General features: G+C 43.2%; 1 protein-coding gene and 1 long non-coding RNA gene across 2 annotated transcripts; both read right to left on the bottom strand.

Annotated features, from left to right (window-relative positions):
* Nucleotides 25,867-28,456, bottom strand: LOC8073991. The gene is made up of 3 exons (XR_002453760.1): nt 28,273-28,456; nt 26,384-26,513; nt 25,867-26,310 (listed from the first exon to the last, which is right to left on the bottom strand). It is a non-coding gene; the product is annotated as an uncharacterized LOC8073991 (long non-coding RNA).
* LOC110436480 lies at nt 57,787-62,001 on the bottom strand. Its single transcript, XM_021463583.1, has 3 exons — nt 60,721-62,001; nt 58,185-59,582; nt 57,787-57,828 (listed from the first exon to the last, which is right to left on the bottom strand). The coding sequence occupies exons 1-3, from the start codon at nt 61,999-62,001 to the stop codon at nt 57,787-57,789; spliced, it is 2,721 nt and encodes a 906-aa protein (XP_021319258.1).

Raw genomic sequence — 72,089 nt, 5'->3', positions numbered from 1 at the left:
AGTGCAGCCCCACGTCGTCTTGAATAGTTGGCATCTCCGTGGAAGCGCAACTGCTTTTCAACTGACCAGACGGGCTAATGTTGACTCTAGGCTCTAATGCAGTTTACCTTTGTATAGAACTTACTGCCATCTGCACTTGTCTTTTGATCTGCTCGTTCATTCTCTCTTCAAGCGCTTTCTCTCACGCTATCGCTTCACGAGCCGCTTCGCGTGACTCCATCACCATTACCTCCAACCTACGCAACCGCTCCGCTTCCTCTTCCTTCTTTCTTTGACGACTTCTATAAGTCGGTCTATCTTTAGTGAAGCCATGCTCCCACGATACCTCCCCATAGCCTCTTGTTCGCCCACCGTGTTCAGCAGTCTCTAGGGCGTATGTCAGCTCATCTTTTTATCTATTTGGCTGCCAGGTGCCACTTTCAACTAATCCTCTAGCATAGGCCATTCTCTGTCCTACTCTCTTGAGCTTTTCGCCGTACACAATCTTTCCGGTCTCTAGGTCTATGGTTCCCCCGTGACCGAAGAACCAATACTTGGCGCGCTCAGGCAAGTGCATTGATTGTGGTTCGATCCCTCTCCCAAGAATCTCCTGTTCCAGCTTTTGGCACTTAGGAATAGCAGTCTTGTAGCCACCTGAACCCATGTGATGGTGGTATTACTTTTGTTTAGCATTTTTCTGATTCTTGATCATCCGTGCCTGACCCTCTTTTGAGTTCTTAAACTCTACGAACTCATCCCAAAAAGGCCTCAACTTGACGTAGGCCTTGTTGGTGAAATTCAGTGTCTGGCCATGTGCAACAAAAGTACCGTATAATGTCTTCTTCCAAGCTTGAAATTGTTTGGCCATCTTCTGTATAGCCCAGATTTTAACCTTCTCCTTCAAAGCTTCATCTTGTGTATCGAGCGTGAAATGTTGAAGGATATCTAGCCAAATCAATTCTTTGTCACGATCTGAGACAAAACTAATATTAGGGTTATCTTTACGTTGCCTCCATTCACGAGCACTGACCGGGAGCCTGATCCTTACAAGGTACCCACAGTGTGCAACAAATTTTTTAGAATTGGCCCCAAGCACTTGTCCTGTACCCTCATCGAATTCCGACAGAATATACCGATCCTCCAACGGCTTCTTCGGGCCGCGCACTTTTCTACTCTTCTCAGAAGTTGTCGCCGATTTAGAGGGCTACACAAACAATTATAAATATATTAATACAAATGTCGTTTATTTTAATTTCATATATATACATATATACTAGATTGTAGATAGACCTCATCAGGATTGTCTCCCATAAGTTCTTCATAATCAGCAAAGTACGGACTCCATCATCTTCGCCTTGGGGATCTGGATTGGCTCCGCTGTTGATTAGGTCCATCATTGCATCATCCATGTTGTCATTCGGATTAGTCATTTCTACAAATTTAATCAAGTGTTAAAAGTTTTTGACGCGATCAACATAAATTATTTGGATAGGCTAAACTTAGACAATATTTGGATACAATATTTGTCCACAAATTTTGTCCACACATTATCTAATGAATATTTTAATACATATAAATATTTATCAATAAGTAAATCTAGATGTGTAACTTTTTGATAAATATCTAATTTGTGAGATGTGCCACTGCAGGATGTAATTAATATTTATCAATGTGTAAATCTAGATGTGCCACTGCAACATGTAATTAATTTGCGAGATAAATTTTTTACAAGTAAACAAGGCCCTCCATATATATGTTTATAGCATGTAATTAATTTGCGAGATAAATATGATAAACGAAACACTTCCATACATATACATATATGTATACATGCCTTAGCTAAAAATTAGATAAAATTAGCTAAGAATATTAAATATAGAGAAAAAATAACTAATTATACAGTTCATAGGAAACCGCGAGACAAACCTTTTAAGCTTAATTAGTTTATGTTAGCCATAATTACTATAATAACACAGATATGCTAATAATGGATTAGTTAGATATAATAAATTTGTCTCACAGTTTTTAGAGAAATTATATAATTCATTTTTTTAATTAATATCCAAACTGCTCTTTCGATATTCCATAAATTATTCGATACAACAACTAAAGACTTATTTAGTTTCGAAAATATTCGATACAACAACTAAGGGCTAACATAAACTAATTAAGCTTCTATATACAGGATACATATATAACAATAAACTAATTAGAACTAAGGGCTAACATAAACTAATTACAACACAGGATAAATTATATCATATAAATTATATAATACAAAAGATAAATTATAAAATAGAAATTATGCATCTCATCTCAATATCTATCCCTACTAACTAATTATAACACAGGATAAATTATATAATACAAAAGATAAATTATAAAATAGAAATTATACATCTTATCTCAATATCTATCCCTACTAACTAATTACAACACAGGATAAATTATATCATATAAATTATATAATACAAAAGATAAATTATAAAATATAAATTATACATCTCATCTCAATATCTATCCCTACTAACTAATTACAACACAGGATAGTTTCTCATAACAATTTCTCATCCAAATCTAAACATATATAGTTTCTCATAACAAATTTGCTCAACATATATAGTTTTAAAAAAACATCACAATGCAAAAGTGCCGGCCGAGAGATCATCTTCGTACGGTGACGTCCGAGGGAGAAGAAGCTCGCGCGCGCGGGAGATGAAACACTCTCGGCGGTGTACGGTCGTCGTAGAAGAAGCTCTCGCCGAGGGAGAAGAAGCTCTCGGTGGTGTACGGAGAAGAAGGGGCTCGACGCCGGAGAAAGAAGCGGTGGGGGAGCTCCTCGGCTCGGTGGCGGCAGCGGTGGGGGCGCTCCTCGGCTGCGGTGGCGGCGGCGGCGCTCCTGGGCTCAGCCGGCGACGAGGACGAGGCGACAGCGGGGAGGAGCGGCGCGCGGCGGAGGAAGTTAGGGCAACGTCGATCTAAGAAAGAAGACTGTGCGCTTAAATATACACGGGGACCTTTAGTCCCAGTGCGTATCACGAACCGGGACTTTTAGTCCCGGTTGGTGATAAGCACCGGGACTAAAGGTCCACCTTTAGTCCCGGTTCCTGGCTGGAACCGAGACTAAATGTATTTTTGTTGTTTCTTATTTAGTTATGCTTACAACAATTAGATTAATTCTGTTAATTGCATAGTAAATAGAATAATAGGTATTAATTTGTTAAAAAATAATAGTTCCATTTCTTTTTGTCTAATTTCTTACATAATAAATTTGGAAACATAAAATCTTTTCATCTCTTATATTAGCAAACTTAAATATGAAAAATAATTAGTTTTTTGTTAATACAAAAATGTATTATTTAATTTTAATATCTTAAAGTAGGTGTTTTTGATAGAAAATTTGTTTGTGCATTATTTAAACGTAAATTTTGTTTATTTATCATCATTTATCTCCAAAATCATGATAAATGTGATATTCACCATTACATCAGATTATTTTTTAAAGATTTTTCTCTATTTCTTATTTATTTATGCTTACAACAATATTCACCATTACATCGGATTATCTCTAACAATTTTGTATTCAAATTTTTTTCATTTCAAGTCATCAAATGGGTCATTTGACCAAGTTTGACCAAAGTCAAAGCATTGGTTTTAGAAACACACACTTTGACCGAACCCTATATGGTCCCAAATGGAAAAGTAATGAATACAAAGTTTGTTGCACTCATCAAGTTCTACATTTGGTCTAATGGTCAACTTTTCTTTTGGAAAAGTTTGAACCACTCAATTTTGAATTTTGAAAGAATTCATAGCCACGCATCGGTTTTTGGAACCCTAGATGGTCTCGAATGGAAAAGTCATGAATACCAATATTGTTCCACTCATCAAAATCTACATTTAATATATAGACCATTTTTGCATTTGACAAAGTGTTGGGAAGGTGTAGTTGAAAATCCACAATTGACACATATAGTTTCATATAGTTTGGGTGAGATTCAAGATTTGGTGGGTATTGTGAACTTAAACTTTCTCAAATGGAAAAATTGTCTATATAAAAAGTTTAGATCTTGATGATATCTAACAACTTGGTATTCAAATTTTTTTCATTTTAAGTAATTTAGTTTGACATTTAACCAAGTTTGACCAAAACCCGTCTTGGATTTTGAACAAATGTGTTTAGGATTGGCTCAAATTTATCCAAATAGAAAAATGGACAATATATCTAATGTAGATCTTAATGATCTCTACCTACTTTGTATTCAAATTTGTTTCATTTCAAGTCATCAAATGGGTCATTTGACCAAGTTTGACCAAAGTCAAAGCATTGGTTTTAGAAACACACACTTTGACCGAACCCTATATGGTCCCAAATGGAAAAGTAATGAATACAAAGTATGTTGCACTCATCAAGTTCTACATTTGGTCTAATGGTCAACTTTTCTTTTGGAAAAGTTTGAACCACTCAATTTTGAATTTTGAAAGAATTCATAGCCACGCATCGGTTTTCGGAACCCTAGATGGTCTCGAATGGAAAAGTCATTAATACCAATATTGTTCCACTCATCAAAATCTACATTTAATATATAGACCATTTTTGCATTTGACAAAGTGTTGGGAAGGTGTAGTTAAAAATCCACAATTGACACATATAGTTTCATATAGTTTGGGTGAGATTCAAGATTTGGTGGGTATTGTGAACTTAAACTTTCTCAAATGAAAAAATTGTCTATATAAAAAGTTTAGATCTTGATGATATCTAACAACTTGGTATTCAATTCATTTTAAGTAATTTAGTTTGTCATTTGACCAAGTTTGACCAGTGTTGTACCCAGTTTTTTTTTGCCCATCCTAGGGAGATGGGTATAGTAATTTTTGTGATCTTCTAACATGTGGTCAAACTGTGTCTTCTATTTTTCACTTTTGCAATCTTTCTGTGCATCACGAATGACATCACCAAGAGCATCATCTTCAACAGGTGCGCCTTTTGCACCTGCCTCATCTTCAGCTTCTCCCATTGCTGTATCACCGAAGTCATCGTATTGAGCAATAATGTCGTCAGGCTCTGACTGTTCTTCTTCACCTTCTTCCATCATTATCCCGTTTTCTCCATGCTTGGTCCAACAAATATAGTTTGGCATAAAACCCGACTTCAACAAATGTCAGTGAATATTTTTAGAGCTAGAATATTCCTTCAAATTCTGACACAAGGCACATGGGAAACATATGAATCCATCCCGCTTATTTTCCTCGGCCACTCTTAAGAAATAATGCACACCATTAATGAATTCTTTGGAGCGGCGATCGACATTGTACATCCAATGACGTGTCATTGTCTGCATTGCAACGTAAAGTATTATAAGTTTCTAATTTTTTATATAGAAATTAAAGTAACAAATAACCTAAAATTCTCTACTTCTAATTTTTCTAAACCAGCAAAATTAAAAAGACATAAAAGTTCTCTATTTTTCTAACTAATCATGAAATGTGGCATACATACTAGTTATAATTAACTAATTAACCTTGTCATAAATTGCAAATTAAAGTATTAAAAGTTTCTAATTTTTAATAGAGAAATTAAAGTAACAAAAAACCTAAAATTCTCTATTTCTAATTTCTCTAAACAAGCAAAATTAAAAAAACACAAAAATTCTCTATTTTTCTAAATAATCATGAAATGTGGTATGCATACTAGTTATAATTAACTAATTAAATCGGTCAAAAATTGCAAATTAAAGTATTATATGTTTTTAATTTTTTTCTAAACTAATTAAAATAAAAAACATAGTATCACTATTTCTCTAAAAAACGTGTCGATGTTGAGAAGACGATGAAGCTAGTAACCTCTTAAAAAACCACAAAATAAAAAACAATATACATAACACTAGAAAATGACATATGCCGCTGCTAAATGTTGAGAAGATGAAGCTAGTGACCTCTTAACAAGTCGATGACGGCGTAGAAATGATGAAATGAATCAATAGACGGAGATGAGAGCAAGAACAAGCAACTCCAAATAAAGAACACAGCAAAAGAGTAAAGATCGATGGGCTCGACCAGGAGAAGAAGAAGAGTTCAAATATGGGGAAGGACATTTAGTCCCGGTTCCATTTAACAACCGGGACTAAAGTCCAACATTAGTCCCGGCCGGTGAGACACGGACCGCGATAATAGCTTTTAATCCCGGTTGGTCTTCCCAACCGGGACTTAAGGCTGGGCTTTAGTCCCGGTTGGGGAGACCAACCGGGACTAAAGGTCCCTTCTGCCGATTTCTGACACCATAGCCATTAGGCATGGGACTTTTAGTCCTGGTTGGTCTCACCAACCGGGACTAAAGATGTTTTTGTCCCGAACGCTGATTGGGCCGAGATTATTGTTCATTTTGAGCAAGTGACCAAAGGCCTGTTCTGTAGTAGTGGGTGTCGAAACCGACTGATATGATTCATTTTTTCTCTCTTTGCACTAGATTCCCTTTGATTAAAATGACTCCCCCGCTTCCTGCTCGCCTCAGCCATATATGGCGTATGTAATGGTTTTTTCGATGAAACAGGAGGGGTTTTACCCCTACTGGTCTTTTATTAAACTTTGAACAAAACAGGTATGCCAGTACAACTCAAGAAACAAAAAAACTTAAGAAGAAAATAAGGAAGATTACACAAATGCTTGTAGCCACAAATCTATGCTTGGTTGGAGGGCAGATTTTGCCCCCAGCTTAACTAGAGCAAATTTAGACTTGAAGACTTGTTTACACCGTTGGATGGAATGAGGAATATTTCTGAAAATGGCATCATCGCGCATATGGACCAACACATGGTGACAATGACTCCATTGAAACAAGGAGAGCAAATTGGGACCTGAAGCTGGCGAATGAACAAGGATCAGAGGTTCATATTACGGCGTCTGAGTAAAGCTCTGGAGCTTAATCTATCTTTCAAAATTAACCAAAACAAGATTTTCCTTTTATTTTGACATGCTGATCTGCATAACCATTTGTATGCAGGATGGACTTGCTGATGTCCAATGAAAAGTCTGTAGGCTTTATTTGGTTGTGGGACTCGTAGTTTCTCTGCACACCCTCAGCACAGGGACTGTGAGGGTCAAGAGCAAGGCTTGCCCTGATAGGAACAAAAGTGGTGACGGAACAAAAGTTGGAACGGGGCACCTGAAACTAATCGGGAAAAGTTCCTATCTCTTTAGCTACACTAAACCTGTACTTATAGTCTACGGGCACGAGTGGTTAAATTACAATTGTCATGGGGCAACAGGGCAATATTCTCGATACATCTAGGGGCACTCAAGTCTTCTCACTCCTCCAGGTCAAACTACTCCCGCGGCAAGGTGGGGTCTTCATGTTGCCCCCCGTGCTTGGTTCCAGTCGTCTCTCGATGGTTTTCCTCAACCATCGTGGGCGTGGTCCCTGGAGGCATGTCACCAGAACTGTTTCTGCCACCTGACCAACATGGGATACTCTTGAAGGAGGAACTAGGTGAGCACAAAAGGGGGAAGGGGCGTTGAGGTTAGGATACTCTCCCAAACCATGGTTGGCTTCCTTTGTCAATCATATATCTCGCTTGGCATGGTCCCCAAGCCCCCAACATCAAATGTATGAACAACAGGTAACAATTAGCTAATAGCTGAGTTTTATTTGTTTAGCCCCCAACATCAAATGTATGAACAACAGGTAACAATTAGCTAATAGTGAGTTTTATTTGTTTAGCCCCCAACATAAAATGTATGAACAACAGGTAACAATTAGCTAGCTAACTGTATCTGGTTCATCAGTTAACTGAACATCTCGAACTTGTAGGACATAGCATAGCAGCTGCCACTCATCTATCTCATGTGGATCAAAAGATCTTCTGAAGGTCAAGTTTATTTCATTGTCTCGGAGAACATCATAGACTGTGTAAGGTTAAGACATCTGTAAGATATATATGTAGAAGTCACAATTAATTGTTATAGTCCTATTTATCAAGGGATAAGGCCTCATTTCATAGCTTGATACAGGACCCAAAATTTTGCCGGCGCGTGGTCCTAGATCAACCACCAAACCAATCATATATATTGGTTGGTATGATGTTACAAAGCCATCATGTTCCCAAAGCAGCACCAAGAATTGGTTGGGAATGAGTTAACAACGCCACATATCATCCTGAAGTGAAATATATTTCCGCATCATAATAATTTGGCATGAGGAAACTGACGTGTAGTGATTACTGTCTCTGTTACTTAGTAGCAAGGTGATGTCACACATTATTTAATAATTGCATGTGATCCTCCTTGAACAAGTGGCAAAGTGCGTTACGGACGGTTCCGCATGTGAACCTATCAAGGAGACTACAAATACTGCACAACATGCCAGGCTAGGATATGAGCTAAGAGTAAAAAAAAAAAGCATCCAATAGATCTGTGCTTGTTTGCAGCGTGACACCTGCTAGACTAGGCATGGGAGGTGTCAGGAATTAAGGTGCCTCTGTTTTTTCCATTTAGAGGATGAGGCTCTTTGCCATCAAGTAGTGCAGAATTGCCTTGTTTTTGTTTTAGCCAAAGACTCTTCAACTCACAGAAATTCCACCACTACGACCACCAGCATGATTTAAATTTGGATGTCGCGGTGGGAGTTGCTGCAACACCTACGGCACTGGAGTTTCTGAGATCGCGGCCTGCAATGGCCTAACCAAACTGACAGAGAGAGCAGGAGCCTCACATACCTCCGAACCCTGAGAATTTGATTCAGCATCGCTTCCTGGGTGGCTGGGGAGGTCCTTCTTCCGCAAGGGTTGTATGTTTCGTCGTGCGAGAGGCTAACCTAGGATGAAAAAACACTCAAAAGCAAAGTGGTAGATCTCGACGAGATCTAAAACTTTCTATTTGGAACATTTTTTAATCCATTAATTAAGGGCCTGAAATCTTCATTTCAAAATTTGGTGGAGTGAACATTTGTGTAATATTTCTACCATTAAGTCACAAGTGACTTCGATGTGCATTGAGAAGGGTAGTAACGCCCGAGGCTTGAGGTTTTGAGTTTGATTCTTGGAAACCGCATATGTGTATATTTCCCATGAAAATGAAAAAATTGCTAAAAACCATGTGCGGCTACATAGTGCGCGCTGGTCTCCAGGGACAAAACAAAAAATGCTATTTTTTAGTGTAATTTGGAATTTGTGAAAAATCATTTACACTAGCAGTTAAGAAAACTGCTAGTAGATGGTTTACACTGGGGGTTTCCTTCAAAAAGTTATCAGTGTAAGTATCTACATAAATGGTTCTTAGGTGATTTCCGTAAAGTTTACTGATTTTTATTGGTGGAAGGTTACTGAAAACACTAATAGATATATACAAAATATCGCCACTAAAAAAGTTATTTTCTATACTAATAGAATATATCCTAATTAGGTCAACCACAGCGAAGCGCGGGCACTAAGGCCTTGTTTAGTTCTAAAATTTTTTGGAAAAACGATACTGTAGCACTTTTATTTTTATTTGACAAACATTGTCCAATCATGGAGTAATTAGGCTTAAAAGATTCGTCTCGCGATTTACAGACAAACTGTGTAATTAGTTTTTATTTTTATCTATATTTAATGCTTCATGCAAGTGCCGCAAGATTCGATGTGATGGGAAATCTCGAAAAGTTTTAGATTTTTGGGTTAACTAAACAAGGCCTAAACATGGAACAGTAAGCTATGTACACTACAGTCAACCTCATCGTCCCACTCTATTAGTCTATTGTATTATCGACTGTGCATGACGTTGTGAGCTCAAGGCACCTCAACAGAGTAACAGACCTAAAACCTTCTTCGGCATCAAGCAAATCCTTCTATAAAGCCTTGTTTACATGTGAATTTTTTTTAGATTTCGCTACTGTAGCATTTTCGTTTGTTTGTGACAAATATTGTCCAATCATAAACTAACTAGGGTCAAAATATTCGTCTTGCAATTTATAGGCAAACTGTGTAATTAGTTTTTATTTTCATCTATATTTAATGCTTCATGCATGTGCCGCAAGATTCGATGTGACGAAAAATCTTGAAAATCTTTTGGTTTTTGGGATGAACTAAACAAGGCCTTAGTCAATGTTGTGAATAGTGTTACAATGGTTTGCTAGCAGCCTATATAGTGACTTTTGGAAATGCAGGTGATACCTGTTTTCTTGAGTCATGTCAAAACTAACAATTTTCCTCCTCGGAACTAGTAGTGAGTGATCACACATCACACATCCATATATAAGGGAACTCCCGTACTACTACATCTACCATCTGCTTAGTTGATACATGTTATCGTTTTTCCTTTCTTCTCTAGCTTCTCTGAAGAAATAATAGTACAATGCTTGAGTATTTATGTATTAATTCTATCCTTACGTTTCAGGCAAATAAGTACTACCTCAATCTAAGACATTTGATTTTTTTTTCACCTTAAGTTTGATCACTCCTCTTATTCAAAAAATTTACACAAACATAGTCAAAGTTAAGTTATTTTTGAAGAACTTATATTAATAAATCAAGCCATGACAAAAGAAGTGATATGTTGCATATATTTTTGGGTTAGACTGAGTACTAAACTAGCCTTGTTTAGTTCACCCCAAAAACCAAAAACTTTTCAAGATTTCCCATCACATCGAATCTTATGGCACATGCGTGGAGCATTAAATATAAATGAAAATAAAAACTAATTACACAGTTTGGCTGTAAAATCGCAAGACGAATCTTTCAAGCCTAGTTACTCCATAATTGGATAATTTTTATCAAATAAAAACGATAATGATACAGTGTCGTTTTCCTAAAAAATTTTGGAACTAAACAAGGCCTAAAGTACACCTATCCGGTACTTGTTTGATGAGCTGGCACGATGTAGAAGTGAGTTGTGTCATTTGATTTCTTCCACAGTTAATGGTGCTATAAACCAGGACTCCTAAAAGGTATTGTATATTTACGCTAGCTTAGAGCATCTTTAGCAGGCTACCTAAACTCACTACCTATTCTGTATTTGGGCAGTGGAGGCTAGTAAACATGCTCCAGCAGGGTACCTATTTTTGTTGGTCCAATAAATTCTTCCTTCCAATAACTATATCTCTGTTGGGCCAACAAATTTGTGGACCTATTCTTTTTCTTCTTCTCTCTCTGCTCACGACACGCTGGAACCAACTGACTCCACACCCGCACACTTCCTCCCTGGCGGCTTCTCTCTCTAGCACAACCTCGTCCCTGGCAACTTTCCTTTCCCTACGCGCACTACCCTCCCGTTCCCTCGACACCGGCAGGAGGCGGTTTCCCACCGCGCCCTCCGCCCTGACTATGTCAGATCCGCTCTCCATGACGATGGCCGCGCCTCCACCGGCCTCCAAGTACGACCTTGCCCGCCTTTCCTTGCTCCGTCGCTGCTAGCGACCCAGTACGGCGCGCGGCCACTGGCATGGCGTGCGGACCCAGCGCGGACGCATGGCGCGGCACCCTCCTTGCCACGGCTATGAGTATGAGGTTCTCTGTGCCCCTCTTTGCTCTCTGCGGCTCCTCCTCCCCAGCGTACCTCCCCACGATACTTTCTTTTCGTGCTTCTATTTATTATTTTCAATTATTTTTTATTTTTATGTTTTTATTTTATTTTATTTCTATTTTTATTATCACCATAATTAATTATTGTCTTTGTTTTTATGTTTTGTCATTTTTCTTCCATTTTTCTTCTCTTTTGTCTTAATGATTTCTATATAGCCCTTTTTCTATTTTACTCTTGTGGAGTCCAATAAAATTATGTGTTCATGGTGTATATATACTCATGGGGAGTCCAACAAAATTAGATTTTCTATTTTATAATTTTCTGTGATTTACTATAATTTTCTCAAAGATTCAGCCAAAAAATAATAAAATAATAAAACCTTTATAGCAAAAACTTTGTCTTAAAGCATACCATATTATATATTTACGGAGTAGATCTACTTATGTGGAGTCCAAAAAATTAGATTTTCTATTTTATAATTTTTTTTGTGATTTACTATGATTTTTAAAAGATTCGGCCGAAATAATTATAAGAAAAAGACAAAACCACCATGACTGTAGCAAAAACCATCATTCGTTGTAGCAAAACCGCCTTCAATCAACCGTTCTTAGAAGGTAAAATGCGGTTCGAAAAGTTGAAACCGTTCTTAGGAAAAGCAAACTTTTGTGAAAGTTGGAGGAAGAAAAATATACTTTTTTTTCATTGCTGGCTAAAAAATTTTTGCGTGGGCAGGAAAATTTTTCGCGCCATCGGCACGAGGATGTCTTCTAGCCGTTCCGACCTTAGCAGGCCCCGGCTTGAACGGTGCGGCTGAGATCGTGGTGGCGGCCTTCCCCACGGCCTGGACGGCACCGCGGCGGGGACCGAAGTCAGTCAATAGTAGTACTGATGATTTTGTTTGATATGTCTCTCCCGTGTCCATACTTGTGGAATTGGATGGACTGTTTCACCGACAATAACTTCTGATAGTATGGATGAACGGACAATCAAAATCATACAAGTAGCAAAAAAAAAACTAAATCCAGAGTTAGTACAGGCTATAAAAACGAACCCCACTGAGATCACCAGACCCTGTTTAGTCGCAGAAAATTTTGTAAAACGGCTACTATAGCACTTTTGTTTGTTTTTTATAATTATTGTTTAATCATAGACTAACTAGCCTTAAAAGATTCGTCTCGCAAATTACAGATAAATTATGGAATTATTTATTTTTTATCTATATATAATGTTCACGTATATATCGTAAGATTCGATATGACAGAAAATTTTAAAATTTTTTATAAAAATTTTTGGGAACTAAACAGCCCCCCATGTCTGGGACTCTGGGACACCAGAGAAGAGGCGTGTAGAGGTATCGTCTAGGGTCTTCTAGCTTCTTGCACGGCTGCGACTTGTAGCTGCCGAGCTGCTGAAGAAGTAGATTAACCTGGGCCTTGTTTAGTTTCCAAAAAATTTTGCAAAATTTTTCATATTCTAGGTCACATCGAATTTTTAAGTGTATGTATAGAGTACTAAATATAGATGAAAATAAAAATTAATTGTACAGTTTGGTCGGAATTAACGAGACGAATCTTTTGAGCCTAGTTAGTCCATGATTGGATAATATTTATCAAATACAAACGAAAATGCTACAGTAGCGATTTCCCAAAATTTTTTAAACTAAACAAGGCCCTAGTCTAACCACATCAGATAGTTTCCTGTAGCTAGCAGTCCAAACCAAACCAATACACACGTGTGTGTTCGCCTTGGCTTTTACCTTATTTTTATTTGGAGCTATCTTTAATTTTCTACCATAAAAACCTCTACTTAAAAAAAACAAAAAGGTTTCTTCTTCAACCAACCATCACGTCGATTCTAGTGTAGCCAACACCTCACCAGCCCTATTCTTTTTCTCTTTCTCATCCCAGTTCCCTTTCCCCTCCCCACGGGCCATCCACCAGATCGACCCCAGCAATCCAACACATATCCTTTCCCCCTCTCAGTCCAGCCCAGCATTTTTCAATCCATTGCCCAGCCCATCTTCTCTTCTTTCCCGCGAGCTTGGCCTAGTCAACCTCCTTCTCTTTTTGGTGTGCCAGACTCGTTTCTCTCCTTAGCTTAGCCACCCGGCCAGTGGGTCTTGACCAGACGCCGAGGGGCACTAGCATCACTCCACAGTGCAATCATATATTGTTCTCGCAAGAAACTGGGTTGCCCTCAGTGATGGCGTCTGCAGCTGCAGCCACATAGCTAGCACTTCTGATCCGGTAGTGGACTGAAGCAGCAGCTAAATTCCAAAAGCCTCCTAGTCCCATGTTTATATTGCGAATGGCAGTGAAAACACACAGAGACTAATATTCCTCTCAAACCAATTGTGGCTCAATTTTAGAGATCTGACAGAGTCGTCGCTATGTGTATTATAGCCATAGCAATAATATGCACATGTACCTTTTCAGTCTTTTTCGTCATAGGCTTACACATCCCTCTAATTAAGATACTTCACCTAGCTCACGTAAATTACAGTCCTTGAATTCTAGGAAAAAAAAATAAACGTATTTGATAATTCAGAAGAGGAGAAGATCATCTCGCATGGTCCATCGCACGTCACGCTCTGGTACACCGGAACAGAACAACCAGGAAAACTCCTGTTCATTGTGCTTCTGGTCCCTGGTCCCAGGGAATGATCCTATTCATCGGCGGGCCAGATCAGTTGGGCGCATTGCCATACCTGCTCTCCTTGCATGGAAATTGTTGTAGTATACCCATACATAACAGACCATTAGATTTTGCCTACGGAACATTTGGTTGTGACCGTTCTACTGTATATTGTTTCTTGTATGTACACAATCATCAGCCATATGCAAAAGATGGTGCCACACTAAGCCTAATAAACTGCCAGATTTGCTTGCGATACTTTTTTTTGATGAAACAGGAGGGGTCGCCCCCTACTGGACTTTTATTGAAAATAAATAAGACAGTTCTCCGTACAAATAATCAAAAAACAAAGAAGGAAATAAAGAAAATAAGACTAATTATACAAACTTGTGCAGCCATGAATCTAGCAAAAGCTGATAGTCCTCCTTAGCTCTGAGCTTAACCCAAGCCAACTCTTTTCTGAAAACAGTCTTCCAGTGTAGATTTTTGAAAATGTGCAATCATTTCTTTGCGTCCAGATGGCCCAAAGCATGGAGATAACAATTTCCATGAAGATTGGCGTTTGTAAATGAACCCTGAATAAAGACAAGATTGCTAGAGTGTCATTTTGGATTAAATTGGCCATTCTCAACATATTTCAGCAAGACTGAGTGAAAGGACAGTGAAAAAACAGATGTTGAAGTGATTCCTTAGCACTTTGGTGACATAGCACACAACTGTAGCTTTCTAAAACCATTTTTTTTCCTTTTCAAAAGTTCCCTTGTACAAAGTCTATCTTTGAGAAGTAGCCAGCAAAAGACTTTCCTCTTGGGTTGGCAGGAGGATTTCCAAAGCCAAGAATAAACAGGTGAATCCTGTCTAGTTCCTAAAAGTTGTGCATAGATCAAGCTGGAAGTGAATTCAGAGGATCCCCAAATATATGACCAAATGTCTTTCCCTTGCTGCATTGTTTGATAGTGCCTGGACATATCATAACTGATTCAGTGCATTATAACCGATTCAGCCCAAACCGTTAGCAGAGCTAAATCAAATCCAGCAGCGTGATAGTTCCTAGCTGGACATACTCCAACCATATATAATTGCATCAAGAAAGGTGTGCCACGGTTGGTGTTGGAGCTGAAGCTGTAGCCAGCACTTCTGATCAGGTAGTGGATTGAAGCAGTAGTTAACTTACAAAAGCCTCCTAGTCCCATGTCTACATTGCTTATAACAGTGAAAAGCACGGAGAAATTAATATCACTCTCGGACCAATTGTCACTCAATTTTTTGACATCATCTCAAGGACTCATCGCTATGCGTTTTATAGCCCTATCAATAATATGTACATACGCCTTATCAGTCTTTTTCATAGGTGTACACACCCTTCTAAGGTACTCCACCTACCTCAAGTAAATTACAGTTCCTTTAATTTTAGGAAATAAAATAAAACAAATATTTTTTTATAATTCGGAAGGGGAGAAGATCAACTGCAAGGTGGTCCATCACACGTCACGCTCGCGTTCCAGCACACCCGAACTGAACGAGCGTGGCTTTTATCTGCAATTGGAAGTTGTTCAGGGAATGATGTTGTTTTTACAATGAAGAAAATATACTTCATTTATATTTTTATTTTTTGCGAATGAATGTACTTCTTTTTTTAGACACATTCAGTTGTATCTAATCGAAGCAGTTTTGGGCGTTGCTAATTGTCAGCAGGATGGGGAAGCTTTATTTAGAGGTTGTTGCTCTAGATATATTCACCAAAAATATATCAAAAAACAACAAATAACTTTGCTTATAATTTTCTATTTGGTTATGTTGTTTTCTTTTATTAGTTAATCAATAATTGTGCTTAAAATCTTGTAAGGATTAACTATTTACGTTGTAGACGCAGGATCTCCCCCTTTTTTCTAAAAAATAATGATGTAATCGGCTGCCTCTCTATTCGATCGCAGTGCAATTCGGTCGGAGCCTACGCCAGAGTAGTAGCACACACTAGCTACAGTACATGCACAGCACAGCTATAAGAGCTGTAGATCTGAGAAGAGACCCAAATAAGAGCGCAAGCTTCTGATGAGCGAGCTAGCTCCAAACAAAGTAGGAGTCACGAATAACGGATCAAGATTTGCAAGACACTGATGTAGCTAGTAGCTCCAAACAAAATACGAGGCTTTGGCCTCGTCGTTAGCACTCCCATTCCAAACATGAGATGTGCAACATCGATGGCAACCACGAAGAAATCAACTAGCGTGACTCTTAGACTCTGACAAGACACACCGGCAAGAACCTCAAAATTGTGTGCCCATGTGTTGCACAGCCTAAAATCCTGGTGCCTCCAAATCCTATATACTACATGTTATACACTTCTACTCATGTCTAATCCCTGGCTTGAGCTCGATCTAACAGTACTTCTGGTTTCCTCATCTTTGGTGAAACTATTTGTGCGGGCTTTGTAGGCTTTCTTTACTCTGACTAAATTGGTAGAAAATATTAGCAATATTTATATCTTCAAATAAATTTATTATAAAAATTATATTCAATGATCTATCTAATGATGATACTAATTGTGTGGCATAAATTTTAAAATTTTCTTTTATATATTTGGTCAAAGCTAAACTTGATTGACTTCTTATTGCAAAGCGAGAATGACACTTTCTATGAGACGGAGGGAGTACCACTTAAACTTCTTTTAGAACTTGAAAAAGTGAGGAGAAAATAATATGTCATATACTTATTATTTCTCATGGTAAACTCATATGTGAAAATCTTGAATGGAAAAAAAATCCTTAAACAAATTTTGGGAACACTAGTATGATATGTAGATCACAAGTGGTAGACCTCCCACAAAACCTCATGGAAAAAATATGAGGAATAGTATGTCTTGGTCCGGTGTAAGAAACAATGTGGAGAAATTAAAATATATGGCATAATATGCGTTCAGCATCCCATTAAAAAACCTCGGTGAGGGAAATAAAAGTTCTGACATATATATTGATATTGCCTCATTAAACACCTTTTATTAGAAACTTCTGTGAAGAAAAACTTATAGGGGGAGCAGAGAGTACAATACAATGTTTGGATATTATAATTTCTAGGAGATGACTCTCAGTGATCTTTGGAGCGCTAATATTCATCGCATACCATTTTCTTGAAAGGTAGATGTAGGTAAGGACTTAGTTAGGGGAGGTTTGACAGAGCTCTACCTCTATGATTTCCTTGAGCTGGATATCAGTAGCAGTAAGAAATCTTAAATCTAGAGCTGTAGGCATGCATGTCACGTGCATTTACATATAACTCATTTTTTTCAATTATATTTAAGATCAAATAAAAATATTTAAATCACTTTAATTTAGTTTGTAAACCATAAATCCAGCATAGACTGAACCTGTTCCAAACGGGCCATTAGTAGATTTGTGAAATCATTGCAATTTTGTTTTGTAAGATGTTTATTTTTCACTTTGTTCTCACACATAAGGATAAAACATATTTGAGGCAATATGTTTAGACATATTGCTCTTATGTAACCTGTTCATATTTGAATTTGTATCCTGTTCTATTAGATGTGCTTCTGCATGGCTAGCGGATGGGAATCAATGGCAGTTTGTGTAATTTTGAGACGGGTGCAATGATGTGGTTGCCACCATGTTGACTCGAAGACGATGCCATGCATGGTGAATTAGCCAGGTTACAAAAACCGAAGCCAAAGCATGGTACTTGAGGAGTGACGAGCGACCATGCGCCAATGAGCAGATGCATCTACAATGTTGAATGCAAATCTTTTAACAATTTCAACTCTATCTCAACCAAAGCTGGTCAGTGTGTACTACCAAAATTTCCAATGCAGTCCAAGCCACACCAACCATCTGTGCTCTACTACAACAATCCAACTTGGTGCTGATCCAAACTGACAAGGCAAACAACGTGTGCGGTGTAGCTGGTGTCCCAGCTATGCTGTACCAGCGCATGCACACCTACGAGGTTGTGGATCGCGCAAGCGCTACCCACACCTACACCAATACACATGCATGGAGATGTGAAGTGAAAACTGATAACGACAACCCAAATAACATGCTTCCTGAGAGGTCTCAGGAACCAAAAAAGCCACAATCACAATGCCCAATCAAATCGTCGACAACAGGCCATATGGAGCAAGTGGACATGATGACATGTATTTGTTAATTCATGATGGTTAGTAAATCAAGACTTGTATTTTTTTTAGCTGTTGCAGAAATATATTCACCAGACTTGTAGCAATGTATGCAGCCATGGTGCAGAGTCAGGTTCTAGGGTGGACTACACATGTCACAATGTTTAATTCCAAGACGAATTGGAACGCATGATAAGGGTTTTTTGAATAACCGACTCTGTAAGTTGTCAAGTGATTGTGCAACAAGATACGTGTGGCTGTTGCAACATATCATCATGTTTACTGGCTAGTCTCTTGAAAAAACAAAAGAAAAAATATTCTGAAAAAAGAGAAGAGAGGAAAAGGTTTATTAGCAGGTATCGACGGAAATCATATGGAGGCATTAGCACTGAACCATGCTTGGGATTGGATAGTGAAACAAAATGAACTGATTGCCTGTGACCACGTAACAAAGTTAGTCCCGACGAGCGAAAACGGATCGGAGGAACTGTGTGTGACACTAACCATGGAAGGCTATCGATCGTAGGAGTGGCCTAACACCTACCATGCTGCTAGAAATATTCCCTGATTTGCATGCTACAAAAGCAAGATGGGTATGCTGGAGCTGTGAACTAGGTTTCCCATGAAAATAAAATTACTGACACCTTCCAATTCCAAGCATATCAACGCTAGCTGCAAATAAATGATGGACGCCATGACACTTGAAAAATTGATCGATCATGCCGGTCGGGTTGCATATGTAGCCTTCTTGATAGGCTGGGTCACAGAACCGCGCACGTCTCTGCAATTCATCTGCTGCATGCCACTACTTGCTTTTCTAATTTGGCTACAGGCAGAATATGAAAATATATAAGCACAGAAAATTATGTCGACTTTTAATTGGTACATACCTGGGAAAGGTGGACTGCTCAGCACTGCTTGGTCTGAGGACAAATCAATTGCAGTGATTCGGGAGTGAACACAAGTACAAAAAAGATAAATTTCTACTATGCTCTGAACAAATAAATTTAGTCTACTAATTACAATATAAATCTATGGATACCAAATATCACAATCAAATGCACGTAAAATACCAGATTCTCGGTGCCAACCACTGTAACAAAGCTCAAAATACAAAATTGCAAATGTGAGGTACTATCCGATTATCTGCAGATGGATGAAGCTGTGCTCTTTACCGAGGGCAGCCCTCGGCAAAGCCTTTGCCGAGGGTCTTATAGCCTTTGTCGAAGTCCTGAGGCCCTCGGCAAAGATCCTGTCTGCAGTAGTGTTGGTGGTTTTTGGACATACTAGATTCATATATCGTCGCCACAAAATGCTAGGCTCAAGCAGTAGCCAAATTCCAAATGCCTCCCACTCCCATACCTATATTATACAAGTTCATGGCTTATTTAGAGATCTCACCACCTTATTGCTTTGCCCATGTCTTCGGTTTCCTCTGTTAGAATCGACGTATAGAAATATGAAGTAAACGAAATCAATCACAGCGGAGACACACGATTTACGTAGAAAACCCCTCCAATGCGAAGGGGAAAAACCACGGGCGTCAGCCAGCAACTCTTCTCACTATTTTCAAGTGTCGGGTTACAAGTTACAACACCATGCGGTGGCTTACAAGAGAATGAAATATATTGTCATCTTGGTGGAACTCTATTCTGAGCAAATGACTATTCATAGCTTATGCATGCCATCCAACAATATTACTCCATGGCTGTGCGCAAGGAGTGTGACGAAGATCACGCATCTCTCTTGAAGACCATGACCTTGCGAATGTCATGCAACCACATTTCTTTTGCCAACCATAGCCATACAATGTGCATGCAATTCCTTCACGCACATATGCTATTCATAGAGAAAGCATCATGTTGAATTTGGAACACTTCAACAAACTCGCTCTTATATAGCCTAGCGATCTTTATTTATCAATCTTCTTCGTAGGCTCCACCCAGCAAATTGATGGTGTATCACTCTTTATACTACAGTTGTATATTGTTGTCCCATCAAGTATTTGGTCTCAAGCAGGGGTTAAATTCCTAATGCCTCCTAGTCCAATGCTTATATTGTGAATCACACTGAGAACATGGATAAATATTAACACATTATTACCTTCAACAAACTGTTGCTCATTTCTAGAGATCTCATAGACTTATCAGCTAGCTATCGCTTTCCCCATGTCTTCAGCTGCCTTGCTCTTTACATATACTAGTAATTACATGTACTTTATTTATCAATTTTCATCATAGGCTCACATGGCCCTTTAGGTACTCCAACTACCAGAACGAAATTCTAGTCCTTGAATTTTAATTAGGAAATAAAACAAATAAATAGTTTTGTTAACATGGAAGCAAAAAGATCATCTTGCAAAAGTTTTGGTAATAATCTGGTCTGTCAACCGTTGCGCTCCCAAATACCCAAAGTGGCACTATTCCTCTTCATTGTGCACTCTCGGCAATGATCCATATCCTGTTACTGTCATTGGGCTAGAGCTGGGAATGTTGCCGTTCTTTGTTCACTTGCATGAAAAATGTTGTTGTACGCCCATACATAAGACATAACAGCCCAAGAGGTTTTGACTATGGAACGTTGTGACATGATTTTCTCAAATATAATTTGTGAAATTAGCTAGAGAATTTTGAGTGCTCTCACTATTATTGTTTCTTGTACGTACAATGAGTATGCAAAAGATGGAGCCACAACAACCTAATAAATAGTCAGATTTGCTTGCAATATGTTAGGCACAGATACTCCAATCTTATTTGGGTCCCAACCACCTTTGTAGTAGAATCATGAGTCACTCTAAAAACACATACTTAAATGTATTCAAAAAAATATGAAATAATGCACATGGTGAGATGCAAAACTACTTGAAAAAGTTCATACAAAAATGAAAAATGTAATGTGTACATGTGCTAAAAAATAAAATCCTAGGAACTTTATCTTCTAGTACAAATGCACCTAGGTCATGAAGTGGTGGCTAGGAGGGTAGAGAGCAGGGTGCCTGTAACAGAACCGACCAAATTATAAGAGATTAAGCCTAATAGTGACCATTTGCATAGTCGAACTATCACGCTTAAGCCCATATAATCCCGGTAGTCTGTGAAATCTCGAAGGATTTCAAACCACACATCACATATACAGCCAAGATCGTAATAAGTTTAGCGGTCGCCATCCACAAGCACATCCAGATTACAACATTCATAAAATACATCAGAGTGCTTAAAGTTGTTACAAACCAAGTTCTTCAAGTAGCGGAAGCTTCATAGTTTGAAATTACAACACACACGATAAGTCTGATACAGTGCCATAGTTCGGTCATTCCCACAAAAGCAAAAGAAGAGACGGAGTGACCATCGCCCTTGGTCTAGTCATCACCCATAGCTGGGTACAGACAGAGGATGCAATAACCATAGTACATTTGACCATCTGCAAAACAACATGGGAATAGAACCCTGAGTACAAGAAGGTACTCAGCTAGACTTACCCGTCATAAACTTAAAATAAAGACTCATCAAGGATCATGAAGGCTATTTAGTGGGGTAGCTGACAACCATTTTGCAAAGACCGCAAGATTTTATTACCCAACCTACATAAATCTTTTCTTCTTTAAATCTGCTTAAGTTGAAAGTATCATTATCTATTACCTAGGTTTGCTCCTATGCTATTACAAGCAAGTATGAGACTATGATAGTACCTCATCACAGCAGTCATAAACCCGTTTCATTATAACCCAAGTGTTCCATAGTCCTTACTACGAGGACAGGGCTCATGTCAAGTGCTCACTATCCAGGAGCGATGGCGATTCGAATCGATTTCTAACCAGCTGGCGAGGTATTCCCCACACAAACCACACTCACTGATCAAGTGAGCTACAGATCACCGTATTACACTATCCAGGACCAATTCGCGGGTTCGGCAGGCACCGCCAGTACCCGAGGACCATTCCGGCGACCGAGGTATCCAAGGTATACCAAGGTTGCGCGCCGCGCCCTCATCGTTCTCCTCAACCACCACCAATACAGCGCATGGCGGCTCGATTCCCGGCCCGGATAGTGTTCAGGCTTCGCGGTCGGAACGACTTATCCTTCCAGCTAAGTGTGGGGCATGCGTTCAACATGACAAGAGGGCCGTCAACGATCGGTCCTTAATCGACACAGGCAGGGGCACCATGGTCAACCCACCATAAGACCCTGCCCGGTCTCCAATTACATTCCACACTTGGTTATTTCTTTCCCCAAGCAACCACTGCTTAAACAAGCAGGTATCCACCTATATCTCGCAGGTGACAGGACATCACCTGACTTCTACCGGACTAAGCAAGCTAAGCATAGACTCCGCGCCTGTCTACATAGGACAAGGTAGATAAACGAGCAGGGATAACAAGGAGTACATATGCAGCAACGGTATCAGGCAACTCCTATCACTTAATATGCAATACAGTAGAACAGGTATAACACTTTATATAAGTTAGCGAGAATAGGGAGACTTAGAATGCTCCGGGGCTTGCCTTTCTCAAACGTGCTGGGTCGGTGATCCGGACACTCCTGCAATTCCTCTCCGGGTTCCTGTGCTTCCGGAGGTTCCTGCTCCTGAAGCTCCTCGGGTTCCTCGGTTCCCACCTCGTTCTCCTGCGAGCCTGTATGATGCATACATGCTCATGAGGGGAGTGCGAGATGCCCGAGTGGATGCTTACATGAGGGAGTACCAAAGGAGTCATATTATGATGTATAGGTAATGCACTTGGTCATGCTTATTACAAGGTAGTCAACATCATCCAAGAATAAACATTTGAATCAAACATCTATTACATTCTCTTCTATAATTATTTTTCAAATGAAATCAGCAACCTACATGATGCTTCAAAGATACACCAAACCCAACTTAGTCCATTCAACCCACATACACAACCATTCATAATTTTCTTTATTCATTTCTAAGCCCATTAAAAATCACATGCAATTCTGTTCATCAATAAATTCTAGAAAAATTACAGGAGACTACTAGCTAATCATAAAGTCTACTGTAAATTTTTCATAATTTTTGGTTACTTATTTTGAGCCACAAAAATCACAAGATTAATGAATAAGGCAAGTATAATCACCCTACTGTGATATAAGTGTCAAACAACAGATTTCATATTTTTACAATTTATCTAATATCATAAGAAATACCCACAAAATTTTCCAGATTTATTGCATGACCCATTTAATTATTAAAAATCATAAAGCACTGCCATGCAAGCATTTAAATTACCATAAATTCATTTATACACCAAATAATATGTAACAATATTTTCTCAGTGAGTAAACACACATGCAGAGCCAGCAAAACAAGTTTCATATTTTTCTGAGCCATATTTCATTTACTATGCATTTTCCAAGTTTAACAAAATCATGGATAAAATATATTCACACAGAAAAGTTGCTCCAACATGACATGCAATTACATCAAACTGTAGATCTGGAAATATAGAGCACACCAAAATTTATTTCATTCAATTTGGAGCTGTAGAACTCAAGATATAGATTTTACAAACTTTAAATCAATTTCTGGAAAACACTTTTTCAAGAAAACCGACGAAAAACGCTACGCTCACCCAGATCTACACCCACCGGGGTACCCCTGCGACTGACAGTGGGTCCCCGACCCCACCAGTCAGCGAGACCGAGAGGGAGCTCACCTCCGACGAGCGGATCTCGCCGGCGGTGAGGTCTCCGGCCTCGGGGTGAGCACCAACGTGCTCCCCGCAGCAAGACGCACCCAGCGGTACCCTTGGATCGACCAGAGGACGGCCGGAACACCTCCGGCGAGCATGCATGGCGGCACGGCGGCGCTGCTCGCCGTGGCCAGGCTGCTCCGGCGCGGTAGAGCGTGCGCAAACGCCTCTCCGAGCTTCCTCACCTTCCTACCGACCTAGCGCAACAAAGAACGAGCGAAAAGACGCAGGGAAACGCTAGATCCGCCGCGGCGGAGTACTCCGGCGAGCTCGGGGTAACTCCGGCGAGCGATTCATGGCGCTCGACGGACTCTCACCTCGGTAGAACGTTCGCACGAGCTTACCCTAGCGACGGCGAGTGTCCTGGTGCTCTCGGCGTCGAGCTTGAGGCTCTGGTGTGGCCGGCGACGAGCGGCGGAGCTCTCTCCGGCAATGGCGCGCGGAGGAGCGGCTGCTGCGGCGCGGTTCGAGCGGAGGAGGAAGGAGAAGGAGGGCGCGGGGGAGACAGGATGGAGGGAGTGGCCTGGGAGCCTACGCCGGCGTCCCGACCAGGGGGGTTGGAGGCCGGCCGCGGCGCGTCCAACGCCGGCGTACGGCCGCCACGTGGCCGGCGCCGGGTGGAGCAAGGCGGGCGCCGCGCGCGCGGGAGAGAGGGGAGGGGGAGCGGGCCGCGCTGCCCAGCTGGGCCAGAAGGGAGGCGGGTCGGCCCAGCAGCGCCTGCCCCCTTTCCCTTTTTTTTTGAAATTTCTTTTCTCCAAATTCTTTCTAAATTCATTTGGACCAATTTAAAATCATTTTCACCTCTTGCTCCCAAAAACAAAGTTGTTCCAAAACAAAAACTCTACCACTTTGCTTTAACAAGCAAGACCAAATTCCAAACAGAATTTGAATTACAAGTTAAAACTCAGTTCTAGGTTTTAAATAAATTGTTTTTGGATATTTTTGTATAAATTCCCTTTCTCAATTTCCATAGCTCCAAAAACTGCACAAAAATGTTCTTAATTCTTCTTACACCTAAAGCAACCTAATTTGAATATTTCACTATTTTAGAAACAAGTATCATATTTTTAACATATTTAAACTCATGAAGTGAAGCACATCAAATCATAATTTGACAAGAGTGTCATGCTCATGATGCTTATGCTTGATGGAATGCTTATGCATGGCTTTGGTGAGACTAAGTGCATGCTTAACACCTAGGGTGTTACAGTGCCGGACTAGGCTTAAAAGGCATGAGCTAGCTTTCTCGGAAAAGGGAACAGGGAGATTGTTTAGAAAGCTTGACATGATGACAGCCATAAAGTAAGGAGTGAGAGTGTCAAGGTTAGTGAACGGTTGTGATGCATGGGCAGTAGTGTAGTGCAATGCAAGGTGCAGTGGAGTGATGCTAGTGCCCCTCGTCGCCTGGCCAAGGCCCACTGGCCGGGTGGCTAGGCTAAGGAGAGAAACGAGTCTGGCACACCAGAAAGAAAAGGAGGCTGGGCAATGGATTGAAAAACGCTGGGCTGGACTTTTTTTTTTGAGCAAAATGCTGGGCTGGACTGAGAGGGGGAAAGGATACGTGCTGGACTGCTGGGGTCGATCTGGTGGATGGCTCGTGGGGAGGGGAAAGGGAACTGGGATGATAAAGAGAAAAAGAATAGGGCTGGTGAGGTGTTGGCTACGCCAGAATCGACTTGATAGTTGGTTGAAGAAGAAACCTTTTTATTTTTGGCGAAATAGCCATTTTCGTCCTTAAACTATCACCTGCGGCTCAATTTAGTCCCTCAACTTTCAAAACGCCCAATTTAGTCCCTAAACAATCGATTTTCAGGTCAATCTCTTCCATCGTTCAGGAAGTCATGCCAAAAGTCATCACTGCCCCTCACCCATCCTTTACGAGCTGCCCAGTCTTTACGGCGTCACTGTCCACCGTTTCCTCCTCATTTTGCCTCTCCTTATCTCAAGTCTCACAATAGATGTCTAACAAATTCCTGACAATGTCTGTCATATATGTCTCATGTTTTGACATAACAAAGACAAGTGTTTACATACTAATGATTGGGTGATACAAAGGCATTAATATCATTTGCTTGAAACTATTTTTTTTCTTTGCATGCATCAAACGTGTTCATGTTTTTTTCTGAGAAGAGCTGCTCTGCCTTGCTGTTGCTCCACGTCCAAGTGATGAGGACTGGATGTTTGCTGATGCACGCCTGCCTTGCACATTGATTGTTGCCTTTGCAAATGAGCCAGCAGTCCCAGCATTGGTCTCAATGACAACAGAAGCACTCCCTCTAGTAGATGCCTTCACAGAGGCTTGAGCGCTTGAGTTCGCAGATGCTTGAGCATTCTCTCCAAAAGATATCAGTCTTCTCTTTTGGCCAGACTACAAATAGCAAAGCTAAATTAGACAAACCATGCAGTTTACTTAGGCTGTACATGTTGTCAGTATTACTAACCTGTATAAATGATGAACCCTCAGGCATCGTATTTTCGTTTTGTTTGCTTCGACTGTGCAGGTTCAATTGCCAGAGGGGTACTCTGACTTGCATTGGTGGCGGGATGATTAGACGACCCAGCATGTTCTTGCTGCTATGCAATACAGACCAAGTTAGGAAAACAAGGAATAAATATAGTACAGTAAGGAGAAATAGTATATCTAGTAAACACCATTTTCATGGAGCATGTCCTCGAGTTGTGACCATAATTTCCACAGCGACGACATCTAATTTTAGTACCAACTTTTGATGACTTCGTTCTAGATTTCACTGGTTCTGAAGGGTCTTTTCTCCTATTTTTCTTTGGTCGGCCTGGCATCTTTTTTACCCTAGGAGGCAATGGTTTGGGGTTAGGAGACACAGGCCAAGCTGACTCATGTTCCACTGGTTGTAGTACATGTTTGTACGTCTTCTTGTATGTCTCAAGTGAGAAGCACTCATTTATGTAATTATTAGGCTCTTGTGCCATTTTTAATAGGGCAGCACAAGCATGTTGGCATGGAATCCCAGAGATTTGCCAGTACCTACAGGAGCATGTTTTGCATGTCAAGTCTACTGTGAACCTCCATTTTTTGTCTCTCACTTCAAACCCAGCATCACCATTCCACAACACATGACAGTACTGTGTCCTATGCCTAATCTTGTTAAATTTCCTGATAATGTTAGGACACACTGCAATTGTCCACCTCTCACTGTTACTCCTATTTTCTTGGATTCTTCTAGTCACTAGAATCCTGATGTCCTCCAACAAAGTAGTAATAGGCTTGAACCTTGATTCTGTAATCCAACTATTGAATGATTCACTCATGTTGTTGTCAACTGATTCACAATTTGATCCAAGTCTAAACCAAGCTCGAGACCAATGAATAGGATTTGTTTTCTGTAAATCTTGCCATCCCCGAGGAGTTTTTGCAGCAAGTTTACTCTTGTAATGCTTAAACAACTGCTCATTAGGTGCCTTTGCAATCTTCCAAAACCTCTTTTGGTACTCTTGCAGCCTATGGAACACCATCACTATCCTCATCGTATGATGCATCTCCATCTGAATCAAAGTATGGAACACCATCTACACTGTTAGGATCAGCGCAGTGTATGACATCCACCTGAATTGGGTTGTCCAATGGAATATCTCCTCTCTTCTTTACTTTCGACATAAAGTCATTGTATTTAGTTCTTATATCTCCCTAACTTCATCATCTTCATCAGTGGTGAAACCTGTTGCATCACATCCATTCTCTGATTCAGATTTAGATTCTGATTCTTCTCCTTCTTCTTCACTCAAACCATCCTGACAATGTGTTGGACCTTCCAGACGCAACATGTTAGCATCTTGAACAGTTTGTTCATTGACAACAGGTTCTACATGATCCAACTCCATAATATTCTCATCTCGAAATAGGGCAAATACATCCTCATCTGCATACCGTGTTTCAGTTTCTTCATTCCTACCAATGGCAACATTAATTGGTTCGGTGTATATATCCACAGCACTACCTGCTCCTAGCTCATTAATCATGTCCAAACATGACTTGTCATCTACAAGTAACTTCATTCCACTATTCAAATCTAGGAAAAGTTGTGTGATCCAATAGGTGGTCTTCAAGTTCAGGGATAGATATCTTATCCTTCTCTATGTGAGACACCCCAGAAACCCCATTGCAATACAACATCTTGGACGCATCAAGAACAAATTTCCCATTAAAATGAAATCGAACTTCCAGTACCTCAAATTCAGACATTGTTTTGCAGCCCTATAGATCCACTATATGGTCAATTCAAACATTCTACCAGGAAAACAAATGGTGAACAAATTAAATCGCAAAACCAGCTAGGTGCCACTTTCATCTTACCGTGGAGCTCATCCACTCTGTCCACGCCGTGGTCACGTATGAGCAGGTGTCTGCCTCCACCAGCAGAAGAGGCGTGCCTCACCCCTTCCCACGCTGCGCCGTCCCACACAGCTCTCCTCCCCAAGAAACCCTAAGCTAGCTATGCAGCCACCATAAGGAACAAGATTGGGAGAGGGGAAATGAGAACGAGAGGGGAAACGGTGGACCGAGACGCCGGGAACCAGGTCGACCCCATAAAGGATGGAGGGAGGGGCACTAATGACTTTTGGCATGACTTTCTGGACACGTGGCGATTAGTTAACAGTGATAGACGAGATTGACCAAAAATCAATTGTTCAGGGACTAAACCGGACGTTTTGAAAGTTGAGGGACCAAATTGAGCCCCAGACGATAGTTTAAGGACGAAGATGGCTATTTCGCCTTTATTTTTCATTTAAGTAGAGGTTTTTATGGTAGAAAATTAAAGATAGCTCCAAATAAAATAAGGTAAAAGCCAAGGCGCACACACATGTGCATAAAAACTATATGAGATGCACAAGATTAGTTTATAATCTATCCTTTGACAAGGAAGAGGGTGAAGGGTCAAGATGGCGGACTAGAGGGGGGGTGAATAGTCCTTTCTAAAACTTAACGCACCGGCTAACCGAAATAAGTGCGGAATTAAAACTATCGGTCTAGCCAAGACTACACCCCTCTATCTAAGTTCTCTAGCACCTTGTAAAAGATCCTAAACAAGCAAACAAGGTGCTACCTTAGCAAGAGCTCACTTAACCAATTCTAGAAGCAAGGTCACACAAACCTATGCCACTAGTACTTTGCAAACCGGGGAGCTCCTACACAACTAGTAAGCAAAAGCACAAAGCTCCTAAGCTCACTAGCAATGCTCAATAACAAGGCAACCAATGCCAAATTAGAGAGCGTAAAATACTTAGCTACACAAACTAAGCAATGTGACTAACAAGGTTACACAAACCAAATTAGTCACGCAAGGAGAACTACTTCTAGCCACACAAGCAAGAAGGTAACTAGCAAGCTACACAAGCTAACTAATTACAAGAGCAACTACACAAGCACAAGTATATGAATGTAAGAACAAGCTTGTGTTAGGGACTTGCAAACCAACGGGAAGAACAAAGTTGACACGATGATTTTCTCCCGAGGTTCACTTGGTTGCCATCAAGCTATGTCCCCGTTGAGACAAGCTCCAAGGTTGCCGCCGGTCCTCTTGCTAGTGGTGACCCGCAAGTCACGCTCTCCCACATGGAGTGCTTACCACAAGCTCTAGCACTTGACCCGGTCGGACCACTTGTCGCTCTTCACATCTCGCTCAACTAGAGTTGCTCTTCACGATCCCCGCAGGGTGAGCACCGTACCCCTCACAATCTCTTCTCTGGAGCACCGCACAATCTCCTTGCGTGCTTCGACGGAGTCACAAGCCACCAAGCCATCTAGGAGGTGGCAACCTCCAAGAGTAACAAGCACCACCGGCTTGCAACACGAACACCTAGTGCCACTCTATGCAATCTCTCAATGCAACGCACTAGAATAACTCACTCGCTATTGATTCACACTCTTGCAAGCACAAGTGAGTTAGGGGCTTTCCTAGCACTCCCCAAGCATGGACACTAAGTCCCAAGGGTGCTCAGCACCAGCCAAGGCCGGCCACCACTTCTATTTATAGCCCCAAGGGCTAAACTAGCCGTTGCCCCTTCACTGGGCAAAACACGTGGGCACCGGACGCTCACAGGGAGCCACCGGACGCTCAACTCCCAGCGTCCGGTGCTCAGGCGTCGGCCACGTGTTATTAGCCGTTTGAAGTCGACCGTTGCCGCCAACGGCTACCACCAAGTGTTCACCACCTTGTGCAAGTGTGTTAGATTTTTCACAAACTTTTTCCCAAAGGAGTTAGCCTCTCAACTTTCCACGCCACTCGATCCTAACACGTATGCAAAGTTAGATCGCTCAAGTGGTACTAGATGACCGATATGCAAACAAGTTTGCCCCTCTTGATAGTACGGCCATCTATCCTAAATCCGGTCATAAACTTCTCTACACACCTATGACCGGTGAAATAGAAAAGCCCTAGGTTATACCTTTGCCTTGCGCTTTCCATTCCATCTCCTCCAATGTTGATGCAACACATGCACCAACCAATCACCAAATGATATGATCCACTTCATATCATCACGTGACCGTATTGGTTCATCGATCTTGACCTCACTTGCTCTTCACCGTTGCCTCGGTCCATCGGCGCCAAGTCTTGCTCAAGCTTCATTGTCACACGCGGTCCCTCGCTTCAAAGCCTCCGACTTGCCCTTCACTCTTGCAACCGGTCCATCAAGCCAAGCCTCATCTTGATCTCCTCCACCTTGGTCACATGACTCCATGTCATGTCTCATATGCAATGAGTTCCTCCATCACCACTTAATCACCTGTGAACTAATCTCCTGTGTATCTCACATAAATACTATTAGTCCACCTAAGTTGTCACTCAATTACCAAAACCAAACAAGGACCTTTCAAACTCCCCCTTTTTGGTAATTGATGACAACTCTACAAAGATATGGAAATTAAGCTTTTTCAAGCTAGCACTTCACACAAGTGTAAATTGCTAACTTGTTTTGGATTTTATGCTACTTATCCAACATTTAAGCTCTATGTCAAGATTTGGATAAGCACCATAAAACCCTACTAAGTGCTAAGGTGTATAGAATAAACCTTTGTAGCTCGATACCAAAATCGATAGCATTTGAAGAATTCAATGTACACCATCCTTAGCACCATGTGTAGCTAGACAACAAAAACGCTAGAAACCCCATGAGATCAACATTATAAGCAAGGGTCTAGTCTTTACTTGAAGAACACAAGTCTAGCTACCAACCTATGTATGCTAGTTATCAAATCATCAATCAAGTTCTATAACTATCATACACCACACAAGCATGCATATTGAATTTAAAAACTTATGCAATGCAAGCAAGCACATGAATATGCACATATCAAATGGAAACAATCAATGTTCATGAGCTTGCTCCCCCTACTTGTGTGCTTTACTTTTGTCCAAGAATTTTGATCCATCATCTTTTCTTTTAATGTTGCTCCCTTGTCCATGTCCATCTTTGATCTCTCCCCCTTGAAACATATCTTTTGTTGTCCAACTTATCCCATGATTATATCTTTGTTCCAACTTCTCCCCCTTTGTCACCAATTTCCATAAAAGGTATGTGATACCAATTAAATCACTTCATACCAATTGAAAAAGTGTGAATCTCATTGTGACAAAGGATTGCATTGGGATAGATGGTTGAGGCTTGAATCTTGCATTTTTGATGGACATCACCATATGTGTTGGAATGACATTATTTGAATTGCTCTTGAGATACCACATAGGATCTTTGACCTTGATACCATTTGGTGGGGCACTCCCCCTATGTCATAGCATGGGTCATTCACTTGTCAATCTTGTTGGTGAGGGAACTTTTCTTTGCTTGATGATCACTTAAAGTTGAGGATCACTTGTGGAACCACCTTCTTGTATGATAGATACCATATGTATAAATGTGATATCATTTGAAATATCTTGTCCGATATCATATGGAAATCTTCTACCAATTAAGGTCTTCTAATATGGAACCACTTGTTTGCTTTCTTGAACATTTGCTATCAAGAGTACCAATTGTAGGATATCCAATTGAAGGAACATTTGAGTCTAGATATCCATTTGCATTGTTGTCTTGTTCTTGTACTTTAATCATCATGAGCTTCTAAATGTTGACTTGAACTAAGTTGATTTGCTAAAGCTTCTAAGTCCAGTTTGAACCAATGACAAGCTTTTTCACACCTCAAATTAAGGGTTATCTTGCCAATGTTGGTACTTATCACTTGTTAGCAATCCAAAATAGATCAAGTACTTGCGTTCACTAGCTCATGAACAAACTCATATACGTACCACTAGATCAACTAATCATTCAAGCAATAGTGGTAGGCTATGAATTGAAAAACTTTTCATTTGTCATGCATGATCCTATGAAGCATGTACTATATGCACTAACCACATACTAGTGAGGGATGAAATGATCATGCACATTACAATGATACCTTTGCTATCTTGGAGTAGAGGATAGTCAATAAGATTCCAATTTAGCTCCAAATAGCAATGTGAAGTCCAATTAATAAGCTTGGTGAAGACTAATTATAAATCCCAATTGATAGATCAAATCTTCACCCATATGAATTGAGAACCACTTATGATCAAGTGCACTATCTTGTTGTGGTTGACTTGCTTCTTCTTTTGACCATTGCTTGTATGAGAGAACTACTAAGAATATCACTTGAAATAGCATGACTAGCTCTCTTTTGGGTTGTTGCTTGCTTTCTTGATCAATCCTTTTGATTGCTTCAACTAAGCATCTCAAATGTCCTTTAGATCATCACTTCCATGTTAGCCTTCCAAGCACCACACTTGGTTTACCCACTCCTCGGGCGGCACGCCCCTCACATAGGGAGAAGTGACCTCTCTCTAAAGAACCATCCTTGATACTTACTTGAATTACTTTGATTGATTGAATCAAGTGATGGACTTAATATGATGAGTAACCATGAATCCTTCTTTAAGTCCTTTTCTTTCTACTTGTTTAAGTCCTTTGCTTTCTACCAAATGATTTCCAATAGTTACTAGAACTTAAACTTCATCTTCATCTTGAGTTTGATCTTGATGTTCAATTTGAGTACTAAATGTGTACACCAAGTACATTCCATAATCAAATGCCCTTGTACTCAATACTCATCATGCTTCTAGATCAATTCAAAACCAAACTTAGGTGCCTCAAACACTTTTAATCATGTTTTCAACTTGAGGACCTTTCAATTGAAGTGACTATAGATCAATCCAATAATTGTTACTTTTCTGGCAGATTCTGTACCCTTTAAAGAAATATCTATATCTCATAATGTACAGATCCAAATACCATGAAATTTGGTGGAGATGTGATTTACTATGTCATCTAGCATCTATAGAAATTTTAGCTTCATTTGACTTCTAGATTGCTACCAGATTTCAATTCTTCCACCACTGTACATGCTGAAAACTGCTGCACTATAGCTGATGAGATCCACTCCAAAACTAGAGTTTCCCTTATCCAATCTTCATGAAATTTCTACAGAATCTTATATGATAAGTGTACAGCATGCATACCAAATTTCAAGTCATTCCAATAAGGTTTGGTCATTCAAACTTATACTTGATCACTGCTAGCTCAGATTTTCAATATTTAGACAGATTTCAAGCAATTGAGCTATGCTTGTTCAATTTGAATCAAACTTGAAATCAACTTGATTGAATACTTTCACAAGACATATATCCATTCAATCCACTTACTAAATGTTATCTTATGAACTTATCCAACTCAAATCAATCCAAACTTGATTACTAAGCATTTAATCCATTCAAACATCTTATAGCAAGCAACATTGCATATATATCCAATTCAATCAACTCATATGCTCCCAAATGAATGTGATCAACAGAGATATACATTGGTTAGCTCATGATCATCTAATTTGCAAGCTTCAACTCATGTATTTGCAAGCCATCAAATAATCCAATAAATCACCAGAACTTGAATATTTGCACTTGGATGTTGTAGCACATTTGGACTTCACTATCTTGTCATGGCATTGGGTTTGGATGTGCACTAGGCTTCAATACTTAACTCAATCATATGATGAATAATATAAGATCAATTGAATCAAGTCTCCAATGCCGATGGTACCTACACACAATCATCCACTTTTTGATGGTACCCAAACTAGTTTGGGTCCTCTCAAGTTAGGTGCAACATACTTAGGCATAGCCTTAGTATGAGTAGCGGGATGTTTTGCAATAGCAACCATAGAGGCACCATTACCATCCTTTCTAAGCATATTATGGTTATCAATTGAAATGGGCTTAGAATTATTACCTAGGGTACATGAATAAGCAATGTGTCCCCTTTCCCGGCACAAGTAGCAACTTCTCTTTGATTGAGCCTTTTCTTCCTTGCTCATGTGTTGCTTCTCACTGCCTTGCCTCTTGAGAGTTGCTTGAGCCTTCTTCTCAAGCTTGGTAGGACACCTCGAGGCAAAGTGTCCATCATTCTTGCACTCAAAACACTTGATGTGAGCATAAGCTTTCTTGTTGTCTTGATTCTTGCTCATCATCTTGGCATCTTGGATTTGCATTGGATGCCTTGCTCTTCCACCCCTTCTTGTTTTCTTCTTCTTCATCATCAAGTCACCGTGATGGTTGAACTTGACTTGAGATTGGGGCTTCTTTTCTTGCTCAACTTGTGGCTTAGGTTGAGGCTTTACTTGTTGCTTCACCAATTGCTTGGTTGGGCACATTGAGGTGAGATGACCCCAAGTGCGACACTTGAAGCACTTAACATGCTTTAGCCTCTCTTCTTCTTTCATCTTCTTGAGCTTCTCTTTGTTTGGGCAACCATTTGCAAGATGTCTCACTTCATGGCACCGATAGCACATAAAATGAGAAAGCTTTCTCTTTTCTTGCTTTCTTTTGCCCTTTGTCATCTTCTCCTTGAAGCCAAGGCCACACTTGTCACCATAGTTTCTTTGAGTCTTCAATATATGCTCAAAGGTGACTTTTAAGTAGTAGCACCTCTCCAACTTGTTGCTCAAATTCTTCACTTGTTCATTGAGCTCATTGTTCTCCTTCAAAAGGTTAGTCTCACAAGACATAGAAGTAGAACAAGCATCTATATGTGAAGAACATGGCATAGATAATAAATCATCACAAGAGGTGGATACATGCTTCTTGCCTACATCACAAGGGTTAGTAATACCATGTGATTGATCATTTGACCCAAATGATGAGCTCTCACTAGTTTTAATTTCTTCATTAGAAATCTTCTTAGTGAGAAAAGCATGATCTTTTACCAAGTTATCATGAGTAACACAAAGTTCCTCATGAACCAATGTTAGCTCCTCATGTGAACAAGTAGTAACATAAAGTAGATGCTTTTGTTGTTCACATGTGGTCTTTAGAAATGAGTTTTCATTTTTCAATTTACTTGTTTTTGCCATCACATTTCTTAAAGCTTTGGTGAGTCTACATACAAGCTCAAAATTTGGATCATCACAATCAACAATCACACCTCCAATAGATACCTTGCCGTCACCGTGAGACATGGAGGAATGTGATGAAGTGGATGAGCTTGTAGAAGCATCACTCTCATAGCCATCATCTTCATCCTCACTTGACCATGAGGTGGAGCAATCCTCCACTACCACCGTGTTGTGGTCATGCTCAACATCCTCACGTGCATCCACCTTTTTCACATCATCTTCTTTGGTGATCGCCCCATATTTCTCATTGAGATAACTCCAAATCTCATGAGCGGACTTCATATCCATGATCTCACCAAATATGTTATCTTTCATGGATGAATAGAAAATGTTAGTAGCTTGGTAGTCGAGATGTAGACATTTCTCTTATGCTTGAGTTAGATTCTCTTCATCCAACACATGAGAAAGGCCTACATCTACCATCCACCACATTTGAGGAGAAATAAACTTAAAATTGCATGTCATCCAATTTCTCCACTGTGCAAAGTGTGTGCCATAAAAAATGTGTGGACACTCAACATCTAGCCCATAAGCCGCCATCCTCTCGGGTCGGTAAAGACCACAAATGAGAGACCTGGCTCTGATACCACTTGAATGGTCGAGATGGCAGACTAGAGGGGGGATGAATAGTCCTTTCTAAAACTTAACGCACCGGCTAACCGAAATAAGTGCGGAACTAAAACTATCGGTCTAGCCAAGACTACACCCCTCTATCTAAGTTCTCTAGCACCTTGTAAAAGATCCTAAACAAGCAAATAAGGTGCTACCTTAGCAAGAGCTCACTTAACCAATTCTAGAAGCAAGGTCACACAAACCTATACCACTAGTACTTTGCAAACCGGGGAGCTCCTACACAACTAGTAAGCAAAAGCACAAAGCTCCTAAGCTCACTAGCAATGCTCAATAACAAGGCAACCAATGCCAAATTAGAGAGCGCAAAATACTTAGCTACACAAACTAAGCAATGTGACTAACAAGGTTACACAAACCAAATTAGTCACGCAAGGGGAACTACTTCTAGCCACACAAGCAAGAAGGTAACTAGCAAGCTACACAAGCTAACTAATTACAAGAGCAACTATACAAGCACAAGTATATGAATGTAAGAACTAGCTTGTGTTACGGACTTGCAAACCAACGGGAAGAACAAAGTTGACACGATGATTTTCTCCCGAGGTTCACTTGGTTGCCATCAAGCTACGTCCCCGTTGAGACAAGCTCCAAGGTTGCCGCCAGTCCTCTTGCTAGTGGAGACCCGCAAGTCAAGCTCTCCCACGTGGAGTGCTTACCACAAGCTCTAGCACTTGACCCGGCCGGACCACTTGTCGCTCTTCACGTCTCGCTCAACTAGAGTTGCTCTTCATGATCCCCGCGGGGTGAGCACCGTACCCCTCACAATCTCTTCTCCGGAGCACCGCACAATCTCCTTGCGTGCTTCGACGGAGTCACAAGCCACCAAGCCGTCTAGGAGGTGGCAACCTCTAAGAGTAACAAGCACCACCGCCTTGCAACACGAACACCTAGTGCCACTCTATGCAATCTCTCAATGCAACGCAATAGAATCACTCACTCGCTATTGATTCGCACTCTTGCAAGCACAAGTGAGTTAGGGGCTTTCCTAGCACTCCCCAAGCATGGACACTAAGTCCCAAGGGTGCTCAGCACCAGCCAAGGCCGGCCACCACTTCTATTTATAGCCCCAAGGGCTAAACTAGCCGTTGCCCCTTCACTGGGCAAAACACGTGGGCACCGGACGCTCACAGGGAGCCATCGGACGCTCAACTCCCAGCGTCCGGTGCTCAGGCGTCGGCCACGTGTTACTAGCCGTTTGAAGTCGACCGTTGCCGCCAACGGCTACCACGCACTCGCGCCTGACACAGCACCACCGGACGCTCAACTAGTCCACACCGGACGCGTCCGGTGCACACCGGACCCGTGCGCAGAGAGCTCTGCAAACTCGCATGGTCACCGGACGCAAGCCACCGGACGCACCCTGAGCGTCCGGTGCTCACCGGACTCATGCGCAGAGAGGGTCGCCAAACCGCTCGCACACCGGACGCTGAGCACCGGACTCTCTCCGGTGCGTCCGGTGCACTCTGCTGCACCCGACAACACACCGAACTCTAAAGGCCAGCGTCCGGTGCCTCCACGCAGAGCGTCCGGTGAGTGTTTCCTATTGAGAAACACTCCCGCGACTTCTCTAAATTTCCCACCGGTGCAAAAGAAAATATGCACTTAATTTTCTCAAAAGCGCCCTCTCAACCCTAGGAACTCCACCTCCTTTGCAAATGTGCCAACACCACCAAGTGTTCACCACCTTGTGCAAGTGTGTTAGCTTTTTCACTAACTTTTTCCCAAAGGAGTTAGCCTCTCAACTTGCCACGCCACTCGATCCTAACACGTATGCAAAGTTAGATCGCTCAAGTGGCACTAGATGACCGATATGCAAACAAGTTTGCCCCTCTTGATAGTACGACCATCTATCCTAAATCCGGTCATAAACTTCTCTACACACCTATGACCGGTGAAATGGAAAAGCCCTAGGTTATACCTTTGTCTTGCGCTTTCCATTCCATCTCCTCCAATGTTGATGCAACACATGCACCAACCAATCACCAAATGATATGATCCACTTCATATCATCACGTGACCGTATTGGTTCATCGATCTTGACCTCACTTGCTCTTCACCGTTGCCTCGGTCCATCGGCACCAAGTCTTGCTCAAGCTTCACCGTCACACGCGGTCCCTCGCTTCAAAGCCTCTGACTTGCCCTTCACTCTTGCAACCGGTCCATCAAGCCAAGCCTCATCTTGATCTTCTCCACCTTGGTCACATGACTCCATGTCATGTCTCATATGCAATGAGCTCCTCCATCACCACATAATCACCTGTGAACTAATCTCCTGTGTATCTCACATAAACACTATTAGTCCACCTAAGTTGTCACTCAATTACCAAAACCAAACAAGGACCTTTCAGAGGGACTTAGTTATATTTTAGATTCTATGAAAAGAAGAAGACATATTTAAGTGGTTTTATGTAGAATACAAGTGAGGTCCAATTTAATTGATCCTAATTTATTTTTAAAAAGCATTTTGTTTTAAAAGTGATGCTCAGTCATGTTTTGTGTTCATCAAACCATAACAAGAAGGTTTTATTCTAAAAGTTTTCAAGTTAGAATATTCAAATTGGGTGAGAGGGTCGTTTGATTTGACATCACATGCCACACGTATTGCTATTTAAAAAAAAATAAAGTTGGTATCTTTACACTATATAAAAACAAGGGATGTTGAAAATAGAATTTTCCTATGGTCCATATTCATTTCATCTGTAAACCATGTGGATTGGTGGGATTGAGAAGGATTTTCACTTCTAGGGGATTTAATCCACATGTTCTCTGGTGCAATTTAATTAGGAGCCAACGCCATTTGTGTCCTTCCATTAATCTACCAAGCTACATTATACAGACACGCAGGCAAGAGCCTGAGCACTGAGAAGTCCCATCAACACGAGGCCCTAAAAGGAGCACCATCTTCTCTGTGGTTTTCCTATGATCCCCCAAAAGGCCCTAAAAGGAGCACCGCATTGAGGCTTGGAATGCACCGGCCTAGAGTGTTGAAGGCATCAGTGATGGCCGTATATACTTCTCTGGAATTCTATCACAACACGCTCATAAGAGACTCAATACCTTGTGCCCACGTTTGGCCAAATATGCGACAACATAACCTAAAATCCGGGTACATCCAAATCCAAACTATACAGTACTTCTAGTTTCCTCATATCTAGCTTGGCTGAAGGATATGCCCGTATACTTATTGGTTTATTATGTGAAGAAAGACCTGGCAAAGGAAACAATAAAGAGATCCTTCCCTTCTTGTGCCAGCAGCCTACTGCCCTACTCCCTCTTGAACTGCCAGTTTATTATGGAGAAAACTTATCGGTGCATGTGAATCATACACATATTGCTGCACTGACTCACTTATATGTCCGTCCATTTTCACTTATGACCCTTTATTTCAATAATTTCAAGACGAGCATATATTGGTCTCTCGACAAAGTGTAGATTGTGTTTTTTTTTGTTTTCTGATATGTCAGACATCTTTTGTATAATAAACCAATACAAGTCCATAGAAGAATGTGGTTGCTGCTGATGTGTCTCACTTCTTGTATAATAAACCAATACCAACTGACTTAAATTTCGCAGTAACCCAGTCAGCTAAGCCGACTCCCCTGTGGCCAGCCGCCAGCCCGGCCACTTCGCATGAGAAACTTTTAAAACGGCCTGATGTAACTTCCAGAGATATTGGGACCAATTTAGAAGATTGGAGGACTCCCCTGGTGAGATATTTTCATGATCCAACTACTAAAGTGGATAAAAGTGTTTGGAAGAGCACTTCCAAATATGTGTTGCAGATGAACTCTATTGGAGGACCGCCGAAGATTTGTTGCTTAACTGCTTGGGATTTAATCAAGCAAGAGTGAGCATGGAGAAGTCCATGAAGGCATCTATGCTACACATTGATCGGCCCTGAAGATGAAGTGGTTCTTGCGTAGAGCCAGTTTCTATTGGCCTCCTATGGTGGACGATTGTTTTTGTTACTACAAGGGTTATGGACTTCACTAAATAGCGAACGTTCAGTAGATTTGAATCTAGCGAACGATTCAGACAGCCCCACGACTTTCCTTTTTTGGCAAAAAAACCCCGCAATTTTCTATTTTTGGAAAGTTTTCTATTTTAGGCAAAAAAATTCGCTACTTTTCTTTTTTGAAAAATTATACTCACAATTTTTACGTATAACTTATAGAACAAACTTTTACGTATAACTCATAGATGTGACTTTAACATATACCTTCATTGTGACAAAGTTACACATATAACTTATATTGATAAAGTTATACGCATAACTTTTATCTATAATATTTTATGGAACAAGTTTATCAACATAATTTATGACGAGACAATTTAGCGAATGTTCAAAAAAGTTACAATTAAAACTTAAGCATATTTTAATTAAACTAGTTTTAACATATAAGTTAATAACTGCAAGTTAAGTACAAAATATAATAAATCAAATAGCTTTGCAAAAAGTTAGACATAAAAGATAATAATTATAAGTTAATATCTACTAGTTACACGTAGAAAGTTAGATATAAAAGTTACGTACAGAAAGTTAGACATAAAAGTTACGTGCAGAAAGTTAATAATTACAAATTATATGGTTAAAATTTACATCTAGCATTTTAAAATAAATGATTTACTTTTTTATGATATCAGTGGTGGTTATGGAAAAAGCACACTAGAAGGGGAGATAGTTTGAACCTTTGTTACATCAAATCTAAATGAACGATCGCCCAAATAAAATAAGGGTTGACAACATATATAAAAAGAAAAAAACGATAGACTTATATAAAAAATAAAAAGAGAAAAAAAAAGACAAAAGAAAAATTAAAAAAATGTTTTATAACTTTTGTGTTTCAAATTTTAGCATAAGTTGTAAGTTATATGGTATAAGTCATATGGTAATAAGTTTTGCAAAGTGTTATGTCGAACACTCACCCCTAGTAACAAAAGTTACTGGTCTTCAGTGGTTAGCGCAGTTGGCTGGTCGCAGGTCTCGGGTTCAAACCCTGTGGTGTGCGACATTTTGGTGTTTTTTTAAATTTTTTTATCCAATCCAACATGGGGCTATAACTAGAGTGTTTTTTTTTGAATTTTTTTCATCCAATCCTACATGGGGCTATAACTAGGGCATATGGTAGTGTGCACCAACGACTAAATAGGATAAGATAATATTTTAAAAATAATTATAATAGATATATATTTATAATGATCAATTATTGTTCCATTCTATCATCACAAATACCAACATTTTGGTGTTTTCTTTTGAAATTTTCTTCCTCCAATCCTACGTGGGACTAGGAGTTAACTAGGACGGAAATAATTCACCTAGGACATATGATAGTGTGCACCAATGGCCATGTGGGATAACAAGATATTTTAAAAATAATTATAATATATTTATATTTTATGACAATTAACTATTGTCACAATCTATCGTCATAAATCTCATGCAGGTAGATGCTATGACGTTGTTTATGACGAAGACACAGTTTGGTCATAAACAGTTGTCATCCACTAAACAGTCGTCATAAACAACATGTGTTTATGACAGATAGGTGTTCTGTCATTTGGTAATCGTCACAGAAGCTCAGATTTCTTGTAGTGTAAGTTATGTTCTATAACATATATATGTATAACTTAGTTACCTTCTAAAAATGGAAAGTTGCGAAAATTATCATTTCCGAATAAGAAAAGTTGCGGGAGTAGCTGATGGTTCGCTGGATTCGTTACCGGTGATCGATCGTGGAATTGGAGTTGGGGTTATGAAGAGTGCCAGAAGTTTGAAAATATTCAGCTTGTGCCTGCTGTTATGCTTCATCCTATCATCAAACCATGGCCTTTTCGTGGTTGGGAGCCAGATTTCATTGGCCAAATACTTTTCCCATATTCAAAGGGAAATTGTTTTGTGTTGGTTGCTACTGATTACTTTACAAAGTAGACCGAGGCAGTTCCTTTGAAGAATATGACACACAAGGAGGTAATTGAGTTTTTCACTGAGCATATTATCCTTCAATTCGGCATCCCACAAACATTAACTACAGATGAAGGTACAACGTTTACATCTAAGGAAGTGAGAGAATTTGTTGCATTGTACATATATATGAGGGGATCATAGCCGATTGAGTTTTCATCTATCCAATCAACATAAAAACCAATTTACACCACTTTTATCTCTTTTACCTTCTTCTCTAACCCCCATGTTTGTTCATCTCTTGATCCAACAACCAAGGATGTACTCTAGGCTTGTCGGCCAACCTAGGGCAACCCACTGATGTTCTTGTCGGGTCCCTCCCAGATGAGAGCTTTGATGGTTTCTTTGCTAGTATTTACGCAAGCACGTTGGTTATCCTTTAGAGGTTTCCTTGTAAACCTCTTCATTCTTCACCATGAAAGAGTGAGATCCTCGCCGCGTTTTTCTGTCCGTGATAGCCCGGGCGTCCAAAGCCCTTGTTGATGTGTGATTTGGACCACATCAAACTTCAACATAGAGCAAATTCAAAGAGGATGATCTTGGCTCATGGCTATGTAGAATTTTATCTTAAGGGTGCATATATGGTAAAAGTTTAATCATAATACCATATATTTTTGTTTGGCATGGGTGTGCACCCACTGTTCCCTATGCAGCTTGGACCCTGTCTATTGTTCAAGCTCGTCAGTGGTGACTTCAGTGCAGATTATAGTACACGAAATTTTACCCTAGGCCAACTGCCACAAAACATGACCTTATCATTGCAGCATACATCATAAGCTATACCATCCACGCACGTACAATATTCTAGGGAACAATGCTATTTTAGCTTGTTCATGACCTAGATTCATACAAATGCAAACCATGCAACAATGCTGTCTTAGCTTGTTCATAACCCATGATATATGCACGACATCATCCATCTAACTCACGCTAACACTACTGGATCCGGCTTCTTTGCCGAGAGCCGCGAGCCCTCGGCAAAGGCCTAAAAGCCCTCGGCAAAGACTTTGCCGAGGGCCAGAAACGCCCTCGGCAAAGCCTACGGCGCCGTCGAAAAACGTCAATATTGACGTCGTCTTTGCCGAGAGCCATGCTGGCAGGCTCTCGGCAAAGATTCTTTATTTTTTTTTAAAAAAGCCTTTGCCGAGAGCCAGACATCCAGGCTCTCGGCAAAGCTGTAGTTCTTCTGAACCCGGCTTTCTATCTTTGCCGAGTGCCAGCCATCCATGCTCTCGGCAAAGCTGAGAATTTAGTTTTTTTTTCTGTTTTTTATCTGTTTTTTACATGCACAGCCACATATGTATATATATATCACAAATCCCTTTGTCTATATCACAATCCACATATATATCACACATGAAACATATCGAAGTCCACAGATATCACAAATCCACATAGATATGACAAATCTAACATTACGTCCAACATAAACCATAAGTCACCACAAGTTCATAACATAAACCACAAGTCCACATGAATATCACTCCTCGAAGTCGCTAGCGCCTCACCCCTAGTGCTGTGACTCTGACCCGTCGTCGCCGTGGCCTCCGTCGTGTCCCGAGCCTCCATCTGGCCAAGCCGACCAGGGTGAGTGCCCCCCAGGGTGTGGAGAGCTCGCACCTGCCCACGGCGCCCACATGGCCTGCCCTGGCACCGACGGGTACGGGTACGAGTACCCGGGGCGCGGAGGAGGGCTGCCGGACAACCCGGGGTGGCCGTGCTGCGGATGGGCACCAGGCCACGTGTGCTGCGTACTTGGGTGGCCATAAGTAGTAACCTGCCACCCACTCCTTGGAGAAGGGGTCGGGTTCGAACCCCACGACTGATGCTACATAATATAAAAGCGAACTCATTAGTATCTGCAGGACGGCCACACAAGCCAAAGCAATAGACAAACATATATACACTCACCGGACTGCCTGCAGGGGCAGGAACAGGGGGTGGAACAGGGGGTGGAGCGAAGAGCGAGGCAGGCAGCGGAGGCGCTGTAGAGCTGTGGATGGACTGGAAGTATCCGACTAGGTCCGAGATCTGACGCTGCGTGTGCTGCTGCTGTGCCTCCATGTGGCGCCGATGGGCCTCGTCTCTGGCCGCCAGCGCGGCCGCCAGCTCTCGCCGATGAGCCTCCTGCAGCTCGTCCTGCCTGGCCCGCAACTCCTCTAGCTGCGACTGCAATATTACACCCGCAATGGTTAAACAATGCAAAAGGAGATGTATATATGTAAAAATAATGGACGATGGATAAAGCTGTAGTTACCTGCATCGTAGCTATCTGCTGCACGGAGCTCGGCTGACGAGGCCGTATGGGGACGTCGGAGGTCGAGCTGCTCCCCTGCCGAACCTCGCGGAGCGTGGGTACGGTGGCCGGGTTGATTGCGCTGTGGGCAATCATGTACCGGCCGTGCTGCTTCCCTCCTCCCGTCCTCATGAGCAAGTCCGTGTCCAGTGGCTCGGTGGTAAGGTCGAAGTCATCCCCATGGCGCGTGCGAGCTGCAGTGGCGTACGCGGACATCTTCTCGTAGGCGGCAGTGTTGGTGTATGCATCGGGCCCGTCCTGTGGGTTGTAGACGTTGTTCGGATCCGACGCTCGCCCCTTGTTAGCCAGGGCGTACCCAACATACTCGCTGATGGGCACGTTGCCGTGGGTCTTGCGCTGCGAGAAAAACACAAACAAGGTTGATTAAACGTAATGAGAATAAAGCATTAGCAAAAATAAATAAACAAACAAAAAAAGAAACATACATATGTGTCCATGTACCCTGGGAGGGGCACGCTCCCCTGGTGGTGTGACGCCCCTCTCGTCGCAGCCAGGCGGTTCTCCCGTCTCCTTCTACGCTCCACGTACGCCTCCGGCCTCTGCCACGAGTCCACAATCTGAGCCCAACAGTCGGTGTGTGATTTGCACCAATCAGCAGGAAACTGCATGACAACGTGCATTTGATATGTCAGAAGATGAATGAGAATTAATGTTTCATACTTATTTTTAAAGGCAGAATAAATGTTCCCTACTTACCTGCATGTACTGCTCTCTGGTGATATTAGTGTCGGGGAACATGATCATCTCCCTGGCATGTTTCTTTGTCACCTTCTGGCCAAGCACCTCATGGTGGTAGGAGATGACGCACTGGATGTGCGCCTCGGAGTACATGTCCTTCAGCCGCTCTCTGCAGACCTTGTCCTGGATTTTTGCCGCCTCGGCCTCTTTCCCCTCCTCGCACACGAACCACTCCTACATACAAACATCATATATGTTTTATTTCATTATTTCAAAAACATCCATTGAATGCATAGTACTAAAGACTTACCCAGAACTCGGCCTTGATGACCTGCGCAAGAGTGGTGTCGTTTGCCACGACGCTAGAGAAGTGCGGCCAGGAAAAGGGTGGCTCCCTTTTCCCCTTGTGCTCGACCAAGCCGGGGTAGTGCTTCTTAATAAGGAGGCCCTGTATGCTAGTGATATGGCGTGACTCCGTCGCATCCACCTTGACAAAGTTCCTGCACGAGGCATTACGAAAAAATGTTAGTCTGAAGTTCGATTTTCAACATGTCATAAGAATTAATCGTAAAAACATGAATGGTTACTTACCTATCACCGCAAGGTGTGATCAACGCTCGGGCGTGTCGCACGGGCGGCCGATCAGGGAGGCGCGTGATACCCCGCGCGTAGAGCTTGCTCGAGCTAGACGAACTCGCCGCCTCAACAACTAGCTCCTCATCGTCGTCCTCGACGTGGTCGCCCTCGAAGTGCTCCTCCTCGGGCTGGGCCATCGGGCTAGAAGACGCCGTGACCTGGCCTCGTCCATTGTCCCTGCTCATGGACGACTCCAGCTGAGGCTGGAGGTCCGTGTCGTCGGTGTCGTCGGTGTCGTCGTGCCTCATGAAGGTCGAGGCGACCCCCTTTCGCCGCGGTCGCCTTCCGCCCGGCATTTTGTCCTGTACCTGCAATGACAAAGCTAAAACCAATTAGTACAATTAAACAAGGAGTACTTACAAAGATATGCAAAATGAACAAAACATAATTGCAAATGAATAACTATAAAAATACAATATTACATGAATTAGAAATTATCTCCACGAACGGCGGTGGTTGGCTCATCGTCACTATAGTCATCATCACTGTCAATATTTGACTTTTTTTGCTATATTTAACTAATTAATCTTGTTTCTTTAAATTTTTTTCACATAATTCAAATTTCAACTACAGGTGCATGAAATATTAGAACTCAATGATTCGAAAAATGATAGTCAAGATATTTGGTGTACGTTGAGGTCGTATCGACAACCACACATGAAGTCTCAACCCTCTCGCTGACATAACATGTCAAGGAATACGAGGGAAAAGTGACTTATAATTATATAAATTCCAAATGAAGTTCAAAAATCATGAAACTTGGCGAAGTGTCGTGTTATCACATGTGTAGACTGTGGTAAAAAATTCATAAGGTTCCGAGCAAGTTGCGACACCGGATGTATAAAACCCAAACATCTCCACATGTGATCAAATGTGATCACATGCGGGGATGTTTAGGTTTTGGATATCCGGTATCGCAACTTCCTCAAAACTTTATGATTTTTTTATCACACCTTACACATGCGATAACACAACATGTCGCCAAGTTTCATGATTTTTGGGCTTCATTTGGAAATTATATAATTAAAAAACACTTTTACAACACATGGATGATCATGTTTTGTATACAAGAAATTCAAAGTTTTGGGTGAGTTTATGGATACAACCTCAAAATGCACTCTCAAACATGAATATCATTTTTTGAATGGCTATATTTTATTACTTCATGTTCCTACAGTTCAAATTTACTTTTTCGAGAAAAATACAAAGAAAATAATTTAATTGATAAAATACAGCAAAATGTTAGAAAAAGCTATCAAATTTGAACATATGCTTGTATACAATATGCAAGGGTTAAAGAAAAAGATTGGGTCCAAAACACACAAAAATACCATTTCTCTTTGCCGAGGGTCAGTGCTGGCTCTCGGCAAAGGGGCTCTTTGCCGAGAGCCAGCATGGCAGCGCTCGGCAAAGGTTATTCTTTGCCGAGAGCCTAACGGCGTCGCTATCGGCAAAGATGACGACAACGGAAGTCGTCCCCTCTGCGCCTCCTTTGCCGAGAGCTTGTCTTTGCCGAGGTCAAGCTCTCGGCAAATCTTTCCTTTGCCGAAAGCCTTACTTTGCCGAGAGCTTAGCTATCGGCAAAGAATCTTTGCCGAGGGTCCCTTTTGGCTGTAGGCAAAGGCTGTCTTTGCCGAGGGCCGGCTCTCGGCAAAGCTGGGCCCTCGGCAAAGCTCCCGTTTCCTGTAGTGTAATAAAATTGTAAATGAGAAATAATCACGTATTCACTGGCATATTTTCTCTTCAAGGCACCAATCAGTTGTTGCGCTTGTCGCATCAAACAAGAAATGGAATAGGTGCGTGGAAGATCAGTAGAGCAAGGTATGATGTAATAAACTAATCTATTGATGTCATAAAATTCCAGGGTGCCATCCTTTCATGCCACGTGATACTGACAGGAGGTGCTTAAATTGCTGACACCACCCATGCCTAGACAAACAGGGCATCACCATGACAATGGAAATGCAATGCAATTGGATCGATGCTTTTGTTCTCTGAAACATAGCTAGTTAACATATATCGTGATCCATGGCCTCATGCATCTGCTCATTCCATCCCGCTTCCTCTTATAGGTGTCCACTGTAGTTTTCTTCATCGTTCACATGTCAGATCCATAGAACATATGTCACATCGCATGTTCACATAAAAATTAGTTTCTAGTGCATAAATTAAATGAAAGTTGACATAAATAGCGTACCAATGTCTTACACAAAGCATTATACTCGTATACTGTACTACCTGACACAGTTCCGTTTGCAAATGATTAAAGGTGGACCTATGTGTTTATTAAAAAATAGATCAAAAACAATTTACCCATTAACCTCGGTGTGCCACATTTGTCTTATACCTCACTATGGTTTGCTGTTATTTCCCAATTCCAAGGAAATTAATATATGCTAGGTTTCAGTGCTTCAAAATTATACTCTCTCTCTATTGTTGTTCTAGCTATTAATTCCGAAGATCATGAGGATCTTAATGCACTGGGAGCTCTTTCTGTTCATCAGTAGCGCATCCTATCTGCATGTAGACATTATAAGGACAACAAATTAAGTACGGGCATATCAGCTATCCAGCAATGTTTCTATACTTTCTTTAATTCGATCCTAATTTGGAGTAGAGGGGGAACGACATGTAACTATATGGATAGAAAATTAACATGGGACGATGATAAAATACATTTTATTCACAAAAACAAAGATGATGGACTAAGAACTTTATTTTCTATCTAGGGAACACACATGCTTTAATATTCCTCCAGAGCAACAACTGCATTATTACGTGTGTGACTTGTTGCCACAGCAGACTGGACATGCAGATCATGGTCTATAAGCGTGAAGCGGGAATGGTCGGTTGTTGAAGAGATCGTATGGCGTGGCGACGTCGCGGCTTGGATTCGGTCCAAGGCACGCGCAAGGGTGCAATCTATGGGCACATTCATGTCACGAGCAGGCAGCCAAGCAGCTACAGTCAGACAAACATCGTCTACAGTTGCTTTATCGCCTTGCCCCGGCAAAAAACTCGAAAGCAGGGTGTGACGCAAGCTAATCAAGTGAAGTGGTTCCAGACTAGCATTGTTTCTTGCGGCATTGAAGAGTTAAGTTGTGGCTAAATTTCTGATACCACCCATGCCTAGTCAAACGAGGCATTGCCAGACAATGGAAATGCAGAGCAATTGGATGATTTCCAAATTAAACGTAGCTACTGCACATGGCTCGTTATTAAGCTCTCTGCAGCCTCATCCTATTGCTCATGCAATCCGCTGCCTCTTATATATAGCAGCCGCGCGTGTCCACAGGTCACGACCATATATAGAACAAACCGGCCGCATGTACAAATGCGAAAATTCATCAGCCATACGTCGCCCTGTTATTATATATTATATACGATCTTACAGAATAGGACTAGAAACAGTAGTCATGATTAAAAAGCGCAACATATATATGGCGATGCCTTTTCCAATTAATGGCAGCTATCATGTAACAAACTAAAAAACTGCTACGGCTTTATAAGCAAAACAGAGGCTGGAGACGGGTACTCGATGCTTATACGTGGGAAAGACGATCACATTACCCTTATTTTCCTTTGGTTGCTTTGAATGGCTAACACTTTACATATAGCACAAGTTGTTACGTTCTTTGCGATTTAATTAACTCATGATATGTATGATCTCATCCATGGTAAATTCATTCTGTGTAGCAATAATCACCGACCAACAACATATTGAACGAACTGGGTCTGTAGAAATTCACCAGATGGAAGCATGCGGAACTAACCCACCATGCCACATGGGGCCAACCGTTAAACAAAATAGCGTTGCCTACGCCCATTTTGGGACAATTATTTTATAAATGTTCGGTTGGATAATTATAAATAGGTTTTATTAAGGGTGTTTGATGCCAACTGGATTACATTAATCAGACAAAACAATATGAAGGTGCTCCAAATTACACCGAGTATGGGCCAGTTTAAAATGAAAATAAAATAAAAAGACAAAACAACTGCCAATTGAATGGAAGGATGTGGTCACACTGAACCTTGTAAGATAAAATGAAATAGATGAATTTGATAGAACATTCGTCTGTAAATTTAAATAATCTGCAAGGGGAAATATTTACTTTTTTGCAGAAAACTCTCAGGAGAACATTTTTCAAACTTCTTAACTGTGTTGTCAATTAAACCATGCATTGTTTTCTATGTATATTGGGGTATTACAAGCTTCAGGCTAGAAGAATGAGATCGTCAAAAAAAGATATCTAAATAAAATAAGCATGCTTATATATATATGTTTTGGTTTTTTGATCATTTATTACAAAATCGTGAGAACAACTAGCTATAGTGAAAATGTGGCATGCAACGTGATACAGAGCAGTCATTGTTAGTGGATTCAATCTCAATCTGGTTGAGTGGTATATGCGAAACATAGCCAGAAATAACAATAAAGGCTCCACTAATGCTCACGCGTTACCAGGAAGAATGTGAAACATTGCTACTATGAAGGTGCTTAAACGCCAAGTCCCGGCAATGAAACTGTAGAGCAAGGATGTCATACAAGCTAGTCGAGCAATGCGATTCCAGGATGGGATCATTTCATGGCATTTTGAGGTCACAATTCCGGTTAAATTTACGACACCACCCATACCTAGTCAAACAAAAAATGACGACACCAGAAACACGGAGCAATTGAATGGTTTTAATTTGCTCTTCAAAACTTAGCAACTGAACAAGGCTCCATTCGCGTGACCAGCTAATGCCAGCCATGTCCTCTTATATATAGCCATGCAACATAGTCTATTTTTCACAATTTCAGTGGACACATGATCCATACAACAACCGCACGTACATAATTCATCAACCTACCCATTATTATTATCACGACCCAAAAATCTTGATAATCTTTCACCAGCATCATGAGCATAAAATGCATCTAAAAAATTCCTATAATAAAAAATCTTGCATGTTGCATCTTGTGCATTTTCAATTTAAATGAGAATTTAACCTTGTGCGAACCGGACAAAATTGACCACTGCCTGTTTTGGCGGACTGTCCATCGATCATCAGCACCGGACGCTCCGTTAGGACATGTCAGAGACTTAGAATAATTAATTTTAACCAACTCGTGCACTGGCATACTGTCCACCACTCCTAATGGACTGTCCGTGAAAATCGGTCGACGCCTGTCTCATGCAGCAGATAAGGTGTCACACACCCACACCAAACCTGGCTTGGCCTGTCATGCCCTCTCACATGCACACCCCCACACCACTAGCATTCTCTCCATACTCCCTCCCAATTCTCATTTAGGCATTTAATAAGTATTCGAATCTTGGTAAAAATGAGAAATAGGTTATTGATAGCTTCATTTTTGTACACTCTAAACACATGCCCTTTGTTAGATGGACTATCAAACACCTTAGTAACACACACTAGCAATGAATTGCACATGCAAAAGTTTTCCATTTCGAGATGTATCAAACGAGCACACCTGGCAGAGAGTACATAACTTCTGGCGGAAGGTCTGTCAATGCCACAACATGCTACGCACTTAGTCCTTGTTTAGTTTCGAAAAGTGAAAAGTTTAGTTTTCGGTACTGTAGCACTTTCGTTTGTTTGTGACAAATATTATCCAATCATGGACTAACTAGGATCAAAAGATTTGTCTCGTGATTTACAGCTAAACTGTGTAATTAGTTTTTTATTTTCGTCTATATTTAATGTTTCATGCATGTGCCATAAGATTCGATGTGACGAAGAATCTTGAAAACTTTTTAGTTTTTAGGGTGAACTAAACAAGGCCTTAAGCAGAGCACTGAATAATGCGGCGGAGCCTGCCACCTCTGACGCAGTGTCCATGAAATTATTCAACAGAGGCAGAGGAGTGTCCATCAGCCATACTCCCTCCGTCCCAAAAAGAGTTTCGTTTTAGGTTTTTGTGCCACAAGTTTGACTTGATTTGTAGAAAATATATATAATATTTATATCTCTAAATAAATTTGTTAAAAAACTAGACTTAAAGATCTTTCCAATGATACTAATTATGTACTATAAATACTAATATTTTTTATTATATATTTAGTTAAAATTATTTCTCGGGAAGCGAAAACGACACTTATTTTGGGACGGAGGGAGTACACTTGATCACAGACGATGCCAAGTCCTGCAAGTGACAGAGTGTCTTTGAAATGTCGCGGAGTGTCCACTGCAATAATATAAACTATAATTCTGAGATAACCCAAGAGCACCTAGCTCTCTGTGGAGCATCCACCAAATGGAGTGGAGAGTCCGCCAAGCTCCGAACACTGGAAACCATCTAAGTCCTAACTTTTAGGAGTGTCCCATGGGACGTTACGTGAAAAAACAGAGTGTCCGTCGGTCCGTCCCAATTGACGGAGCGTCCGTCAAGGCTAACCTACAGCACATATATACTATGTCACCAACACATATTTAAAGAGCAAACTCTAATCAAACAACGTCAATGCATATTATATGATGTCATTTATTCTCGTGCATTGAGTATATGATGTCATTTATTCTTGTGCATTGTACTCATCAAGCATCATATTTATTTGCTACAACCTTGCACTCACATAGGAGTTAAGCCACACACTGAACCTTTCTCGCCTTATACTATCTCTCATATGTACTCTATTTCATACTTCCTATATTATGTCATGCATACATACATAAGTATCTCATAGATGTGCAAACATATAGGTACGTGATATCATAGAGATGTCTAGTGATGTTCCAAGCTATTGGGATTTGGGACCTTGCTCTTCCAACAGACAGGCACCCCACTACTATGAACCTTATATTGGATACTAATTATTTGTTTCACTATGAATTGTGTATTTCATTTAAATATGATCAACAACTCAATCTTGCTTAACTAATTTAGAAATACTCACCTAAATAATCATAGCCTTTACTTAACTAATTGGGTTTGGGATCTCTATGTGCTTAGTTGTTTAGTTTCATTAGAAGTCGACTTTGAGAAGGGAACTCACTCTCGCGTTTGTGGAGTGTTACACGGCACTAATTATATTAACTACTAAAACTTCAAGGGTGACAACTTATCTAAATTGCTATTTAAATATGACTAAGGACCTACCCCAGCTTGGTATATAAATTTGATGATCAACTTGGCAATCTCTACCCATGCGAGGGGTAAGGTCACTATGAGTGTGGGATCTCAAGTGACGTAGCTTGCAGAGCAATTAAAGACCATTCATTAGGATAGTGAGTCCGAGCACTAGTGGAATCTGGCTCCTTGCCGAGTGTCTAGTGGTTTGTCAAGTGTCTCAAACCTGTCACAATGCGTTCATGAGAATCTCAAACCTGTGTGCCCTCATGTAGTCATTGCGACAGCAAAAGCCTAAAATCCTGGTACCTCCAAATCCTATACTACATGTTATGCACTTCTGCTGATGTCTTGTCCCCCTTCACCTCAACTAGGACTACTCGTTTTCCTCATCTTGCTTGGCTGAAAGGAGATGCTCCTACTATACTTGTGCTGCGTTTTAATTATCGACCTGGCTAAAGAACCAATTACTAATAAAGAGACGATCCTCCCCTTACTCCCACTTGTGCTGCCATTTATTATTGATAAAACTTATTGTTGCATGTGAATGACCAGCCTCTTGCATTGATTCACTTATCTGCCGGTTTTCACTTACGATCCTTAATTTATTTCAAAACGAGAATTGATCTCCCGCAGAATGAACAAAGTGTAGAATATTGTGAAAAGTGACAATTTTTTTGATGGAAGTGAAAAGTGACAATTACTAAATAAAGAATTTTAGTACAATTGACAATAGGACACCAGTCGCTTTCTACAGACCTTGTGGCGAGCACTCACATTCTAAGCACAATGTAATGTTGACGACGTCGTCAACAGTAACCCACACTACAGGATTTGGATGTTTTGCCGGGAGCCGGACACTCCCGGCAAAGGCTACTTTGCACTCGGCAAAGCCTTTGCTGGGAGCTGCACCCGGCAAAGAGCCTCGGGCAAAAATCCGGCCGACAAAGATTTCTTTGCCGGGAGCTTTTTATCGGGCACCCGGCAAAGACTTTGCCGAGAGTAAACATGGCCCACGGCAAAGAAAAGTGACCATCACGGCGCCGGTTCCGTCGGTCCTTTCTTTGCCGGGAGCTGTGTCAGAGACACCTGGCAAAGATTTTTAATTTTTTTCCCAGATTTTTTTTGCCAGGAGCTTACTGGGCATGCTCTCGGCAAAGCTTTTTTTATTTTTTTCAATAATTTCTTTGCCGGGAGCTTACTGGGCAGGCTCCCGGCAAAGCTTTTTTTTATTTTTTTAATAATTTCTTTGCCGGGAGTCTTCTTCTTGGCTCCCGGCAAAGATTTTATTTTATTTTTTAACAATTACTTTGCCGAGTGCCCTAGCCCTGGCACCCCGCAAATCTGGAAACCTGAAGCTGGCCTATTTCCAGCTTTGTCGGGTGCCATGGCTAGGGCACCCGGCAAAGCCTTTATTTTTATTATTTTTTATTTTTTTGATTCTGTATTTACAAACATAATATAACACATATTTATATCACCAACAAAACATATCACACATCCATCTCATCACAAACTCAATCCGGCATATATATCACATCACCAACACATGATCTCACATGCATACACGACATCGCAAATATAATAGTTCCAATATCCATCATCACAAGTCGATGGTCGTTCACAGTGCATCACATGTCCATCAAGTCGTGAAAAAGAGAAACAAACTAGAGGTGGGGGGAAACTGAGTGCCCGGTGAAGGAAAAGCGCCATCGCCTGCTTGCGCCTGAGATGAGTTATTTGAACCCACCGACAGAGGCTACATAAAGGACAAGAGATTGCATGTGTGAGAGTGGTCAATTTAGTCTTCTATGTCATGAAAGAATATGAAAGCACTAGTCAAAGCAATTTGTTTTCATACTCACAGGACTAGCTAGAAGTAGCGGCGGTGGAGCGAACTGTGGCACAGCTACACCGTTGACTTGCCCAAAGCTCTGCAAAAACGCCGTAATCTCCGCTATCTGCTTGGCTTGTCTTTCCCGCTCGGCCCGCTCAGCCTCTCTTTCCCGCTCGGCGAGCTCGGTCCTCGCCGCCAGGTCCCGCAGCTCCTGAGCCATCCTCTCGTTCTCGGCCTGCAATATTTCAACCCATCTGTTTTAGTGGTGCAAAGGCATCTAAGTTATGTAAACATCAATGTGAAGGAGACGGCCATTGGCGTATGGCTGGGCCTCCGCTCGGGGTCTCTGCTCAGATCTGAGAGAGAGTGGGAACAGAGCTGGACTCAAGGTGCCATCACCAAGCCGGGAGGATCTGGCTCTGGCCTTCGGCAAAGAAATCCTTTGCCGGGAGCCCGATAAAAAGCTCCCGGCAAAGCATTTAGCTCCCGGCAAATCGCCTGTTTCTGTAGTGCAGAAGAAATCAAGGAGTGTGTATACTGCTCTTGAACTCTATCACATAGCAAGCCTAAAATCCTCGTTTGTAGGACACTAATCTCTACTATAATGGACCAATTAAAATTTATAATAGGTCTCTTCCCAAAAACATCTCCTACTAAGAGCCTGAAACCATTGTGCACGTGCACCCAGAAAAATACATAGACATTCATCTCCATTAAAATCGAGGGCTAAAAAAAATACTAAACTCATCCGACAGTATGATGCCACGCTTCTCACCTCCGCGCCCTCCATCCCACATTCCGATGCACGCAGGCTTCAAAGGGTTTGAAGACTTGCAACAAGGAAAAAAACTTCCTCTTCTCCGCTCCCGCTTCACCTCGCAAACACCAACCCTGCGACGCCACTGATCCTGCCAGGACACCCGATCTCTCCTGCCGTTCCGATCTTGCCCGCCACCACTACTGTGGCCACGTGGTCTGGTGCAGACACGTGCTGCCGCTGCCCGAGCCCTTGCCACAACTCAAGCACTCACAATACAAGACTATATCACAGAGTCCAAGATAATTAATTACATTATTTATGGTATTTTGCTGATGTGGCAGTATATTTATTGAAGAAAAAGATAGAAAAAATACTACTCCAAGTCTTATTTAGACTTCAAATCCACATTGTTCGAGGTAATTAATAACTTTAGACTCTATGATAGAGTCTGCATTGTGAGTGCCGTAAGGGCAGTCCCAATGGTAGAAACTAGACACGGTTTCTATAACGGCCACGTCAACAAAAAATTATGTGTAGAAACTATCTTCCACAATGGTAGTGTCTTGAAGTAATAAATATTAGTCTATTTTCTCTTTCCACCTTATCTTTTTCTCCATCTCGGATGCTCATCCGTTCGTTCCTACTGGCCAAACCTCAAGCACGACGACGAGCAGCACATTACCAACCAAAAGGACTAGCACACGAGCTTGCAAGCGGCAGCGCAGACGAGCGAGGCGAGCAGATGCAAAGGCCAAGCATGGAGGCGCGGGCGAGCGCACATAGCTCCGGGCCTCTGGCTAGCAGATGCGGCGGGGCAAGCGGCTCTGATGGCAGCATGCGGGCGAAGCAGTTCCTATGGCGGCGCGTGAGCAAGGCACTCCGGTGGGTTCCTGCGGCGGCGCGCGTGGTCGGGGGCCAGCACAGTGGCTTCGGTGAGTTTCCGCAGCAGCGCGGCGTCGCATGCGAGCAAAGCGGCTCCGACGTGTTCCCGCGGTCGCGTGCGTGGTGCGAGGCGGCGGCGTCGAGTTCTGGTCGTGGCACGCGCATGGCGGTGCTCCATTGAGGCGGCTCCGACGATTTTCTGTGGCGGCGCACGTGAGCAAAGTGACTCCGAGGTGTTCCTACGGCGGTGCGCTCGGGCGAGAAGGCTCCGACGAGTTTTGTCTATGGCTTGTGCGGGCACGGGGCGAGCGCGGTGGCTTCGGCGAGTTGCCATGGCAGCCGGGCAAGAGCACGAGCGGCGTGAGTACGCGGCCAACGCGCTCGGCGTGTCCGAGCGAGGACGCGGCTGGGCTCGAGCAGCGGCAGAACCTGGCCGGTGCGGGCTCTCGCGGCGCGGCGACAGTAGAAACCACCGGTTTCTTCCCAACGGCGATTTCGTCGTTTCTTGGTGCGTTGGGGCGAGGGTAGACGTGGTTTCTCCTCGGAGAAACGGTTTCTTCTAATTTGATTCTCTTTCCTCATTAATTGACCTACCATGTCACCATATTTGCCTACGTGGCATCTCATTTAATAGAGATAGAAACTACTATTATTGCCCATTGGGACGCCTCTGCCTGCTGCCGTTAGGGGTATCTAACCACGCGGCCGCTGAGGGCACTGCCGTGGGGCCGGAGCCATCATCCTGCTCCGTTCATTGTTTCCCTCACGCCTCACGAGTTTAGTTTAGCTGCTTGACTTTTGTGGCATTCGTTTTGAGGCATACAAAAGGTTTTGATGTGCAAACCTGGTAGTCTGAAAACATGCAAAAAGTTTGAGGTAGAAATATACGTCCTGACAACAAAGATCGAAGGTGGCCGCCACTCTTCCAGATATATACTGGATGGATGGTGTAGTTTATGAACTAAGAACTTGATTATTGATTTCCATCCAGGCAACACACATGCTTTAATTCTTCCTCCGCCTACTACTACTGCATTACGTGTGTGACTTGAGATTGCAGATCGACTTGCCACACCAGACTGGACAAGTGACGAAAAGGTGATTGATCTTGCACTGCACCGTCAAAGATCCATTGGAGTGCAGGAGCAATTAATATCAAAGAAAAAACTGTAGGAGCTAACTACAGTCTATACAGCGCTAGTTACTGTAAAGAATGAGGTTAACCAGATGCGTTGCCTAGCCCTGAGTTGCGTGTTATATAGCTCGGTGAATAGCCCACCGGCGCTGGCAAGTTATACGGTGTTTGTTACAACAAGAAAAAGATAATTACACATGAGTTGCTATAAATTAGGAACAGACTAACTACTTCTGAACCTAGACGCTACCGAGGGATGTCTATCATTTAACATTCCCCCTCAATCTCAGCCACATACAAGGTTGAGATTGTTTCTAAACTCTCTAAGCTTCACCCGAGGTAGAGCTTTTGTGAATCCGTCGGCGACCTGATCATTTGTGTTGATGAAACGAATTTCCAACCGCCGCTGAGCGACCCTTTCTCTCAAAGTGAAAATCTATCTCAATATGTTTAGTGCGAGCATAAAACATAGGATTAGCTGACAAGTAGGTGGCCCCTAAATTGTCGCACCACAATCTGGCAACAGGAGAATGAGAGATTTGTAATTCAGTCAATAGTTTCTGAACCCATATCAATTCGGCTGTAGCATTTGTAAGGGATTTATACTCAGCTTCGGTACTGGAGCGTGACACAGTAGCTTGCTTTCGTGCACTCCACGAGACAAGATTCTCACCAAGAAACACTGCAAAACCACCCGTTGATCATCGATCATCCACACATCCAGCTCAATCTGCGTCTGAGAACGCACTAACTGTCATATTCTTCGAGTTACCAATCCTAAGACCGAACTGAACTGTCCCTTTAATATATCTGAGAATGCGTTTTACCGCACTCCAATGTGTGGTAGTAGGTGAGTGTAGAAATTGACAGACCTTATTCACCGCAAAGCTTAGATCAGGTCTTGTGAGTGTCAAGTATTGCAAAGCACCTACCACACTTCTGAACTTTGTACAGTCTTCGGGTCCTAGAGGATCTCCTTCATAGGCACTCAACTTCTCTGTACTCATCAACGGTGTGTCAACAGCCTTACACTTATTCATTCCAGTTCTTGTCAGAATATCTGTAGCATACCACTGTTGGGAGAGAAGCAACCCAGCTGAGAGTTTCTTTACTTCTATCCCTAAGAAGTAATGAAGATCACCAAGATCCTTCAACGCAAAATCTTTTTCTAAATCTGCAAGTAAAGTTTTTGTGCCTTCCAAAGAAGAACTTGCTACAATGATGTCATCGACATAAACAAGAACAAAAATACTTTGATTTCTTTTATTATAGAAGAACAATGAGGTGTCTGATTTTGAAGCACGAAATCCAAGAGAAGGGAGTTTGGAGTAGAGGCGAGCGTACCAAGCACGTGGCGCCTGTTTCAACCCATATAACGCCTTGTCCAGTTTGCACACAAACTGTGGATGACGCTTGTCTTCATACCCTGGTGGTTGCCTCATGTACACCTCTTCATCTAGAACGCCATGAAGGAAGGCATTTTGTACATCAAGCTGGCGTAGAGACCACCCCTTGGTCACAACAACGGAGAGAATCAAACGAATCGTAGCTGCTTTGACCACTGGACTGAAAGTGTCTTCATAATCAATACCATATCGCTGCTTGAACCCTTTGGCAACAAGGCGTGCTTTGTAGCGATCAACAGACCCATCTGTTTTTCTTTTCACCTTGTAGACCCATTTGCAATCAATAATGTTCTTTCTTTTGGGAGGTGGCACGAGACGCCATGTTTTGTTCTTTTGTAAGGCAACATATTCATTATCCATAGCTGCAATCCAACGGGTGTCACGAAGAGCATCAGAAACAGTAACTGGCTCCTCAGCCTCAGAACTGGCTAGCATACACCATCGAACAGTGCCATCGGTGTACTGCTTGGGCTTCACGATGCCATGTTGTAGACAAGTTGTAGGACGTGCAGCAGCTGCACCATCTAGGTCACCGGATCCAGCAGCCGCAGGAGATCCGATCCCAGACGTATCCACCTCAGGCTCAGGTGTGCCACCATGGGCCGGATCCGGTGTAGCAACATGGACTGGCTCTGGATCAGCAACCTGATGAGCCCTAGGCGTAGAGGATCCTGGAGCCCTGCCGCCGTCTGACGCAGGAGCAGATCCCGAAGATGATGGCGCGACAGATTCACCGCCAGGACCAGGAGAATCAGCCTGGGATCGCGAGCTGCTCCCCACACCGCGGCACATGAAATGCCGATGCACCGGTGCAGGTTTTGCAGCATTTTTACTGCTGTTTTCAGTGGAATCAACACCTGTATCCTGCATAGGAGCGCAAGAGCTCGAGCGAACATTAGTTGGGTCAGAGGATAACACAGGCTGATCATGTATGAGTGCGTCCCCAAAGTTCATGGAAGGATTGAGGGGTATGTCAGGTAAGACGTGAAGCTCAGCTCGTAGGCGTGCTCCAGCATTAGCATGGAGTTGAGTGAAGGGAAAAATAAACTCATCAAAGACAACATCTCTGGATATGTAGAGACGGCCTAGTTGGGGATCTAAGCACTTGAATCCCTTGTGAGCATTGCTTTAACCGAGAAAGACACAGCGCTTGGAACAAAAATCTAATTTATGTTTGTTGTATGCTCTAAGATTTGGCCATACTGCACATCCGAAAGTTCGAAGGAAGGTGTAGTCAGGGTCACGGCTAGTAAGACGGTGAAGAGGTGTGTCATCAGCAAGGACTTTTGTGGGAAGGTGATTTATCAGAAATACAGCAGTTTGGAATGCTTCATCCCAATACTTAAGTGGCATTGAGGCATGAGCAAGCAAGGTGATTCCCATTTCATCAATGTGCCTGTGCTTGCACTCAGCAGCACCATTCTATTGGTGAGCATGTGGACATGAAACAAGATGATGGATGCCAATGCGCTTAAAAAATGAATTTAACCACTGATATTCACAACCCAATCTGTTTGCATGGCTCGTATTTTTTTTTATCAAATTGGCGTTCAACTAATTTCTGAAAATCTTGGAAGCACTTAAAGATTTCAGATTTATGTCGAATCAAATAGAGCCAAGTAAATTTGGAGAAATCATCAATAAAGCTGACATAGTAATTAAAACGACCAACTGATGTGGGTGCAGGCCCCCAAACATAAGAGAAAACTAACTCCAAGGGGCTAGTTGACACACTGGTAGACTTTGGATAGGGCAATTGATGACTTTTGCCCTGCTGACAAGCATCACAAATATGTTTATTGTTCACACTTTCAATGAAACGAAGATTATAACGACTAATGACTTGACGAACGACAGGAGCGACTGGGTGTCCCAATCTACTGTGCCATGTAGCAGAGGAGGGTGTGGTGACGCCAAGCGCTTGCTTATTTGGTGATGAGGCAGACTGGATGGGATAGAGGCCTCCTTCAGCCCTGCCTTTAAGGAGAGTTTTCTTCGTCACCGCCTCCTTTACAAAGAACTTGTCAGAATGAAATTCAACATATACATTATTGTCTCTGGTGAGACGATTAACTGACACTAAGCTTTTATCAGGAACATGAAGTATATTTTTCAAATGAATTGAATGTGATGGGGACTGCACTATACTATGACCAACATGTGAAATCTTCATACGTGATCCATTTGCGGCGTGCACATGATCACCACCGTGATACCTATCCCGCACAGACAGTTTGTCCAGCTCGGAGGTAATGTGGTCTGTAGCTCCGGAGTCCATATACCAATTGGTATCTACTCCATAGGAAGATGTAGCAGCTGAAGCAAATTTCTGGGGTGGTCCGGTGACGGAGCGGTTGAACCTCTTGAAGCAGCGGTACGCAGGGTGTCCTTCCTTCCCGCAGACTTGGCAAATGAGGCCGGCCTGGAAAGGTGCACGGTTGTTGGAGTTGTTGTTGTTGTACCACCCTTTCTGGTTCTTGCCGCCACCACCAAACCCGGATCCGCCAGATCCAGATCCAGTGTTGCTGCCCTTGTGGTTGTTGCCGCCACGACCACCACGCGCGGCGAGGTTTTCAGACAATTGGGAGCCACCGCTGCGCATCTCAATTCTTTGTTCGTGACTAATAAGCTGTGTGTAAAGCTCACCGGGCGTAATTGGTTCGACTCTTGCAGCCACTGCCGTCACCACGGCGTCAAAGTCGTCGTCGAGGCCGGTCAGCATGTACATCACGATCTCGTCGTCATCAAGGCGACGCCCCGCTGATGCCATCTCGTCAGCTAGGGTTTTCATCTTGGAGTAGTACTCAGCTACCGTGGATGTGCCTTTGGACGCAGTTGCCAAGGCCATCCTCGCGCTGATCAGCTTCGCCCGCGAGTGGGAGGCGAAGAACGTCTCGATGCCGGTCCAAGCCTCCACAGCAGTTTTGGTGGAAGAAACCTGCTGCAGAACTTCCTTGGACAGGGAGACGAGGAGGTAACTCAGGAGTTGTTGATCCTTGGCTACCCACGCAGCATGTTCTTTGTTGGGGATCGGCGGCACCTTGTCATCCTCTCCTTCTTTCTTGGGTAAAAACTTGGGTGGCGGCTGTGCTCCAGGGCAGATGAAGTCATAAACCTCGGCACCTCTGATGGAGGACATGACCTGGGCACGCCATAGTGGAAAATTGGAGCGGGTCAGCTTTTCGCCGACTGGCATAAACCCTAGGGCGGCGAGGTAGGAGTTTTGGCGGAGGAGGAGGATGACATGATGCAATTCCGTGAGGAGATTAGGCTCTGGTACCATGTAAAGAATGAGGTTAACCAAGTGCGTTGCCTAGCCCTGGGTTATGTGTTATATAGCTCGGTGAATAGCCCACCGGCAGTGGCAAGTTATACGGTGTTTGTTACAACAAGAAAAAGATAATTACACATGAGTTGCTATAAATTAGGAACAGACTAACTACTCCTGAACCTAGACGCTACCGAGGGATGTCTATCACTTAACAGTTACAACACCTGGCAGGATAGACGGTTGCGCCGGCCACGACGGAGTACTCAGGCCAGGAAGACAACCGTGCAAGCCACTGGGCCAGAGGAGTCGTGACGAAGTACTGTACGTCTGTACTAGCTGGCACACTCATGCACAGAGGAGGCTGTAACGGAGAAGTTACGTTTAAACATATGAGCAAATACAACAACAATCTTCCTCGCTACCTCTTCCTCTCGATGACAGAGCACTCGATCGAGTGAAGTGATTCCAGACTAGCATTGTTTCTAGCCAGTTCAAGGAGACAAGATGTGGTTAAATTTCCGACACCACCCATGTTTAGTCAAATGAGGCATTGCAAGACACTGGAAACGCAGAGCAATTTGGCACCAGAAGCTACTGCTCATGGCTCGGTTATTAAGCTCTCCGTGGCCTCATCCTATTGCTCATGCCACCCGCGCGCTGCCTCTTATATGCAGCTGCCGCGTAGAACAAACCGGCCTCTTTTTTTTATTGAAAAGACTGTGGGGGAGGTCCCCACAGTGCGTCAAATTAATATTAATTTAAAAGACTGAGAGTGTACTTACATACAAAGTTAACTAAAAACATATAGCCAAACACAGAAAGATGACCTAAGATCATCCTTGAAATGAACAGACTGAAGAATGCATTGACTTCTAAAATTTTCTAGCCAAATTGAAGGGGTGGGAAGCACGCCTCTGGAACACCTTGTCCTTGCTTAACTTCCATAATTCCCAAGCTCCAATTAGTCCTGCCTCAGTGAAGAATGGGAGGTTAATTATGTGCATTCCCAGCTTGCACTAACCTATCCAAGGGAGGTAGTAGTGAGTCATCCCATTGGAAATGAAGAATTGCCCAACACTCCTTTGCAAAGGGGCAATCGAAGAACAAATGTTGTATAGTCTCCTCTTCACCACTAGTACACATGACACATGTAGCTGAATCTTCTATGTTCAAGTGCCATCGATGAAGCATTGACTTGGTATATTCAGCTGATCCACCTAGACAAGACATGCAAAGAACTTGATTCTTGGAGTGCACCTTGATTTCCAAACAATCTTGAAGATGGGACGTGCATCAATGACCCCACCAAAGACATGATGGTAGAAGCGCCATGATGAGTAGTACTTGTACGTTTCCCCAGATAGGTGCCCAATGGTCAGTTCTGTTGTCATCGTATGGCAGGTTCTGAAGTCGACTTTGAAGAAGCTGGAACTCCCCATATGCTTGCTTTGAAACGGGGAGGAAAAAGATTTCATCGAGGTTTACAGCCTGCATGGTTTCTTTCACCGAAGCCTCAGCCTTCAAAACAAACGAAGCTAGTCTTATGTAATCTTGAGAGAGGACAGATCTATCCCACAGATCATCCCAAAAGCATATTGTAACACCCTAAATTTTGCTTTTTTGAAAATAGAGCTAAAATAATTTATTTTGTATTTTTGTGCTCATGAAAATATAGGAAAAATAATATTTTTCATTAAATTAAAATTTATCATAAGGCTTAGCAATATTATTATGCATACATGCTGGTGCATATGTTTTGATGTGATGCTTGTTGCTCCTTTATGTGTTGATAGTAAGAAAAATATTTAAAATACGTTTAGTAAATCGATCTTCCTTATTCGGCACGTATTTGTCATTTATCTACAACCAAATTCCTTATTTCTAAGCTCAAATTTTTATTAGGACCTTACTAAAATATTTTCTTTGTCACTCAAAGCACTTCTTTTAGTTCCTCGTCCATCAAGCAGTCTCTACAAACTTTGTAGGAATTTTCCACCTTCCGTTCTCACTTTCCTGTAAAGCATAATCTAATTTTTTGATGCTCCAAACAATCTTATCATGAGCTCCAAAAACTTTATTCGGGTTCCCCATGTTCTATAATATCTCTGAGAATTTTTTCCAAATTTTTAGAGCTTTCGGAGTATTTTTCGTGGCTTAACTACTAATTCTAAATTTTTCTAGAATTATTTTATCAATGACAATAATTAATTCCGAAAATAATAAATCTCTTATTATTTTTCTAACGTCAAAGCCCATAATAAATCTTAAAAACCATATATTTATTTACTAATGGGCTTTAATAATTAATTAGGCCTATTAGTAAAGATGAATGTTGCAAATGAATTAGTACCATATCGCTAGTTGACGTGGAGGTGGGGAGTTTTTCTCCCTATATTATGTACCAACCCCTTAGGCAAAGCACACCAAAGACTACCATATGGGAAGCCTCTAATTTGAGAATTCCTAAGGTAGTAAAATAAAATTTTATTTTCTTCTCTACAACGTGATCGCCATCGTCTCGCCTATACACGACATCTACGAGAGGTCGGCTGCTCCGGCGTTGCTGTAGCACCAAGAAAGCGTCACTGCCGGTGAACCTACTCCCCGTCCACCAACGTAAGCCCCAATCACTTTGTTTTTCAGTTTGAAAAACACAAACAACTCGATTTTAGATTAAAAATACGTTTTCACTATTTACAGAATTGCCACTGACTTTCTTTTGGCCATAAAATATTCATCTTAACTCCGTTTTGACCCATTCAAATTGCGTGGATTCGTATTAATGAGCTCTACATGTTAGTAACACTGTTTTCTTAGTTTGAAATCTTTTAATTTCGTGATCTTATTTAATTAATTACTTTTCTATATGAAATCTTAGAAAATTCATATCTTCTCCGTTTTAGCTCCGATTTTCGTGATCTTTACGTCTATGATATCGTAGCGATGCGTAGAATCATTTCACAAACTTTTCATATTGTTTTTTTATGATTGTTGTACTGTTCTAATTGTAGCCTTGTTTGCTTCGTGTATGTTGTCTCCGATTGTTTGTGTGTTGATGATCGATGATCGAGTTTAGTCGGTGAACAATTCGTGGTGAACAAGAGTACTTCAGTGATTAAGATCAGAGCCTTGGACAACTAGTAAGATCAGCAAGATCAGCAAGAGCATATGGATCAATGCAAGTATAGCATTTGGATTTTATTTCTGTGACCATGATCCTGTGACTAGATTAATGTTAAGTAATAAATGATAAAAATGACTTTTTAGCAACTTGATGATTTATCTGTACGTGATCACTCGGGATAACAGTGCAACCATGAGGGCTATAATGGCTCTGGCTTTAGCTCAGTACGAGGATCTTTTTCTAGCTTATTAGCGGTTATCTTAAATGGCGTAAGAATGGCTAGACACGTTGGGTATAGTGTGGCCTCTGTCCGTGTGTATAGGCTGCGGGTTATGTGCCATGAAAGGGGGGCTCTATATCTGCCTGCCGAGTGAATCTAATGGCCCTAACTTGTTAGACGAAACCTTTGAAAGGCTTCATAGTGATCCCTGCGGACCTTCCTTGGAAGTGGGTTAAGAGGCTGATCACCTCGGGCGAAAGGGTAAATCATGACTCATGGGTAAAGATGTACAACCTCTGCAGAGTGTAAAACTGGTATACTAGCCGAGCTCACGGTCAGGAGTGGCCTTGGGGACATCTACATTAAGGGTGATGATTCTTGTGTGTTAAATATGCTCATTGTTTATTGTTTAATGCTCTACATTATTTATGTCACATTGATCATGAGATTGTGGGAGCTATACAATCTAGTTGCTATACTTGTGGAGTTCGACATGGACTCACTCTTGCTATTTCCCCCAAACCTCAGGAGAAGTTTAGGCTTGTGATCAACCAATCAGTTGGATCCTGTTGAGTGAAGTTAATACCCGAAGTTTGGAGTTGTCTATCCGCTGTTTGCTATCAAAGGTTATCTCTTTTATACTAAGTACGTTATATAATTTATGCATTGTCTTTTGATATTACCCCTTATTTGTAGCTATATGTGAGATTTGACCTCTAAAACTCACATATGGTGCATATCTAATTTTGTCCTTAAAATTGGGTATTACACATATCGTCACACCATCACCTGTTTCACATCTAGCTATGTTACGGAAGATAACATGGAGATGAATGACATCCATCCACCAGAATGAGCCTATCTCCCTTGCTGCATGTGGTACCTTGTTCAAATAACATCGGCATTGTTATAGAATTTGACCAACTGTTCCTCTTGTACAACAAATGCATAATTCATCAACTGAATCATCATATAATAAGGTCCTATATATAGAATAGAAGGGCTAGAAACAGTAATCATGACATCTCAGGATTAAGAAACGCGCTGTCACGCAAAAACTGTTATGGCTTTAAGCAAAAGAAAGGCTAGAGAGGTCTACTGGATATTTCCTTATACATGGGCAAAAGGAGCACATTACCCATATTTTCTTTGGTTGCTAGAGATGGCCAAGATTTTATTTGGGGCCTAAAGGTCTATAGTTTAGCTACCTAAACTTTATACTACTTTATCTCTTCAGGCTCTAAACAGTAGGTCTAAAGCTTAGTGAAAGGATCTAATTGGCCTAGAGGGGGGGTGAATAGGCGTATCTTAAAAACCTGAAACTCAAAAACTCAAGTTGCGGAAGTTAAATGCCTGTCGGTACTACCGACAGTTTGGGCCGGTACTACTGGTGTAAGACAGCCAGTACTACCGACGTAACTGCTGGTACTACCGACGCCCTAAGAGAGCTACGAAATCAGAGTATATTGAGTTTTGATTTCAGATCTGAGAGTTACCCCACTCTCCTAGATGTAGTGGAGGATGATGTTGAAGTTCCCTTGGCTCGGTTCTTCTCCAAAATATAGATCGGCCCTTGTTCACCTATGAAAGGGAGTAGAGAGGAAGAACACGAAGAACACAAGAACAAGGGTAGTCGATGCTACCTCCACAGCAAGACAAGATATTTTCCCCGAGGTTCGGCAATCCCCACGAAGGAGTTCCTACGTCCCCGTTGTTGAGGTGACCACGAAGGTCCGTGTCGGTGTTTTCCCCCCGGGGGGGGTCACACCAACGGGTAAATTTGTATGCGTGCTCCCTTTCCCGGATGGTGATGCAAGAAGACACAGAGATTTATCCTGGTTCGGGCAAGAGAAGGCCCTACGTCCAGCGGGGGGGGGGGTGAGAGTTTGTATTATCTTGCACCAAAGTGCTTGTACAGGGGCGAATACAAGCGTGGTATGAAGTGTGGAGCTCTACTACGTATGAGTGTGGTCTTGTGTCCTGATGCCTGTTCTATTCCTGAGTCTCTCCTTTTATAGCTCCAAGGAGAGACCCAGGGTACATGCGTAGATGTTAGAGTAGGGGTCGATAGCCGCATGGAGCGCTGACCTACTCGAGGCTTCCGTACGGCATGGCCTCGAGCCGTCCCATCTTGATAGCCCGGTGATGATTACGCGTGCTCCTGCGTTCGGCCCTGCCCGCCGCCTCGCGCTGGTTCTGAGGTCGCATGCTTGTACGGTATGGCGGCGGATCCGGTGGGGCAGTCGACGCCCAACTTGTCCCTAGGAAGGGACCCTATTCGGTCGAGGGTCGGACGCCGTGTAATGTGCTGATATCTGGAGCGCTGACCTTGGAGGTCTCGAGGGGGTCCCGATTAGACGTTCCATCCTTGTTTCCTGCGTCCTGACACGCCCTTGGTCGTTCGGTGGGAAGGCTGCAAAAAGAACGATGGGACAGAAGCCTCCCGTGACTCGTGTGTTAGGTGGGGAAGCGTCAGGTGCATTAAATGCCCTGGCTCTCGTGCGCGCGTCAGGCGGCAGACAGTGTCCTTGCGCTCGATGCCTCTCGGTTCGCTCGAGCCCGCTTCCGTATTCGACGGCAGTGGTCGCTCGAGCCTTGACCGATTCGCTCGACAGCATTTCCGTCTTCGAGGCTGCGTCCGTCGATGGCCGCGCGAGCGTGCGGATGGCCTGGTTATACGCATTGGTGAGGGTACCCCTTGTTGATACCCTCGACAGTAGCCCCCGAGTCTTCATTCGAGCGCTGGCGCTCGAGTGGAGACTTTCGTTTTTACGGTCGAGCTTCCACGGGGGCGCGCGAGCGACCCCGCGGGGGTAGCCCCCGAGCCCTCGAGGGAGTATTCAACTCCTTCGAGGGTTATTTTGCCAAATTTGCAGAAACGCTGTCAACACCCGTGGTGGAAGGTTCTGTTCGGCTTTGCCTTGCGTGGAGGTTTCGACGTACTCTCGATAGAGCGAGCGTCTTCCACCCCAGATTGAGTTCCTAGCGGGTAGTCCAAGTGAGAACCTGTGCCCCTTTCGAGGGGGTCAGCTGTAGCCCAGAGGCGTCCTCATAAAGCGGGGTCGACGTGGTCGGGGATACCGGTCTCATTCGATAGAGTCCAGCGGCTCGATGCCTCCCTTCGGGGGGATACCTCTCGACTGTCTCGACCCTACCTTGGACATCGCCAGCGAGTCCTCGAGGCGGGCCTCGATTTTCGACCGCTCGCTGGGGATCCCTGACTCTTGGTGCTCGAGATCGGCTGTCGAACCCTTTCGACGGGCCAGCCATCGACCTCTCGAGACTATCCTGGGCGCATACCTTGGCTTTCAAAGTAAGGAAACTGCCGTGCCGGTTCGTCTTTCTGCCCGTTGGGCGCACCTTTTGAGGTAAGTGACGTTGCGACACTGTATCGGCGGGGAATTCGGAGCGTCCGGCCTGTGTGGAGAGAAAGGACCGTTAGACGGCGCATTTATGGGAGGGAGTTACCTTATTTCTCGGATCTGTCCGTTGGCGGACCGCTGCCTATAAATACGTCGTGGCGTCGCCGCCGTTCCTCTCCCTTCCGCCTTCTCGCTTTTATTCTCTCGTTGCCTTAGCTTTCTCGCCGTCTCACGCGCACACGCCTCCTCGAGCTGTTGTGAATCTACCGTCCCTCCAGCCGAGATGCCTGTAAGACTCGTCGCCGCCGACGACTGGCGCCCGTCGTCAATGACGGAGCGCCGGTTGTTAGAGCTTGAGAAAGAGGGACTGCTGTGCCGCCGTACCTCGCTATCGTCGCCAGAGTGGATCGCGCCGCCGGCGAGTCACAGGAGGCCTCAGCCGCCCGAGGGCTACGTGGTGTCGTTCGCCAAGTTCCACCGCCACGGTCTGGGCGCGCCCCCGAGCCGCTTCATGCGGGCCCTCTGCTTCCATTATGGGGTGGAGCTCCAGCACTTCTCTCCGAATGCCATCACCGTAGCGGCGGTCTTCGCCGCCGTATGTGAGGGCTACTTGGGGATGATGCCGCACTGGGAGCTGTGGCTCCACCTCTACAGGGGCGAGCTTTTCCATGCCCCCACCGGAACCACGGGCGTAAGGAAGCCCGTGCGGGCGGGATGCCTCAATCTGGTGCAGAAGACGGGGAAGACGGACAGGCCGCGGGAGTACATCCCGGTAGGGTTATCGACCAACCACGCCGGCTGGGACTCCCTGTGGTTTTATTTGCGGAACGATGACAACCTCCTGCCTTCCTACTCGGGCCGTCTGATCATGGAGCGTCCAGCGGATTGGACATACGGCGTCGTCCAAGCTCATCAATCTCGGCTCGACCCCCTCCTCGACGCCCTGAAGAAGCTTCGCCAGGAGGGTTTGACCGCCGCTCTCGTCCTCTCGGCCGTCCATCACCGGAGAGTTCTCCCTTTGATGTCTCGACCGTTGAGGATGGACGAGATGGGCCCTGGTGTCTCATCTCGGGACCTTGAGGCGTGTCGGATGTCCAACGAGGCTCCGGCGGACGACGAAGTCGCGGCCCGAGTCAGGGCTGCAATTGCCGGTGATTTTCAGCCGGAGCATGTTAACGGCTTCCCCATGAGACCTGACGCAGGCTCGATCGATCTGGTACGCTTTCTTCTTGCGCGCAGCCTCGATTGTGGGTTTCCTTTCTCCCCTCTCTTTTTTCTAAGTCTACCTTAGTTTTGGCAGGGTCGGATTGATGTCCGGTCCTCGAGGCCTCCGGTAAAGGAGGACGAGGTCGATCGTGACAAACGGCGCCAATCTGCCGAAAAGCTAAAGTCTGCGAAGGACTCTGCAAAGAAGGGGGAGAAGAAGAAAAACCTCAACCGCCAAGCATTAGAGGCGCGTCGAGCCAAATCCAGGCAGAGGGGGGAGCCTGAGGAAGAATCCCCTAACGATGATGACGATGATGACGAGGACAGCGACGACTCCGAGGGGATGGCGTCGCGCCTCGATCGGATTCTCGAGGGCCCGCCTCGAGGTGACGTCGACGCCCCCCGGACGGAGGCGCCAGAGGAGGGTCCGAGCGGATCTCGTCGCCCCCGGGCCGACACCCCTCCCGCGCCCAAGGCGGGCCAAGACGCGCCGCGCCCTCCCCCGGTGCCCAGGGAGAGCAGTCTGGCTAGGCCCCAGGCGTCGGGGCCACTAACTCGTGGTCGCGCCGCGGCCTCTGAGAAAGGAGATGCCGGCCGTAGGAGCGCCAGTCCCGGCGCCCGCCAGGCGGGGACCGACGCGCCTAAGCCAGTGCTTGCCCTCGAGGGGCCTGGAGCCCCGACGCGGGGTGGCTCGAGGCCCACTGGTCGGGGTGGCAGAAGGCGAGCCGTTCTCCCTGTGGGGTAAGCCTTTTTGATGTTGCGGTTTTTGTCTTCCCATTCTTCTACCTTTCCTCATATGCCAACCTTTTCTCAGGCTGAAGCGGACCCTTGAGCAGGCCCAACCGTCCATGGCAAAGAAGCTCAGAACGGGTGCCGCCTCCAAAGAACCAGGTTCGTAGTTTATTTCTGGGCGTTGCGATGTTCCTGTGTCGGTTATCATAACGTCTGACCCTTACCCTTTGTTTCGTAGGCTCCTCCAGCTCCCAACCTCCAGCCGGCGTCGAGAGGGCTCCGTCTCGTCCCGCGCCTACTCCGTTGCCGCCGACTCGTGATGAGGCGCCCCAGACGCAAGCGTCAGAGGGAGCCCCCGAGCCCCCCCGATTGGGGGTCGAGGGGGAACCCATCACCATCAGCGATACGTCTGATGGTAACGAAGCGTCTGGGGGCGCTCGCCCTATGGAGGAGGAAGCGTCGACCCCCAACTTCGCGGGATCGACTCCCTGGCCCGCCGGCCTCCGCACCCTCGAGGAGCAGAGGAAGAAGAGGGAGGAGGATGAACAGCGGGAGCGCGAGGCGGCGCGGCGGCCACAGGAGCATGAGGCACGGCAACAGCAGCAACAACAACAGCAGCAGCAGCAACAGCAACAGCAGCAGCAGCAATAGCAACAACCGCAGGAGCAGCCACAGCAGCAGCAGCAACCACCGCAGCAGCAACTGCAGCAGCGGCAACAGCAACAACCGCAGGAGCAGCCACAGCAGCAGCAGCAGCAACCACCGCAGCAGCAACTGCAGCAGCGGCAGGCGGGCCAAGAGGAGGGACCGCTCGAGCCTCCGCCCCAAGGTTCAGCCCAGCCAGTGCTACCGGAGCCGCAAGAGCTCGGCGAGGAGGAGGACCTGCCGGTTTACGGCCCCCCAACCCCGGCGTGGCTCCTCCCGGGGGCACCGGCTGCGATCCGGGCAGAGCCGGGGCGAGCGGACGGAGTGGTGGCGCTCGCCTGCCTGAAGCGCACGCCTCCCGACGCCGAGTCCGATATCAAGAGGACAATTTACGGTATGGACGGGATCGCTCCAGGGTTCCTCCGGGAACGTCGGGCGTGGGAGGACCGCTTTCCTTCCGAGGAGGATGAAATTGGGGCATCGGGGACCAAGGATGGAACCTGGAAGACGGTGGACGACGACGGACGGTTCCCATGCCTCGTCGACCTGTTCCTGCGCCATGGGGGCTCCCTCGAGACCGTCGAGGGCCTCATCCGCGGCGTTAAGGCGCGGGCTGACCGGGAGATGGAGCACTGGTGCCCCGACCGCATCCGTATCCGGGCCTCCCATGACCCGTCTGAGCCCGACATCTTCCTCGACGATCGGAAGGAAGCGGAGAAGTGGGAACACGTCGAGGAGCTCCACTTTTGGATGAAGCATGTGGTGGGGCTCCTCTCGGACGTTATCAACAACGGGCTCGGCCCGGCTTATT

The sequence above is a fragment of the Sorghum bicolor genome, chromosome 6 (genome assembly GCF_000003195.3).
Source record: "Sorghum bicolor cultivar BTx623 chromosome 6, Sorghum_bicolor_NCBIv3, whole genome shotgun sequence".
NCBI lineage: Eukaryota > Viridiplantae > Streptophyta > Magnoliopsida > Poales > Poaceae > Sorghum > Sorghum bicolor.
Note: the sequence above shows the minus strand (reverse complement) of the source record. Positions and strands in the feature narration are given on the sequence as shown.

What these genes read in the sequence shown, in the direction of transcription:
- LOC110436480 (XM_021463583.1), bottom strand. Translation starts at nt 62,001, where the DNA reads ATGGTACCAGAGCCTAATCTCCTCACGGAATTGCATCATGTCATCCTC. An exon ending in AGTTCTTTGTAAAGGAGGCG is followed by an intron (nt 59,583 to 60,720) that starts GTGACGAAGAAA and finishes GCTCCTATGCAG; the next exon opens with GATACAGGTGTTGATTCCAC. An exon ending in TAAGCTTTGCGGTGAATAAG is followed by an intron (nt 57,829 to 58,184) that starts GTCTGTCAATTT and finishes TCCTGTTGCCAG; the next exon opens with ATTGTGGTGCGACAATTTAG.